General features: G+C 46.7%; 1 protein-coding gene across 1 annotated transcript; it reads left to right on the top strand.

Annotated features, from left to right (window-relative positions):
- The first annotated feature begins 16,986 nt into the window (after positions 1 to 16,986).
- On the top strand, positions 16,987 to 31,865 carry LOC126525240 (glutathione S-transferase 1-like). Its single transcript, XM_050173275.3, has 5 exons — positions 16,987 to 17,525; positions 18,309 to 18,367; positions 24,052 to 24,193; positions 27,405 to 27,575; positions 31,607 to 31,865. The coding sequence occupies exons 1-5, from the start codon at positions 17,385 to 17,387 to the stop codon at positions 31,742 to 31,744; spliced, it is 651 nt and encodes a 216-aa protein (XP_050029232.2). The 5' UTR covers positions 16,987 to 17,384; the 3' UTR covers positions 31,745 to 31,865.
- Positions 31,866 to 63,523: the final 31,658 nt, after the last annotated feature.

Raw genomic sequence — 63,523 nt, 5'->3', positions numbered from 1 at the left:
TATTTCGGACCACCAACGTTCATTTTCACCTTTTATCTTTGGTTGTAGTAATATCACGCAAGGAAGAAGGCACGGTGCCATCTAGTGGAGACACTTCATAGGTGACAAAGGTCACCTGGCGAAGGACGCGGTAAGGTCCATAGTATCGCGAGAGGAGTTTCTCGGAAAGACAAACACGCCGAGTTGGATACCAGACTAGCACAAGAGCACCTCGTTCGTAATGCACGTCGTGATGGCGCTGGTCGTAACGGCGCTTCTGGAATATCTGAAGCTGAAAAACAAATGCGGGCAATCTGGCGTGTTTGGGTCGCTTGGGCTATGACATCCTGAGTGTACTCTGCCGGCGAGCCTATTGTGGTCGAAAGAAGCCTCTCGAAAGGCAAAGTCGGCTGACGGCCGAAGAGGAGATAGAAGGGTGAGTAGAAAAAAAGCGCGGGTAAACGGCGGGAGTAACTATGACTCTCTTGACTCTCTATGACGATTCGGACAGGGATCCCACCTTCCGTATCACTGAACAACCCAGTTCATCTAACGAAAGTAGCCCTGTAAACGACTCGTATGATTCTGACCAACCTATCGCATCGCCCGGGGGCGCTTTTAATACCCGTGGCGTCAGGAAAATGCGAGGGAGGTCGGCAATTAGGGTCAAGCGGGGTGAAATCGGGAAGAGGACTGGCCGGCTAGCATCCATCCCACGAGCAGGGGAGGCTTCACTGGGGGTTGGGCCCAACCCATCCAGTGGCCTCCTGCCGTCAGTCTCGTGTGGCATGGGCGCCAAGCTGAAGGACCGGCTGCCGCCTGGTCAAAGGTCGACGGGGGCCAGACCGAGGGTCAGGTTCTCTGACTCCTCGGACATGGAGGGTGACACTGGGACCGCAAACTCCTCAGGCGGGGGAGATGGTGTTTGGGGGGCCATCTCAGTCGTCCCGACTGACGGGGGGGGCCAGGGAGTCTCAAGTGTGACCGCCGGGGCCGGTTCTGTCGACGACAGTACTGGCAGCCCTCGCGCTGTGGCGACACCCGCCCCGGCTGACGTGGTAGCGAGAGAATCGCATGTTGCTCAGGGCAATGAGGGATTCACATGTCCTGAGTGCGCACGGTCCTTCTCTTCAAAGACAGGCCTGGGCTTGCATAGAAGACGAAAGCACTTTGAAGAATTCAATGCGGAAATAGATACAACTAGGATCAAAGCCAGGTGGTCAAAAGAGGAAGACTCCCTCATGGCCCACCTAGAGGCTCAGCTAACTAAACAGAATATCCGCAATATAAACGAAGTTTTACACCAACATTTCAAAGACCGAACTTTTGATTCGATCAAGTCCCATAGAAGGAAACAGACATATAGAGCATTAGTTTTACAACTCCTAGAACAACTAGAATCAAATGTAGAGGACTTTAACTCAGTCGAGAACGGTCCAACAAACAGGGAACGTCATAGTGGAAATACTGAACTAGAAACGGCTAACTCATTAGAGTCCCACGCGGACTGGTATTCCGAAACCCTGGAGGAGCTAAGAGCTCTCACGCAGAGGCAACCTCCACGCTCTTTCCAGGCACCCCGGCTATGGGAAATCACTAAACATTTTCTTGATGGTTCAAACATACACACAGACATAAATAACTACATACGCGAACCGCTCTTCGACAATAGACCAAGTAGACAACAAACACATAGAAAAACCCTGGATCCAGGTCTCTGTAGCCACAGGAAACAGAGACGCCGCATTTACGCCCAAACACAACATAGGTTTAAAAAGCAACAAAGCCGATGTGCCCGGGAAACCTTAGATGGAATTCCAGAACAAAAAGTAGAAAACATAGATCTGTTTCTTGACAGCTGGCAAAACACGATGGAGAGACCAACTCCCACCGATGTCGAGTCAGATGTCCCTCAACATAGTACTACTGAAATCAATCCACTTGGTAAAATAACCGCGCAAGACATAAAGGCTGCCATGCCTCCTTTAAATACCGCTTCGGGTCCCGATGGCCTATCCGCTAAAAGACTACGACAAGTACCATCTACGGTACTGCGTGTCCTCCTGAATTTGCTAATGTGCCTCAAGCGGCTTCCCGTATGCCTACGAGGGGCACGAACAATTTTCCTTCCAAAGAAAGCCGAGGCCTGCCTGCCGGGCGACTTTCGGCCAATAACCATCTCACCAATTCTACTTAGGTTACTACACAAAATATACGCAAACCGTATAGTCCACATGGTAAAATTTGACTACCGTCAACGTGCGTTCATCCCGGTCGACGGCTGTGCCGAAAACATTCTCCTACTTTCAACTGCAATAGACGAGGCCCTGCGAAGACAGCGGCCCCTATACATGGCCTCGATAGACGTCGCCAAGGCCTTTGATTCTGTTTCATTCAATGCCATCATTCATGGCCTAGAACAAAAAGGTTTCTGTTCTGAATTCATCAGCTACATTAAAGACTTTTACACAACAGCGACGACTGTCCTCTCGTATGAAAACCATAGCCGATTGGTTCATCCTTCAAGTGGTGTTCGCCAAGGCGACCCACTTTCACCACTTCTCTTCAATATGGTCATCGACGAGTGGCTGCAGACGCCCACCTGTGGAACTGGATTCCAAAGTGACGAGCTATCGTTGGACTGTATGGCATTCGCCGATGACCTCATCATCATGACCTCTACACCCAAAGGCCTCCAATTACGCCTGGATATGTTACAGAACTTCCTCGCAAGTAAAGGACTGACCATCAACGTAAAGAAAAGCTTCTCCCTGAGCCTACAGCCGTCCGCCCGGGATAAGAAAACGAAAATACTAACTAATCAAACATTCCACATTGGATCTGAAAACATAGCCACATCGACCACGACCTCAACATGGAAATATCTTGGAGTATCTTTCGAAGCCACCGGTCGGAGCTCCCTACCAGTGCATAAGGAAGTCCTGGACATGCTACAACGCATCTCAAAAGCTGCCCTAAAGCCTCAACAACGACTCGTTATTTTAAGACAATATCTACTTCCACGACTTTATCACCGGCTGGTGTTAGGTCCAGTGACCGCTAAGCTCCTGTTAAAAATAGACTCCTCTGTTCGGGCGGCCACACGACGATGGCTAGCCCTGCCACATGATGCCCCGCTTGGTTTATTCTATACAGCAATATCTCACGGTGGACTTGGAATCCCATGTCTAAGAACGCTAATCCCAAGCTTAAGACTCCGACGCTACTCGGCTCTAGCAGACTCCTCTTCGGTAGCATGTAGGGCTGCCTCCACCATGAGGCTTTTAAGATCATCCATAGTACAAGCCACACAACTCTGCGTATACAAGAACACCAACATAACAACATCAAAACACAACAAGAAATTCTGGTACTCAAGTCTTTATAATAATGCAGATGGGTATGCCTTGAGGGGTGTGGCCGACGCTCCCGGTTCCTGCGACTGGATCCGTGAAGGAACCACCTTCTTAAAAGGTAAAGAATTCATCGACTTGCTAAAGGTCAGGTCTAACTCACTGGCAAACCTTACTCGTACAAAGAGGGGTCAGGAGGTTGACAAACAATGCCGGGCCGGGTGCAATTCGACCGAGAGCCTGGGCCACATTCTTCAGGGCTGCCACAGAACACACCACACACGCATAGCTAGGCATGACAATATAGTAAAGTACACAGGCAAGAGGTTGGGGGAAGTCGGCTGGACTGTAAAAGTCGAGCCCCGATACAGAACAGACCAAGGCGTTAAAATCCCAGATCTGGTTCTCAAAAGGGAGAGCCAGACGGTTGTACTCGACGCTCAGGTAGTAGGTACCAGAATCCCCCTCTCAGACGCCCACAATACTAAATGCAGAAAGTATAGCGATCCATCTCTGCTCAAACAGATATCCACGGTGACGGGGCAGCCCCCCATAGTTTCATCAATAACATTAAACTTCAGGGGGGTATGGGCAAAAGAAAGTTTTAGAACTTTAATAGAATTAGGCCTGAACAGAAATGATATTAAGATATTAACCATCCGGTGTTTGCAGGGGGGACTACGTTGCTTTCGCACGCACCACCATATGACGACCATCGTATGATGGGTGAAGCTAGCGTTCGAGCATCGCAACCTTTCCTCCTCAGAAGCTGTTAACAGCATCGGGTAATACTGCCCCTAATCAGTATTCAGGTCTTGTGGTGGTGCCTGTCGGCTGGATTGTGCCCCGTTGCCAGTCACTGGATCCCTTAATCAGGGCTGGCCTAACGTCCAAGCCGACAAGCCACCACAAGATTGAAAAAAAAAAAAAAATAGCCAAATGCCTCGTCATCTATTTAGTGACGCGCATGAATGGATTAACGAGGGCTTAGTTTCCTATTTTAATTATTTTACTTTTAGTAATTTTATTGCCCAACACCACCCTTATCTCCCTATCTACTATCTAGCGAAACCACAGCCAAGGGAACGGGCTTGGCAAAATCAGCGGGGAAAGAAGACCCTGTTGAGCTTGACTCTAGTCTGACTCTGTGAAGAGACATGAGAGGTGTAGCATAAGTGGGAGGTCACGGGATACCGTGGCACGAGGAATTCGAAGCGAACGTGACAAACGGTGGAGCAGTGTCCAAGTTGCGATGATCGGACGAAACACACATTGCTAGCATGTCAGTTAATGTGGGGTTCAGGCATTCGGTAATACCGTTAGTTTAAGAATGCTAAGCAGTAGTAAGCTTGTGTTTAGTAGCACATGATCGAAGTAAGTCGTCTACGAAGTAAGTCGACATTGGCAAGAAAGTATCTGCTGCGATCGGTGAGAAGTTGATCTGGCGCACCAGTGTAAGATAACGCCGTGAAGCAAGAAGTCAGCGACGACTGTAGCGCAACTGGTCGATAAGGCTCTAATAATAGCATAGGGGGTTATATATTCCGTAGCGATGGCAATCTACCTATTTTCGTTATTTGATATTGGGTATGGTCCGAGAAGATCAACGCTAACGCGAAGAAAAGGGTCGGTCGGTGTATCCAAAGGCTGCAGCAGACCTGCAGGATGCACAGCTTGTCTTTTCCGGCGTTGACACGACTCACACGCGGCAACATAGCGTTGGACGGAACGGTTGAGACGGGGCCAGAAAAACCGTCGCCGAATTAAGTCATAGGTCTCAGTGACGCCAAGGTGTCGAGCAGTGGGAACGTCGTGCAGTTGCTGGAGTACAATCTATCGAAGATGCGATGGAATTATGGTTAGGAGCACGGGCCCGTTGGTGTGCATGTTGCGGCGATACATGATGGCATATTGTAGCCCGAGCGCGTGAAGGGATGGTCAGACGGATCGGAGAGCACGCATTCGATAATGTGTCATAATGATTCATCACGTCGTTCTTCACTACCAATGTCTTTCAAGGCGGAAAACAAAAGAAGGCAGATAGGTGCGACATCAACTAAACTGTCCGGTGCATCCACGGGATGACGAGACAGGCAGTCGGCGTCTTGATGTAGATGACCCGACTTGTAGACGACAGTGTATGTGTATTCCTGCAGCCGTACAGCCCACAGACCGAGGTGTTGAGGGGATCCTTGAGGGAAGAAAGCCAACAAAGGCGTGGTGATTGGTTGTAACTGTAAATGGTCTACTATATAGGTAGGGTCTGAATTTGCCCATTGCCCAAATGAGGGCGAGACACTCACGCTCGGTAATCGAGTAATTGCGCTCGGCTGGAGAGAGGAGGCGGCTGGCGTAGGTGATAACGCGGTTGTGCCCACATTGGCGTTGAGCTAAACGTTCGCCGATGCCGTAGCCACAGGCGTCAGTGCGGATTTCAGTCAGAGCGGAGGCGTCAAAATGGGCGAGAACAGGAGGTGTGGTGAGCAGCGGGATGACCTGCGAGGAAGCAGACGCTTGTTCAGAGGCCGAGCAGAAAAGAACGTCTTTCTTCAGGAGGTCAGTCAGGAGGCGGGAAACATGGGCGAAATTTTCCACAAACCTTCGGAAATAAGAGCAAAGACCAAGAAAGCTTCGAGCAGCTTTGGCACAATTTGGTACGGGGAAATTCTGCACAGCATTAACTTTAGTAAGGTCAGGGCGAATGCCTGACAAATCGACGAGATTTACGAGCATGGTTATTTGGCGGTGACAGAACTGGCACTTGCATGAATTGAGCTGCAAGCCAGCGGTGCAAAAAACAAAAAGAACAGATGAAAGTGTTTCAAGATGAGTCGAAAAAGTTGAAGAGAATACGACGACGTCATCCAAGTAGCACAAACAGATGGACCATTTCAAACCACGCAAGAGCATGTCCATCATCCATTCAAAGGTCACCGGGGCATCGCACAAGCCAAAAGGCATTACCCGGAACTGATATATGCCGTCTTACATGACGAATGCGGTCTTTTCATGGTCCATTTCATCCACGGCAATTTGCCAATATCCACAGCGAAGGTCTATCGATGAAGAATAGGTGGCACCTTGGAGACAATCCAGAGCATCGTCAATGAGGGGAAGTAGGGATACGTCTTTCTTGGTGATCGTGTTTAGATGAGGATAGTTAACGCAGAATCACCAGCTGTTATGCTTCTTTTTGAAGGGAACAAAAGGAGAAGCCCATGGGCTGGAAGAGTGTTAAATAATTCCTTTGGCCAGCATTTTGTCAACCTCGCTCTGCATAACTTGTCGCTCAGAGGGAGACACCCGGTATCGGCGTTGGCGAACAGGTGCTGCTTCTCCAGTATTTATTCGGTGGTTCACGACCGTCGTTTGACCCAAAGGGCGATTGTTCAGGTCGAAAATGTCGGAGTATGACTCGAAAAGGCCACAGAGCTCTGCGGCTTGTAGGGTTGAGAGGTCCAGTGCAATCATCTTTGTAAAGTCGTCGGAAGGGGCAGACGCAGAAGGCGCAGAATGAGCACCGGTCGAAGACGGTGCAATAGATAGAGCGTAAATGTGGCACTCGTGCGACGGTGACAACGTGGTAAGGGATATGCCCCAAGGAAGTACTTGAGGGCCCTGCCTGTACGCTACAGAAGCGATGGTGTGGGGGAAGGCGACATTGAGAGAAAGTGGGACTGAAGTCGCGGGAGTAAGGACATAGTCTTCGTCAGGTGTAGGTGGGCAGGCTAAAACAGTGATGCAGGTTGCAGCTACAGACAGGAGGCGAATAAAATGCGCAGGCCAAAACTGAGTTGGAGCTTGGGCAGGGAGATCAATGGGAAGGGGTAGGTCAAGTTGTACAACACGAGCTGAACAGTCAATCAGAGAAGAATGGGCGGTCGAAAATTCAGGTCGCAGGATCACATTGTGAGGGCAACGTTTGAGCACAATAAACAAAATGGACGTGTGGTGACCAGTGATACTCCTACGTGCAGTACACATTCCAAGCACAGCCGGAGTTCCACCGTCCGCGACGTGGAGCCGTCGTGTCGGAGCAGTAGTGAGTAATTGCTTCAAGGACGTTCGAAGCTCCATACTCATGATGGAAATTTGCACTCCAGTGCCGATGACTGCTTTAACGGGCAAACCATCCACGTCCACGTCCAGAAGGTTCCCATCAGTAGGCAGTGTCAGCAGAGGGATTTCAGGTGGGGTGCTAGAGCAGCGTCACCTCCAGGAGCTGCCCCAGTTTCCCATCGGAGAACGGCGACGGTAAGCTGGGGACGGGGAGCGACACAGCTGGTGCGAATGGGAACGGTAACTGCGTGGTGATGGCGAGCGACTGGTCGCAGTCGCTCGAGTGTTGTCAGGTGTGTCTTCAACCTCGCTGGACAGTGCAGGCGGGCGAGGATTCAGTGGGGAGCGGCGTTAGGCGGGAACGCTTGGTCGAGATTGGGCTGGCCGGGAACTTCTGCAATGGCGAGAGATGTGGCCCACACGTCCACAATAAAAGCACATGGGTCTATCATCATGTGCACGCCATTCGGCGAGGTTGCGATAGCTTGTATATGGACCGTCTTGGCTCCGGTGAACAGGCGCGAAAGCAGCAGAGGAAAAAACCAAGTCAGTATGGTTGGCGGAGCAGATGGACGGAAGACCCACATTGCCAAGTTCTTGGCGAATGACCGGCTGAATGAGAGACACGAGGGGCCGTGAATCGTTAAAGCACTGCGTCACTGGCGGGAGGGGGGGGGGAGTGCTGGAGACGCTTCTTCGATTTCTCGCCGGACGATACGTACGACGTTCTCAGAGGAGGTATGCTCACGCGGTACACAAATGTCTTCGCATGCCGGTGAAGCTACGGTATTGGGCAGACGCGCAAATTGTTAAAATAGGCGGCGGCTCTTCGCGTCTTCAAAGCGGCGACATTCAGTAGTGATCTCATTGGCCGTTGCTAGATTCTTGTAAACAAAGAGGTTAAACGCGTGGACCGCAATGCCTTTCAAAACGTGGCTGACTTTGTCTGCCTCTGCCACATCATTATCCACCTTGCGGCAAAAAGAGAGGACATGCTGGATGTACGCCACGTAAGATTCAGCGGGCTTCAGTGCACGGATCCCAAGGTCCTTCTTAGCTGCCCGTTGGCGGCCGACACGTTTGCCGAACAAATCTCTAAGCTTCGGTTTGCACTGGTGCCAACTTGTACTCTCTTCTTCATGTGCCTCGAACCAGACCCTGCTGTTTTGTTTAGGTGGAATATTATATTAGCCAGCATAAGCGTGTTATCCCTCCGGTTATGTGCACTGACCCGTTCGTAATTCTGCAACCAGTCATCAGCGTCAACGTTGCCAAGCGCGAAAAACATGCCAGGGTAGGCAGGCTGGGCCAGCGTTACCGTCGGTGGGGCGACGGGGCCGCGGTTAAAGACTCTCCTTCGGATGACCTAGTGGCCATGTTACGTCCGCGGCGGAGCTCCGTATTGCGCAAGTGATTACACAGCAACTCGACCCATGATGTTACGGGAACGGAGAAGCGTACGGCTATTCACAGATGGCCTTTAATGGTGGAGCCAACAAGCACACAACAGCAACAAAAACCTCAACGCTTCTTCGTCGTCTTCAAGGTGACCTCAACCATCAGAGTCCTCTTCTTCCCACATTACAGTCTGTGTCTTTATAAGTCATAAATAGTGTTCAGTGTTTAATCCCTCCTTGTCGTAATGTTCTGGTGGAGTGTGTCGTTCCCCATCCTCGCCATCGAGCTCCGCAGCGGCCGCACCGTCGAGCTTTCTGCCATGATGATGCGCATGAGGACCCCGAAAAAGAAGACTAACTGCTCCTGGGTCCCGAGCTGGCCTGTTCAACTGGCCAGCTCGAGACCAAAGGGCACTTCTTCGTTTCTCGATAATAGAATAGCGTGGTTAATCACTTCTGCGGAAGCCTGCAAGATGGAACAAGGTTCACGACTAGGTTAGATTGCGGTTGCTGAAGTATCCAGTTATTGCTGACATTACTGATGTATCTCTAGCGACAGTCCGTCACTTCGCAATCCCCACCGTGGGGTCATTGCCCCCTGTTGTTTCTTGGAGCTGAAGAGGCGCTGCCCGGCTGGGGCGCCACCACTGCCATTCGGCAAACACGCGTTTACTTTTGAATGAGGCCGGTTGACTCTCCGTGCTCAATCTGTTAAAACGTGTATTCCTTGCGTCTACCAAAGCGAGCCCCGAACATATCCAATCAGGAATCAATGCAGTACGTTATTTATTCCTCCTAATTTACGAACCGCTTTTTCAAACTGTGGCATTCTATCAGTCATTACAATGGTGTTCTTATCCTGTGGCAAGAGTGGTTGCAATAGCCCATTTTTGCCTACAAGTTTGGGTGCTACAAAGAGTAATGTTACTCTACGATGCTTCTACACCCTACTATTTCTCCCGAATTGTTTTGAAACGTTCGGCCAACAGCGTCATTCAGAACGTTCTTTCTTTCTATGATGTTTCAGAATTTCCTGCGTAGAATCAAAATAATTTCTATTCGCTTCAATTGCAACTGCGCAATCTAACTGCATCTTATGCTTCACCTTACAGCATAGGTGTACTGCGCTTGTAGTGTACAGTTTACTCAGTGCTTCAGTTTTAGTTGCGTTCATTCTAACCTTCAGGCTGTTGTCGCCCCGACTGTAAACTTGTGTCAGATTCTTTTGTTACTGTCTGAAAATACCCCTGAAAATTGTACATGACGGTTATTACGGTTATACTACGCTTGTAATAGGCAACAAATTACATCTTTCTGCACTTTGTGCTCATTCATCTAATTGTTAAAAAAAATTTAATTATGGGCTTTTACGTGCCAAAACAACTTTCTGATTATGAGGCACGCCGTAGTGGAGGACTCCGGAAATTTTGACCGCCTGGGGTTCTTTAACCTGCATCTAAAGTACACGGGTGTTTTCGCATTTCGCCCTCATCGAAATGCGGCCGCCGTGGCCGGGATTCGATCCCGCGACCTCGTGCTCCTCAGCCCAACACCATAGCCACTGAGCAACCACGGCGGGTATTCACCTAATTGTACGACGTTTCTAAATGTACTTAGGACGTACGACTGAATGTATCTAGTTGATATCAAGCAAGAAGAATTTTTTTGTTGCACCGCATACAGTGGGATGTGCTGAGTGACGCTGTTCGATACCACGTCACACTTTTTTATTTGTCTGCAGCATCTGCCCTGACGCGGCAAAGGTCATTTTCGCCAAATACATGTGACAAAGACGAACTGGCGCCATGCTGTGCATCCTCACTGCTGCACGACAGCCACATCCGCCGGGACATCGGGTCATGCGTTTCGGTATGGTTGTTGTGCTGTTCTTTCGTATACTAGACAGCAGATGTTGAAACACGAATATCAACGCACTATAGAAAGCTCAATAAACGTACCTAAGTGCTTGACCTCAAAGCCCGGCGGATGTGGCTCTTGGATGTTGTTTGTGTTCATTCATCGATGTTATATGTAAGGAGTATCGAACTTAAAGTGCATCTATAGAGCCGATTTCTCACTAATTGTACATCGTGAATACAGATCCAGAGTGCAGCTTTTGTTATGTCATATGCAGCTTTTGTTAGACGCCAGATGCCATAACCATATTTATTTCCATTTTCCGATGATTGTGGATAGAACTGACCCATGGAAGAGTTTCCAAACGCATATTGAGCGCATAGGAATTGTGCTTCTGTTTGGTAATTTGATGTAGTCAGTAGCAAAACCCCAATGATGCAGCACAAGAATTATGAATTCTGTTGAGGAAATAGTAACACAAGTCCGATAAAAATGTTACGTGCCAGGAATGATTTTCTTGTGGCTGGTGGACATGGTGGTTCAGTATCCCTTTACTTAGGGACCTTAGATTGGGATATAAGGATAGGGACACACCTATCAAATTTTTACTTGATTGAGGGCCGTACAGTATCAAAGCCTTCTTTGTAATAATAATAGGATACATACAATGTTATGAAGAACATTCAAACTTTTTGGCTGTCAGTAAAAGTTGAAACAGGAGCACGATGCAACCGCCACTGGCTATCACGGTGCTACATATCCAATTTATGTGAGCTTGGGCGCAGACGAGTCATGAAATAATCTGTGCAGTCGAATATCATTGCAGCGGCTGATCAGCAATGCAGAATGGCATCTGTAGCAACTACATCTACAAATACGCTAATTGTTTTTTTTTATGTAAACACCTCGGGTAATCCTTTATACAAATAGTTAAGTATTTCTGGAGATGACAAGAGAAGCATTGATTTTGTGCTGCCCAGTCGAGCAATGCAACACAGGCGTATTCCTGTTATTTTTATGTATAGAGACCAGCCGCAGCTATGTTGTACAAACAAGCCGATGCCGGACAACAGTCTTCGGGTACAAGCACAGGCTTACAATATAGCCAATCCTGCTGTTTTCTGTGGTTATTCACCAAGTTTGCAGTGTTCAATGCTTTTTAAGTGACATAAAGATCAAGGAACGCATGAAGTTTTCCAGTCACTCACAATTCACAGGAGAGGCCCGACGTGTGTTAGGGCGCCATCGCTTAATCTGAGTTGAACTACTTAATTGACTCGGCCGTGTGTATACGTGACACAGCCGTCTGTTCCGCCGGTAATTTTATAATGTTACGTTGATTTTGGTGCCACAGGGTACTAATTGTAATTGTTAGGCTATTTTACGACAAAGTTTGGGTGCAGCCGTGTAAGGGCTGTTAGTACTGGTTTTTTTCTATCTGTAGTGACGAAATACACGTAGGTGCTACAAAGCCTAAAGTTCGATTATATGCATGAATAGCTTTGTACGCATCCTTTAGCTATTTCATTAGCATCTTACTTTTATGTCACTGGGCAGAAAGCTGAAACACTTTTCGTGTAGCATGCCAGCACAGCTGCTTCCATGAACCAAAGTACATCATCATCATCATCAGCAGCAGCAGCAGCAGCAGCAACCTGGTTACGCCCACTGCAGGGCAAAGGCCTCTCCCATGCTTCTCCAACTACCCCGGTCATGCACTAATTGTGGCTATGCTGTCCCTGCAAACTCAAAATCAATCAAAAGTACAATATGAATTTTCAAGTAAAAGTTGTTAGTCTGCGCCCACGCTGTGTAGCCTTGTCCTGTTCATGGTGCTGTTATCAAACACTCACCTACATAAATGCCAGAAGGATCGTGTGAACACGCTCAATTTAAAATACATTTAAAGCACATACCATCTTTTTTTTCGCTTGGAAAGCAACACAAAGAATCTAGTTCAAACAAAATAGTTTTGTTTCTTACACCATTCCGAACGTATTTTCTTGTTTAAGTCTGGCCTCAAATAAAAATTTATTGAAATCTCAGTATGTGTTACCTGGTAGAAAACATAATTGCTTAATCACTCAGGCCGAAAGAACTCTCCCGTCGCCCAGTATTTTCGCCTATTGTTCAAAATGTGTAAAACGTTCTGCCCATATCAGTCGCTGTGATGGTTCTCCTGACGGGAGAACAATTTCAGGCTGCCTTCTTCGTTCGTGTTCGGATTCAAAATCTGAGCGCATATTTCCTCTGTAAGTCAGCACACCCTGTAATCAATATGTTTAGTGTAGTAGTTCCATTAACTTTTCCCATTCAGCAAACCTGATTACCCAAGAGAACCACTCAAGCTTCTACTGAGTACTCTTGACGGTATGTTGTAATGCGAAGGCACAATCACAGAGAAGACATACAGAAACACGTCATAGGCGTTGCGACTTGTAACTGTCTGTCTTCTTTGTGACTGCACCTTCACGCTACAATATGTCGTTAAGCACAGGCCGACAAGCCCAACAACAACTCCTCCTACTCGTGAGTAGTTTGAGTGTTGTCTGAGGCTCGTTACAAACAGATGCAGGATAAGAGATAACTCTCAGCAAGGTAGGCAAGTATAAAGAACATTCGTTGAGTAGTACAATTTTGCTCTGTTTGTAATAAGCCCACAAAAAAGGCTAGGGTAGTTGGTACACCAAGAGAAGAGAATACAAGGGGAAAATCAAACCAAATAGAGATGCGATGCCAGCGCTTCCTAGGAAATAAAACAATGAGGCACTTTCACAAAATCTAATTTAATTGTTTAATGTAGGGTTTGTGTATTGCATTCTTTCTTTAAAAGAATTGAAATTCGGCCAGTGTAATAAATACTATAGGTCTTGTTCGCAAACATTGTAGGAAGGGACCATTTTTGTTTGGATCTCTTCGGAAAGTCGTTTACCGTAGGTGTCAGTCTGGTGAGTGGCTGCAGTCATGTCTGTAACGAAACGCTCTAAAGCAAGTGTGGAAAAAGCCAATGGCTCTTTCACTTCCTGTTCTTCAACTCACCTTTGCTAACAGATAAGTTGAACAATCATACTCAACATTGCATATTTGCACTGTAACCTGTAGATAGCAGAATCACTAATATAGCTCGATAACGAGATTGGCAGCGTAAATCTTCACTGCCACTTTCCGTTTATATAAGCGAGGTTCGCGTAGCAATCAAACATGGAATCTAAGATGCGCTCAATCTCCACTAAGTGAGAAGCGACAACATTTCGGTTGCACTATTGCTGCGCACTGATTATTGGAGGAGAAAGAAAAATGATCCATCTTACTTCCCCGCAAGACTTAATTGTCCGTTATCGCTTCTTTCGTAAGCGCTGCGAGCGCTTTTTGAGAACGCATGTAATCGTAGTATAAGATGTCGTCGTCGCATAGTAGCTGCTTTCTTCTTTCTTCTTCTAGTTTTCTGGGTCTTTGCGGACACCACGAAGCAAGAGAGTTCGCGGTTGCCAATATACCCAAAACAGCCATCAATCTCGTGTCCTTCTACCTTTTCTCACCCGATCCATCCAGGACCAAGAAAAAAAGAAAGCTTTACAGCCGGCTGCCGTTTATAACCGTGCTACCATTCAATGTTTACCTCAGCAGGTAGGGAGGGAATGACATAGTTAAGTACCACTCAATCTTAGATCTAAAATAGAAACTTTATTCGCTACCACTTTGTCTTGCAGCAATATTTTGTGCCACGTGCTGCGAGTTAGCCAGTGAATGTTACCCATTGAACGTTACGGAATGCGGCAGCCTCGACAGTCGCCGGCTCGGTCTTCGGCCGGGGCTGCCGCATTCTCTTGGAGGCGGCATCGAAAAACGCCCGTGCACTGTGCGCTGTGGTTGTGGTAAAGAAACCTAGGTGATGAAGACTGATGCACAGTCCTCCACTGCGGTGCCCTCCATAACCCTCTGAGCTCTTTAGGGGCGACAAGTCCCGCAGTATACATAAATTTCAGCCTCTTGCATTTTCTGTCCATTTATTGCGCTTTACGAAAGTGTACCTGCCGTTCTAGTTGGGTCAAACCGGAGAGTTCGCTGCGGTGTTTGGAATTGCCACCATGTTCGTTTCAATGCTGGATGGATACCAGCGTTATGGTAACCGAAGCTACAAACTAGTAGATCTCTTCCCTGGCTATAGACCAAATTATTTTAGACTCGCACCGCGTTTTACAGCCAGCGCACTCAATCTCGGCCGCAGACACCATCTGCGGGCGCGGCGTGACGTCACCTCGGCGATGCACTGGCACTAAACGAAAAGTGGGAGCCAAATAATGGACGACGACATGGAACATCGGAGTTACTCTATAGCCTCATGATGATTATCTGCATTGCAATATCTGCCGGGTCGATTCGCGTTGCAAACCAAGTTAAAACATTTGTGACGATGCACGTGCAGTGCTTTTGTAAGAGTCGGCCAACCAAGTCAACACCGTTGTTGACACAGTCTCCGAAAATTGCTGCCTGCTGTACATTCCGCCGAGGTTTCATTGTACTCTCGATTTGATAGGTACAGTTCCGAATACACCATCTCCTGCATCAGCCAACTTTCATCAGCATCCTTAACGTAATAGACCCTCAGTTTCTCGAGAGCACAACAAACATTTAATTAGGTTCGATTTTAATGCGACCAGTTAAAGAAACTCTCCAAGCCCAGCGTGACTTAGGACGTGAAAAGGGAGGCCCATCGCTTCTTATAATCACGCTATGACCGTCGCGTTGTACGTGATACCGCTGACGCGTATGCACGCACAATGGACGCGCTCTCAAAAGATAGTTCATCCAGCATTTCACGGGGAAACAGCGATGAGCGTGTCACTCTGCGTTTCCAATTAACCGAACCATTGGAATGAACAATGGGGCAGCTATTGATGACACGAACACTCTATAGCGTTCGAACACCGCACCGGGCTGACTGGCAGGTCTTTAAGTTGTTAACAGTACCACGTAAGTGCCACTTGAGCTTTCAATGGCACGATGGGTTTTGTTAATTGATTAAAAATGCGCTGCGTTTTACTCATTTTTTTATCTGATCCTATGGATGGTGATTGTATAACTAATTGTGTAAAAGTTATTTAAGGCACTTTCGACGTGTGCAGACACCGTACCGTAACTATAATTTGCTTAGCTATCCACAAGGAGCGGAAAGAAAGAGAGACAGAAGATTTTCCCACCAGTTCACCACTAACAATAATAAAGTCCGTGTCTACGATCGAGCAAGCGGTGTCTTGCGTAAACTATTCCTACGACACCCTTAAATTGCCATAAATACTGAAACTCTCAGTTAAGTTATAATGCACTTGATACTGATTCTAACAGTGCTGCACGCCCATAAAAATCGAGCGGAAGTGATATCGAATACTCTGTCGTGGGAGACGCCATCTTTAGAAATAACTATGCCGTTTCTTGCTATCTTCCAGTCGATTTCGCTAACGAAGGCACTGCGATGAATAAATTCGTTCGAGTGGAGGACCTTGCTAGTTCAAATGACGCCAACCTAATTTTCTTTACTGGAACGTGGATGCAACGTGGAGTGTACTTCAAAAATTTTGGTCGGCTCCCCTTCGTGTCCTAGGCCTTCTTTTTTTCATCTAACTGCCGAGACATCATTAGTATTGTGTATCCTGTAATAATATGCTGCTCGTGATTAGCCCCACCAATGTGATTCGCAGTATCGGAGACTGTCTTCGCGACAGACCTGGTAGAAAAAAGCGATCATATTGCGCTGCAATATAAATTATGCTATGTTTCACAAGCGATGCTGAAAAATGAAAACACATTCCATAATAAAGGAAATCTAATGAGGATATTACAAAATAGCAATTTATCAACAGCTTCGGTTGCGTTGCTTAACAATCGAAGTGTTCAATAGTGTATGAACTGACCGACTTGTATTGCTATATTTCTTTTTGTGTGCTTACATCCGTGCTTACCCAACTGTAAGAATTATAATCTAGGGTATTACTTTCTTGAATGACGATGTAATTATCCTGCTAGTAACAGCGCAAAATGTAGACAAGGGACGAGACAAGAAGACACCACAAGCGCTTGTGGTGTCTTCTTGTCTCGTCCCTTGTCTACATTTTGCGCTGTTACTAGCAGGATGAAAAACCAACAAGCCCAAGCTGCTATTCTAGCGATGTAATTATGAGGCACGATTAATTTTAGCTGCCTCATCTTTACCGGCTTTGTGATGCCGAGGCAGCTATTAATCTTTCCTGCGACCTAGCGGGATATTTCTAGACAATTAATTTCTGGAACATGAGCTGCCAAATCGGTATATGTGCGGGGAAGTGCACACAACACGGCGAACACTTCGTCTTTTTTACGACTGGGGTTGAGTGCTTGCTCTTTACTCTGCTTGCATGAAAATCCATTGCGCGTTTCAGCCGTTTCAGTGGATACCTATAAATAAACCTTTTTGCGGTATGATATTCGTGTCTCCTGGCTTTGCAGTGCTGCGGAATACTGTTTTTTTTTTCTTTTGTTTCATTAAAGGCACAGTCCCCTCGGTAAAGTCATGCCCCGCTGTCATTGGTTGTTTGCGGCGTCGCGCACTCTTGAACGCTTTCAGATATTCGTGCCCACAGCTGCAGCGCCAACGGCACCTCTGCTATTGTGCTCTACAAATACCCTTCGTCACGGTTACCTCGCGTCATTCTTTGTCGGTTTGTTGTAGAAGGAGCTGTAGCTCAGAGTCTTTATTTTCGTCATGACTATCACTTTGTACAATTTAGACCGCAGCCCACCTTGCATGTTTGTGCGGTCACTGGCCAAGCACATAGGCGTAGCGCTGAAGCTCAAGGATGTGGACTTCGACAAAAAGGAGCATTTGACCGACGAATATTTCAAGGTCAGTGCCGATGATACGCATTTTTGGATAGGAACCAGTACTGTAATCAGTATTATGCCGAATTCAAGTACTACTCCCATATTTTAAACTGACAAGCAAAGGCAAACAAAAAGGTGCTTGCCCAAATATTTTCACCATTACCGATTTTTCTATTGTACATTCTAACTAATATGAAATGTGTTGCTTTTATCGAGGTGAAATGTAAACGCATAGTCTATGAGAGCCGTGATCTCTAGTAATTCTTTAGCTGTGAGCGACCAATTGCTAAAACGATGATATCGCATTGACTATTATTATTATTATTATTATTATTATTATTATTATTATTATCATTATTATTATTACATTGGTATAAATGGTATCACTGCTGTTGATGTGGTAAACAAAATTTAGGATTCCCGTTAGTAGGCGAAGCTCACTAAGGCTTCAGTGTACCAGATTTTACTATGGCGTGCAGTATGTGAAATATGTATGAACTAGTGCTACCAGTGTCGCTTGTAAGTAATAGTATTTATATATTGTTCTAAAATATGTACCTTTTATTGCTACGGTTTTCCTGCATTTTCACTCACTTCAAGTTTTCGTAGAAAAAATGTCTGAGTTAATTAATTCATGATTTCTTGTGCGGGTCATTTAAGAATACCAACATCAGTGCTTTCTTCTTCACGGGAACTTCATCTGTGTTGAAGTGAAGCGAGAATCATTTGCAACGTTGTAGTAACGCCGGCGCATGGCTTTGCACAAAGCCCTACCTGTCATACACAACATTATAATTTGTTCCAGATTAATCCATTCCGCAAAGCTCCCGTGATTGTCGATGGAGGTTTTTCTATCTACGAGAGGTAAGACTTCTATGCTTTGTGCACATTGCACTGTTGGGTAGTGATAACGCAGGTGTCGTGTGACAAAGATAATTTAGGCGATAGTCGTGCAAATATTGCCTCGTGTTCAAGAAATTTGATATTATTTCGAGAGAACTAAAGGCGATCCTCACTCGCTTTGTAGATATTCTTCTGTCGAAATGTACAGGCCGATTCTGAAAGCAGTGCAGTCTAATGAAGGGGCCCAAAGCGCTTGTCGTCGTGAGAGAAGAATTCTAGAAACTGGCACGCGATACAAGCGCCAAATGTTTAAAAGATAAACTTTGGCACGAGAGAAGCAAGCGTGCGATTGTGGCCAATTGGTTTTATGGACATGAAGATGATGATAATCGACGGGAATAAATAAAGCTTTGCTCACATTTCAATGATCAATTGAGTTGTGCACGGGGGAGAAAATAATTCTCCTTCTCAGTACACCGATCCGTGTTCTAGTCGTGGATAATGAAATCATGTAGGACAGTCTCTCAGCCCTTCCGTACAGCGTCTACTCTACATTTTGGGCATGTCCAGCGCCTGCAAAAGCAAGGAGACTCTTATCAGCTCCTTTCTATGGTCTACGTTTCAAAAGGTAATGTAGATTTTTGTAATCTGCGCCTGCACTGCACAGGAAATCTCTCTAATGAAGCTGTTCAATGGCATCTTCTACAGTGATGTAATCTTGCATACCACTGTAGAAGATGCCGATGTAATCCCTTATTAAACAGCACATGTGTCCTGGGGACGCACTGGTCAGGAAAATGTAAATTAAGTCATTACCTTCCTAAAGAAGTTAATTAGTGCATTAGTACCTTGTCTATCGATTGCGCCACATTCGCTTCCACTAGAAAATAACGTGACGGTTGTAGGCAGCACTGATCGAAACCATGTCTATGTTTCTTGTTACGTGCCGCTGCAACTTATATTATAGTAAAATTAGTGGTCGACCGGCGCTCGTACATGACTTCTCGCTCTTTATCTCTCCTGGAAGTGTTTCCCACTTTCGCGACATACTGCAAATGTCACGAATGTCTAGCTTCCAACTAGCTAAGGTTTCCGCATTAAGAACTCTACATGCATTCGCGAGTCACTTCCAACCAACCGCCTCTTGCACTGTCACGTGAAATGCAACGCGCTCGGCTATGCACCATTGCTGTTTTGTTGCGATAGAAAGTATATCAACACACCAGCTGCATTTCAGCCGTCGGCGTCGGCGTCACCGTAAGGTTCCGTATGAAGTCCAAGGGCTTAAAATCGTCGCCAAGCGCCGTATACGGTATGTGCGAGTAAAAGCGTGCGCAGATGAAGCGGCGCTCGTGGCTCAATCTCGCGGATGCAACGGTGGAAAGCTGAAAGAAAGCGCGCCGCCTTTCGTCGCGCACGAGGCTCTGGGGGGAGGGTAGGGAGGGAGGGACGTCTTCCCCTCTGGGCGACCGCACGCGAGAAGCCAGGCCGCCATATCTTGAAAGCCATCTGCGACGGGTACAGAGACTGCACTGCGCTGTCTTTTCTAGGCGTATTTTCCGTTGATTCCAGGGGCTGCACGAAAGTCAATTCGCTCACTACTTCTGCTGTGTTACCTCGCAACAGTGTTCTGACAGCGAGTTTCCGTTGTCATTGAGTCAGACGTGTTCATGTTGGCTAGTGCCTGCGTGACACCACGCTTGTTAATTTAGTCAGTATGCCTACGTTTACAAATTTATACGGCAGATAAAGCTACTATCCTGACTTCCTCTAATAGCCCGCTAATTTGCTATAACAATGGATGCATAGCGTTTCAGGCGAAATTACGACATATTTTACCGCGATGTCAATTTTATGGACCCTTCTGAGGTTTTTCTGCCATCAGCATCGGCGTCGCGATCGCCGTTGTCGTAGGGTTCCGTAGAAAGTCTACTGTTGACAAAAGCGTCGCCGGGCCCCGTATGCTGTATGTGCCAATGAAAGCTTGCGAGGGTGAGCCGCCGAACTCGCCTCATCCTTGCGTGTGCGAGAGAGGAAGGCGGCACGGAGGCGCGCATCTTGTGTCGCGCGCGAGGCACAGGGTTGAGGAGAGGAAGGGGGAGGATGCATCTTTCTCGGCGACTGCTGCTTACGGCACCGCCGTGCGCGCGATGTATCTTGAAAACGATCTGCGACGTGACCGAAGTGCGCGCCCACGTGGGCCTCATCTTTAAAGCGATCAGCGATGCTTGCAGAGCGTGCGCAGTACCGGTATCTTCGTATGTGCGGTGCCTTCGATGTTTCCTTCACGTTGTTGCGACAGATGCACGATGGTCAATTTGCTCGCTGCTCCTGCCGCGATTCCTCACTCCGGCGTTTTGACAGCGAGTTTCCGCGCTCATCGAAAGAGATATGTTCATGTTTACCCGGGCACGCGTGACACCATGCTCGTAAATTTATTTAGTTAGCGAATATTCATAAGTTTGTGAAGTCAATAAAACTGCTATCCTTACTATCCACTAATTTGCCATCGCAATCGGTGCTTCTCCGGCCGCGTGAAATTGAGACTTTCTTTAAAACCTCGTTGATGCAGCGGGCTACCTCGCTCACGCGTCAAGTTACACAGACTAGCATTCCAGGCTCGATATTGTCTTCGGTGCCTTCTTGTCTTAGAACTTACATGTTTTATTTGAACAACATGCATAGCGTCGACTGGATAATGATTTCTTGTAGCGCCCAGGACGCAGTTGGCAATCGATTAAACGCACGGCGCTATGGAGAGCTGTTGGTTGTAAACAATGTAGATCCTTGCCTATACGAGAGCATTAAGTGGCACAAAGGGCAGTGACAGCTACTCTTACGAGGCAAATAACCGCAGCGATGATGACAACTCAATGGCTTATACATCTCAATCCTGGTAAAATATCATGCCTAAAGCGTTTCTTTCCATTGCGACTTCTTCCAAAAAAAATGTAAATACGGTAAATTTGATAACATCCCGACTGATAAAAATGATGAGTGCTTTATCCTATAACGGTACCGCTGGGTTGTTTCCTAAGAACCTGACTTATTTTCTGAACAGCCTTCTCGCTTCCTAAGAAAGCATTAAGTTAACTAGTAGCTGGCAGCTTAGTTGTTTTGAAAGGCAGACTACATGGGAAAAAAAATCCTACGAGTTTGCAGGTGCTAGTGAAAGCCCACCGCGGAGAAATTTATGTCAACGTCGGCTTCACACAGAAGAAAGTAAATAAGTAATTGAAGAATTTTGCGCTCTCCGGTGCACCAATTGAGAAACATTGGTGAAGTCAACCTTACTTGGATCACGCAGAAGTGATGGCCGTCCGTATTGCCCGCTAGTTTGGTGTATCTTGTTGACAGCTACTTCGTGAGCTGCTTACATAAACCTATTGCGCCTTTGTGCCTCGTGAGGTTGTAGCACGAATGAAGTGAACTCGTCATTTCCACACACACGCACACACACACACACACACACACACACCATATATATATATATATATATATATATATATATATACGCAGACTTACTATTGTAATTATGTGATGTTATTGCACGTACATGGGTATGCAGCTTCACTTGGTTTCGCCGAAGGTACTACTGAATGGCACCACGTGTCAACGAGCAGTTGCGTACGTTTACGCGAGGGAAATACCAACACGAAGACAGGACAGTGCCGGCGAGAATAGCATGGCGATGGCAGTGATTACGACGACATCGAACTTGCTCAGCGCGCCACTCCATCTGCGCATGCCTTCTCAGCCCCAACAAGTTCTCAACTCAGAGCCAGTGCGTAAACTGGTGCGCCCACAGCGGCTCTCGCATGAATAAGAAAACGTTCGCCATTGGACGTAGTGCGCCAATCGTCATGAAAAGAAAGGTGCCAGTATAGAGGGCGTGTGGTAACCTTAAAGATTCCGCCATTCCTCGCCTGCATCTGTGGCCCCTGGGCACGTTTAAGACAGTGAAATGGGGCAAGGGTTTGGGGAAAGTGCGATACAAAGGTTGACGAAGTAGGTGAGGAAGCCAGCCCTTTCCTATTAAACACGTGTTCGAGAGCTTAGGATATGGACCGTCGTTTGTTGTAAGGAGGGACGGCTGGGTAGTGTGCTGGGGTCCACCACTGGGGACCATCACTTGAGTATTGAACATCGGAGACATTTCACTTTGCCTTTGCTGTGGCCTACAATAACGTCGGACCAAAACGTATGCGCAGGTTCAGAGTTACGGCATGTAGGGTGCACGACCGAATTTGAAGTCTGGCTGGTTTTTATTGCTGCGAATAAAACAGTACAGCACTATAATCCAGCATCCGGTAAACGCCTGGTCTAAAGTAATTTTTTTTAATGACATATTTCACGCTCAGCACCGCTTGCGCGTCTTCGTTTGCTTCACGACTGTTCCGTTAAGCCATGTATATATAGGGAAAGATTCAGTGCAGTGTTCATTACAGAGAACTGTCTCATCCTGAGTTGGCCGCAGTAGCTCCTAGCCCAAAAAGCACAGGCAGTTCGATCATCGCTGCAGGTGGTATTGACAGCGAAGCAAAAGATGACGTAATGTCTGTGAAAAAAGTGATTCACATGAAGTGAATGTTTAATTGTACGCTCGTATTATATTGCGGCTGAATCATGCTGGCTCCTTCGCGTTTCGGCGTCACCGTGGCTTTTAGCCACATTGCAGGCTCATTTCACTTCGTGTGGTCGATGCGCGCACAGTGCTTACAGAAGTCCTGCACAGTATCGGCAAAGATTGAGCTATATAGCCAGTTCGCATGGCCCTAAATGTGGCGCCGTGACTTGAGCCAAGGACGAAGAATTAAGAGCAAACAAAGCCACATACTCGATGTCTGCACTCCGGTTTTTACCCTTGTAGCAATTCAGCCGCACCGTTACTTCTTGGATGTTCAAGGAGGCATGTTTTGAAGAATACGCTTCTTGATAAAGGGCAGCGCGAATAACAAAGAGATAACATAATAACATGAATAACATGATAGAATAACATGAGAAAAGCCGAAGTTTCAAACAGGACAAGTTCGGTGTCCGTGTTCACTTCGCGCTACAAGCCAAGACCATGTCACCGTACCAACTCGCCCAACTGTCTGTCCTTTTGCCGAATTTTCAATTCCAATCAACGATTCTTGTCCCCGTGTGTTGTGGGAAGATATGAGGGCATTGCCAATTTAAATCCCATTAACGTATGCCGACGCAGACTCAAAGAAAATAAAAAAATAGGCGATCCACTCAAAAGATAAGCTAAATAGCGGCAACTTTTCTATTTCGGAACCTAATGGCAGTCGTTTTACCAAGGCGTCGCATTTTTATGGAGTATTTCTTCAAACACGGAGTGGTCGCGTGCCGATATATTTATTGCTCGTAGCACATTCTCCAAATACAGAAAGCAAGGTAGCAAACAGTGTTCTGAGACAATCTGTCGTAGGCAGCTGCTATACGGAGCAGCGACGGCTTTTCTCAGGGATATTATTCCTATTCACATGGCAATATCTGTCTACGGTAAGCAACACCAACAGCCAATAACTCGCAGAAGGTATCTAAATTTTCACGTGGCAACAAGTTGAGCTCAGACACCCCTAGTTGTGCGTTAGTCTGCCGAATATATTAAGGCATACTGTCATATCTTTGCGCAGTTTACATCTCTCACCTTATATAGAATTTCTCTTTCGCATGTCTAATGTGTTTTATGTCCACAGTAATGCGATTGCCTACTACTTGCTTCGAAAGCACGCCCCTGAGTCGGAGCTCTACCCTGCCGGCCTGAAGATTCGTACCCGTATCGACCAAGTTCTCGCAGGCCTTTCCAATAAGATCGATGGTCCTTTGGTGGTATTCTTCGTAAGTACGATGTTCTTCCCACGTTTTGTGCATAAGCATGAGGGCCACGATTTATAATTGCTACCGTCGTTCGTAACAAAAATTTCGTAACAAAACATTTCAGCCACTGCTGACGCATCATGTTAACGTAGGCGACCTGCCTATATCAGACTGTACTTACGAATTACCGTAAGACATTTGTGAATGTAGCCACTGATTCCCAATTATCTTTCAAATGAATCTTCTTTGAATCGACTACAAGAAGCTATTTATGTGGAAGGCGCACTAAGTAAGTGTTGTCGAGTGGCCTCACAACTACCTCCAAGAAATAAATTTGCAAGACGCCACGAGCAATGATCATTTCTCGATCCACACCACACGGGGTGTCGGAACACTAGGTACGTGAAGTCTTGTTCTAGGTGTCACTTTAGGGTTAAGGATTTTGTGTGCTCGCAGACCATAAATTGTCCCTCTGTCTCATAAAAAAAAATGCGGACTGGCATTTTACGTTGCCTGCTACAGCTAGCTCTTATCCCAAACTAAAGTCTTGTCCTTAACGCAACATTCCTTCCTCACATCCACAAGTTGTGCTAGATTGTGACGAGTTGTAAAGAGTGTCATCATATCTGGGGCTTTTATTCATAACAAAGCTCGTGATCTGTAGCCGGATGGAAGATCAGATATCAGCCATCTGTTATTTATAGCATCAAATTAGCTATGGCGGTGGTCCGATGGTAAATACCGCTTACGAAAGAGAAGCTTTGCGCAGGTGAAGCGTACAGGTACAGCGAGTGTATTGCCATACCATTATAGCGTCCTTTCATTTTTATTTATTATTTTATTTGATTACCCTAATGGCCCGTTAGGGCATTAGATAGGGGGGGACGAAAAAGTTCAATCATGATTGAAATCTGTACAATGTAAATATATGAAGGCATTAGGAACCATAAAAAACATCTAGCAGAAGCAAATAAAAAAAGAAAGAAAGAAAGAAAAGGGTAACGAAATTCATACAATGTTTAGTAGCGTGAAACACGCATAAGAACCTAAAATGTGATGCAAACAATCATTACCCATCAGAACACGAGGTTAAGGATAAACATTTAGGTAAACAGCCTACACAGACACATACATATCTGATGAAACGGAATGAATTTTACACAATGCCAAGCCCTTGAAAACACTGTTTAAGTAAATATTCAAGAAAATGTGGGTTCTGACAGGTTGATACACTTTAAAAAGGTTAGCAGTGCTGCATGAAATGATGATGATTCCGTAAGCGAGACAATGTTTGCCACATTGTGTGATCAGCTTCTATATCTCATTATTATTAGCGCTCGCAAACACAGTGGTGTGGTAGAAAGCGTTGTTCGATCAAGCGCGGCTATCACGTGACTCCGCCTGTCACATGCCGCCGCACGTCGCTCCACTCCACTTTCTTACCCTCTATGTCACCCAATACCTGACATTCTAGAGTGCCGCTCTGATCTCTTAAGCACTATAGGTTTAAAGGGGCTATGGCCCCTACCTTTTGAACTAGAATCAGGCATTAGATTTAACACGATACCTGCCTCACAGCAACCGTGCGAAAATTTTCTGCACTCGGTGCTATATAGAATCTATATAAGAGCGATAGCCAATCACAAAGGCTTTGTTTTTTTGCGTGTGTACGGCAGGTGAAACAACTAAAGCGACTATAAATGCGATGAATGCGCCACGGTGCCTAGTTGTTCTGTCGTTTTCCCATGTGCGTCCCGGTGGCCATCCGAGTCAGTTTCTGCGGGCCTTCTCTAGCTTGTTCTAGATAACACAATATAACTCGAGAATAAAATTGATTTGAATTCAATGGAGACGACCTTCGTAATTCTTTAGCTGCGTTTCCGAGCGTGTGGAAGAAATGGTCATATGGGGTTTTGTACTGGTTGGATGCTGTTGGCAAAGCCGTGACCCCACGCTTCCTGGTCTCACACACTTCATGCCAAAACGGCGGTCGCGGCTGGCGGAGGAGGCGTGGCGGGCGGATTTAAGGAAGCAATTTCAAATTAAAATATCTAGTTAACATAAGAGCTGAGAGCCCAGTTTTGGGGTCTGTAACCACATTTGCCCGCTACTATGAACTACAACTATGAACTCAGAAGGACTATGAAATTGGAACCACTGAATAATCGGGCTACAAGTTCAATGAACATGCAATTAAACGTTCCGAAAACTGGAGGGCATCAAAAGAATGTAACTACATCTTACAAGCGCGTACGGGTGCCACATTCCAGATTTTTTGTCTATTGAGACATTTTGAAAGAGATGAAATGCTAAAGAAATTATTTTAGAATAAATCATGCCGAAGCGATATGATCTATATATTCTCACAGAAAATATTGTATTTCTAGTGAAAGGACAAACATATTTATTCGGGGATCAGTAGCCGTTTCATACAAGTTTAGAAGCCAGAACGTGCTTTGTTCATTGCTTGAAGTGTTACTGCTATATTATTATAACAACAGGCAGGGCACCCTCACGTGCCAACAATCAAGCTGCCGCTGGACTGTGGGTTTTGGCACATACAGACGCGTTCCTAGAAGGCACACTTCGGTTCTATTGTCTCAAAATATTCACACTGAAGTAGAATTTGGTTACGGTATTGCGGATTTCTCTTGGGCCCCTATATATACGTATTCTGGTTGCATGATAGGGGTACACTTAATATACTCTAATAAACATCTGAAATAAACTATTACGGAAACGTTCCATTTATTTATAATGTACAATATGAGCAAGTACCACGAAAGCTTTTCTTGGATTCGAAAAGACGCAGATCCACAATTTCGCGTTTTCTCTTCGTGAAATTTTATTCCGCTGAAACTAAAGGCAATCTAATGCACGTAAACCCGGATCGCCTGACACGGAATGTGAGGGACGAAAAAGAGTTCGTATAACTGCACCATTCCTCGCTGAGCACATGTTTCCATAAATTAGCTTTGTGATATGGCACACTGAAGTGGATTTAGGCGTAGCAAACTTATCTTGCCATATGCGCTATGGCCATTGGTCGCACTCAGTGGGTTCCTCCAGAACGTGGGAAAATCTTGCGAGGCTGCCAAACTAAGTGTACATGAAGTATTCCTCTGCAGTCCTCGAAAGCTATAACTTTGGGTTCACAAACATTCTGTAGTCCAGTAGAAAAACAACGTGTGCACTAGCTCCAAAAAGGTGTGTGCGTTTTCTTGGTGTACAGTTTCATCGAATCGTGCGCAAGACCAAGCCGTCGACCGAGGAGTTGGAGGAATTTGAGCAGAAGGTCATCAAGGGAATCGAATACCTGGTCGGTGATGACAAGTTCGCGGCCGGTGATACGCTCACCCTAGCAGATCTCGCTGTCATTCCGTACCTCACATTGGCCCTTGAGGTAAGGCTCTCTGTCAATTTCTCCATCGACGCATTTTGCACTCACCTGTAAACCTCACCTGCCCACTGGCTTATTTGTGCTTGCTGAATTTTAGGTTAACGAGATTAAACGCATTTTCTGGTAGCAGAAGAAGGCAGCGATTGGTGCACGGCGGGCTCAAATGGCCTGAAGACATCTGTGGCGCCCCACTTATAACGTACCGCAAAAAACCCCGAAATGTTTTGGTTTGCAAATGACCGAAGGTGTATAAATTATATTTTCCTGCAATGCAGGTAGATCGGGAGAACAGGTACTTAATAGAGACACGCCAATTTCTAACCTAATGTAAGTGAATATCAGCCGAAAATGAAAATAGATATACTGAAGTTTATAACTAAGGAACCGAGTTATGAGAATGTATATCACAGTCTTGTATCACAGCTGCCTATAACAAGACAATAAGGAGAGTATTTTAGCAAAGCCAGAACAGTGCCTATATTATGAATATTTTGCTGTTCGAAAACTCACATGAGAAACTTTCGATGGCGCATTACGCCATTCAGGGCGGTCAAACAACTGTAGTGTTTGTAATGTTAAATGCCTCAATTCGACTTGAAGAGCTGCCAACCCAGCGCCATTCATGTGCTACAGTGAAATTATAATATGACATCGTTATCTGACATCTTGAAATATCAGTTAAAGGAGTAATCAGCCACGATATAAAATACTTAACAGAAAATATTTTCGTATACTGACTTTCTACTGTTAGGAAATACGTAGCAGGGAAGTTCACCATAAAGACGAAGCAACATAGCCTTTCTTAAAAGCAGTTTCCTTGCGTTTTTGTGAGGCAGGCAGTGTACTGTTCGTTTCTCCGACGATCGCAGTGATAAAATATTTTGCACAATAACGCGCCTATCACGCGAATGCTCGCTGCAGGCAGATTTCTCCACGGAAGATTGAGGGTATACCTTTTCTGCGGCGATAATTTGGGCCCTTATTACTTTCCATGCGCGATGCCCTTTTGCAAACAATACTTCTGAAAATACGATATTTGCCGTTGCATGCTGCGGTCTGCGGGTCTCTCAAGTGGAATGTGTGTCGCACGCAACGCTAATAACGCTTTGCTCTATCAAGCAACACTGTTGAGCTATCTGGCACTTAGCTGAACCAGCCACGACACACTATAAATATGTATCGGGGCTGCCATAGAGTAAAGCTATTTCAAACTGTTTCTATTCAATTTCTGCAATCAGCACTCAATAAGTGGCCAAAAATTTTTCGGGCTACCCCCACTTTGCCTGTCTGTCACGCAACATCGCGAGAACTACGAAAGCTCCACATTCATTGTCACGTGCGCATTGCGGTCATGCGTGATTAGAGTGAACAAAAGGAAAAATAAATGTTTACAGCTATACCACTTTTTTTTTCGCTAATAGTACTTCAGTATTGGTCAAAATTTTCGGACTGCGCCCACTCCGTTGGTCTGTCATGCAAGGTCAAGAAACCACGAGAACTCACGACGTCTGATTCACGTGTACCCATGAAAGGTACATCAATTTGCCGAAGGAAACTGAACTTTCAGCGAAATAGCCCGAGACTGCCCTGTTCTTGAAAGGAATGGAAGATTGCTTCCCATAGATCACTCTGCTACTGGCTACTCGGAGCTGATGGGAACAATGCAAACATATTCTCATAGTAAAAATTATGTGGATCCCACGCACTCGGGAATCTGAATCTGAAACTTTTTCTGCTGTTTGATTTGATTGACGACAATTAGCGGTGTTGCTGGCGGCGAATGTTTCAGTTGTTCAATGTTGAATCGACGATGAGAGTGGTGAGTTGATGTTGAACGTTATTTGGGTGTGTCACCGCTGTTTGTCTGCGTAGTACACAGAACTCAAAGGGGGAGCTGTTCGCTACAGGCGTTGTTGTGTGTCATACTTCATAACCTCTGAGAAGGTTGAAGGTATTCTTACCTCTCATGGTACATCGAATCGAGGCAGAAGTATTAAACAGAATTGAATTATGAGGCTGTGCGGGTCAAAAGGACAAGCGGATTATGACGCAGGCTGCACTTACGAAGTCCGGGTTAATTTTGAAGTCCTGGTGTTTGTTAACGGGTGTATAATTATAAATGCACAATCATTCTTATTTTGCAAGCTGTCGAAATACGCCTTCCGCGGTCGCAATCAAACCAGCGACCACGAACAATGCCACAGACGCAATACTCCCGCAGCGGGTCAAGAAGTGTCTATTTGACATGCGACCACTTCCGTAGTGTCGGCTAGACCCTGCAGACGCTAACTTGCATAATTTTCGTGTTTCAGAAATTGCAGAAACGTACCGCACCATCCCTTGAACTTAAATTCATCCCGTTTGCCTGCAACCACTGTCGTATCCATAGAAGCACCGTTTCCTTGGCTTCTCACGTCCTCTTTTCCCTATCCCCCCTCCCCCTTGTATGGGAATTGTGAGCAAAGAGTCGTAAGGCTGGTAATCACTCGATTTGCGAGTGCGTCGGTTCTTCCCAGTCTCTGCCTTTCATCCCCCCTCCTCTCCTCCATTCTATCTAGCTTCCCGCTGGACATCCGCGTTAGTCGAAAAAGTGCGCGATGGAATTTCTTTATAGCGTTTCTGGGCGGTCACGGATATTTAAAGCTTTCAAGAGGCTAATGTGGCGACGTCCCGGGAGCTCCAGAAGGCATAGTTCACATTCGACGCCGTTCAACGATTCAAACGAGTTTCTAGCATCGTTTTTCCTCTCTGGTGCGCTCCCGCTATGTATACTCAATCTTAACCAGCCCCCGACGCGGTGTGCAAGATAGCAGCAGAAGCAGTGGAAAAGCGGAAGGAAGAGGCAAAGAAAGCTTCGGTTTCAAACATTTGCACGGCTGTGTTACTTTGTTGACCCCTTTCAGCACGTATACGACATCGCTCTACCCACTCTTTGGTAAGGATGCGTATTAGTGGCATTTTAGAGCTCAGCTCTTAGGCGCCGATTCCTGCGTTTAGCGTCGACGTTCCTCAGCGTAACCGAGCGAACAACCACAGCAAATGGTGAAAGAGCGAATGCGGTGCGCAGTGGGGGATAAAGACGGCGAGAGGGAAGAGAGCACGAGCAGGAAAGCGGAAGTGAGTGCGGAGAAAGGGTGAGGGGGCAAGCGGACTGTCACGTTAGACATTTTCCACGGCGGCAACCAAGCATCCACCGATACTATATATGGAAACAAAGCGCTCGCGGGGGCTTCGAGCCATCTGAGCATGCGCTCTTTCGGTTACACCAGCGCCGCTGGAGAACGCGAGCGGCGCGGGTCACACGCTCCCGTGCTCACGCTTTCTTTCTGAATAATGCGCGATGCAGACGGTGCAAATTGGCGCGTTTGCCGCTGCTGCTAAACGAGCTGCCCGAGCAGAGGCTCCATGCCGCCGCCGCGAGGACCGTGTCGTTCAAATTCTTTGCCACAATAGATCGCGATTCAAGACACACAAACAGCTGCGCTTCAAACTGGCAATACGGAGTACCGTAATTGCCGGTGAATTTGTTATCTTCTGCTGCAGGTCAATTTTTGTGAGCCACCGCAAGCTAAGCCCGGGGAAGTGCTTAAATTGTAGACTGTGGCACGACCCTCCTCTTCCAGTTATCTACTTTCACTGTGCTAGTTTTGCCCACCAACGTCCTCTCCACTTCTGATTGCTCCTTAAATCTTTCCAGCCATTTGGATAAGAAAAACATTCTAGTGTAGGTAACACTATACGAATTCAAGTAAAACAAAAGGAACCCCCCATAAACGAGGACAGCGTTTCTTTGGGTTGTTCAAAGAATCTGCGGGTCAACGCCCGAAGCTTGCGCCGGTGGTTACGTAAGGTTGACGTCGCAAGTTTGGAATAAAAACAGATTGGAATTGTTTTATGCTATATGGACCTTATGTAAGCTTGTTCGGTTACTCACTGCCAGTGCCTGTGAGCTCTCCAGATAAATAGCTAGCCTTTGTTTGTAGAACAATTATAACATGCAATTTATACATTTCTTTGGCTCTTTTTCATTACAGAATGATTCCGTTGACCAAGCAAAGTTTCCCAAGCTGGCCAGCTACTACAAACGAGTCAGGAACGAGCTACCGTACTACGAGGAAATCTGCAGTGCGGGCATAAAGTACTTCAAAGATTTGTGGGCAACCTTGAAATAGATTGGAGAAGCCTTCATAAAGAAGTGCGGCTACCCGCTCGAAGAGTACTTTTGCTGTTTAAAAACACCAATATTTCAGAAATAGAATAGCATATAATAAATGAGTTATGTACAATCACGTATCTATCATGTGTTACCTTCGTTGAGTTGTTTTCGCTTTTACCTCCGCTCGGAGTAATTATCATGACGAGGCCGGCATCTCCTATGCTGATGGCGAATGACCGAATGGCGCGGCGAAGTACAACACATTAGGATGGCAAGATTGTCGACAGAGATTCCCGAAGCTTCCTGCACGATGCTGAATACCTTCTGATGAGACAAACATAATGGGATAGAAGTTGGTCGAAATACTTTTTGAGCTCGCCTATTTATACTGGGTACGGTAATAAAATGACGCGCCAAACGATCAGAGTTACGTGACGAAATCAGAGCCCAAAGTGGGTAAGTGAAGAAAAAGTTGGCGGTTTTGACCTTAACAAGGCAGCCTGTGTCACGGAAAAAAAAAATAGGCTAGGCACAGCAACGCTCTGTGACTTACCCGGACTGCGCTCATTACGAACAGTTCCTACAATACCAGCGCCCACCTGAGTATCTTGTTCTTACGCCTAGCCTTTCGCACAATGGATATGACTGAACAGCAAAAACAAAAACTCACCAGAGACTGCAGGCGTTCTAGGAATTTTCGCCGTGTGAAAATAAAAGGGCATAAATTGAAAGTATGAGAAGTGGATACATATGAGAATTCAAAGATTGATTAGTTCTTAACCGCTTCAGGGGCAAATATTTATGTTATTGAAAACCTACTTTCATTCCGTATCTTGCATCTTTAGAAACCCAAAAACATGCCTCTGTAGAATATATTAAAGATGTTGCGCTACTTAGTCAGTTTTGTCAAGTTTAAAGAATGTGAGTTCCGTGTAAAAACACACTAGAGAAAGATCAGACATGCAAAGACCAACTATTTTATGTCTAGCAGGCTAGACAAGCACCTATACAACCACTTTAATATTAAGGCGGCTGTAAAAAAAAATAATGAAAACAACTTCCATAAGTCCAAGGATATTTTACCCTTGCTGTATATCTTGTGGAGCTATCCCTCACCACAGTCTGCATGAACTACTATGTATGTTTGATGAAGACCGAGGTGGAAAAAAATTACACGGTCCAGTTTCATTTTACTCGGAAACACTCCTGACTGACATGACTTCGCTTCAATGAATCAAGCAATAAATGTATTAGTTTTATGAATCGACACATAAGATAAAAAGGGGAAGATCGTAAAACAATACAAACATACTTCTTTCTATAGCACGGGTACCATGTCATAGCGTAACCTAGTCTAGCCCTTTGCTGCCAGACACAAAACCACCTGTTGGATCGCCAGTCACATCTAGAACATTTCGTCGGATACGGATCATGATGTTCTATACTCGGATTTTGTGCTTACAAACTAACTTGAGAGATGGTCAAAATTATTCCGCTGCCTGTAGCTTTCCCACAGTCATGAGGTTTAGCGCGCAGCGTAATACGGTTTGCGGGTTCACTCGACCTTCAACGACCTCAAAACGAGAGAACCCACCTCGAGCAAGTTTACCTGTGACACCTCAACCTAACTATTTCCGTTTCCGAACACAACCTTGCGAGTCAGCACAGCAACAAGAAGAAAAACGTGCATAGAATTAAGCGGGGAAATAGTAACGAAGATACACTTTTCGAAGTTTAGACTCGCTTACATATCCCAATAAATGGGCGATATTAGACGATATGGCTGACGCAATCCTTTGATTGGCATCCGCTCATCAAGGCCTTACTGAATGAGCACCGGCGAACAAAATATCGAATCTCTGGAAGATTGCAAATTACCCAAAAATTTAAAGTTTTACCACCTTGTAAATAAAAATTTCCGAAAACGATAGTATAATGTCATAATATATATATTATCACAATTCTAATTGATACCTACATTTCTTGAGGAAATTTTTTGGGCATGTTGGGGAATAAGATATCCTTTCATCTGCGCAGTGGACGAAAACGATAGAGGTCACCAGCTGATTCGTGTGCCTCCTTTCTGTCCTTTCTGGTCATGCACGGGTAAATATTTTGTATTTCCGTGCCCTTTACATCTCTGGATGTAGGCATGGAAAGGGGCACATGGAGGGTACAAAAACATTTTTCACATTCGTTCATTTTTTTTGCGTAGTCAACCTAGAGTACATGGCTACAGGTAACACTGCACATGGGTTATTATATAGGGTTTAAATTGTTGTGGTCTAAATATAAGCAACCCTTATATATGGCTTTCATTGATTACGAGAAAGCGTTCGATTCTGTCGAAACCTCAGCAGTCATGGAGGCATTACGGAATCAGGGTGTAGACGAGCCATATGTAAAATACTGAAAGATATCCATAGCGGCTCCAGAACCACCGTAGTTCTCCATAAAGAAAGCAACAAAATCCCAATAAAGAAAGGCGTGAGGCAGGGAGATACGATCTCTCCAATGCTATTCACAGCGTGTTTACAGGAGGTATTCAGAGACCTGGATTGGGAAGAATTGGGGATAAAAGTTAATGAAGAATACCTTAGTAACTTGCGATTCGCTGATGATATTGCCTTTCTTAGTAACTCAGGGGACCAATTTCAATGCATGCTCACTGACCTGGAGAGGCAAAGCAGAAGAGTGGGTCCAAAAATTAATCTGCAGAAAACTAAAGTAGTGTTTAACAGTCTCGGAAGAGAACAGCAATTTACAATAGGTAGCGAGGCACTGGAAGTGGTAAGGGATTACATCTACTTAGGGCAGGTAGTGACTGCGGATCCGGATCATAAGGTCGAAATAATCAGAAGAATAAGAATGGGCTGGGGTGCGTTTGGCAGGCATTCTCAGATCATGAACAGCAGGTTGCCATTATCCCTGAAGAGAAATGTGTATAATAGCTGTGTCCTACTAGTACTCACCTATGGGGCAGAAACCTGGAGGCTTACGAAAAGGGTTCTACTTAAATGGAGGACGACGCAACGAGGTATGGAAAGAATAATGATGGGTGTAACGTTAAGGGATAAGAAAAGAGCAGATTGGGTGAGGGAACAAACACGAGTTTATGACATCTTAGTTGAAATCAAGAAAAGGAAATGGACATGGGCAGGACATTTAATGAGGGGGAAGATAACCGATGGCCATTAAGGGTTACGGACTGGATTCCAAGGGAAGGGAAGCATAGCAGGGGGTGGCAGAAAGTTAGGTGGGCAGATGAGATTAAGAAGTTTGCAGGGACGACATGGCCACAATTAGTACATGACCAGGGTTGGTGGAGAAGTATGGGAGAGGCCTTTGCCCTGCAGTGGGCGTAACCAGGATGATGATGATGATGTGGTAGAGAGGCTACACAACCACGTCTCAGAAAGTTTGGCCTGCGTTTCGATAGGTGGACCGATGTGACCACAGATCCAAACGTAGGCAAGCCCTTTTGAGGCATGTTATCCCTGTTTATGTTGCTCCTATACAAGAGTGCGCTAATACATCGTTCAGCGCCACTCTTCACCCAGGGCCTGGAATGGAAGTTGGAAGCAGTGTACTTCGGACTGCCCAATTCCCTAAAATTTAAAATAGAATCATGCGCAACACATCATAGTGTCAATAAAATATGTATATGCGAAAACCCTAACACATTGCGCTCGAACGCCGGCATTTCGAAGTGAAAACACACGCAAGTAACGACGGCATAGAACAGTAACAACAGGCGTCATAATTACGACATGAATACGCCTTGTTAGTACTGCAAAAGCTGGTACGCCATGATCAGTATTTTGTAGCAGTGGAGTGTCCGTTTCCAATGTCCTATGAGGGGTTATCATCTTGGTTATGAATGCCACCATTTATCGACATAAATGATACAAAGCAACCACAGGTTTGGTCTTTCACACCACACGTGCGTGATGCAAGGCTTCAACGGAAAAAAGATATAACGAATAAAAAAAGAATTTTCATTACAATAAGCGATGCGAAACTGGCCGCACCGAAACAATATTCGGGGAAATCACTACAAGTTGCAGAGAGCTTCGGGACAGGACAGCAACTTTACTGCTTATGCGCTCTACGCGAAGCAGCCCTTATGTAACGAAACATATCAGGGTCCTGAAACTATGGTTCGTAGACAAATGCGGCTGGTATGTGTCCCTGTGCCGCAAACACCGCGCGGGGATTTGCAAACTACGAGGCTGTTTGCGTTTCTGCTCTTATCAGATACGCTTTATCTGATAATTCGTGCCGCGTAAGCACGACACTATCACACTATGCGTCTCCGTCAGCGAGCGCGGCCTTCCAACAGCGCTGCAAGTGTGGGCCTTGACGGTGTTTCGCGGACGCTCAACATTCTATAGCGTGCTGTCGTGCAGCCATGGCCTACTACACACAAGCTATACACCACAAAAGACCCGAAATTGGCACCAGGACTTATTCTCGTTTAGCCCCTCCCCCCCCCCCCCCCGCATCTCTCTTGCGTGGATATAAAGGAAAGTGACCCCTCCAAGTGTCAACTCCAGGCCTGCAGCAACTAGCCAAAACACCTCTGAAGTACGTCAAGATGCACTCGCAGGACAGGGGGGTAAAGAGCCGCCACAATCACGGCGTGGTCTTTACGAACTCTTACCAATACAGCACCGTTCAAAGAGCGCTGCCGTATTTTGCAATGGCTTATATCCTGTACAACATTTGCGGTAGCCCGCCGTGAGGCATGGTCCGCATGCTGGCAAAGCACATCGACGTGGACCTGGAGCTGAAGAATATGAATACTTTCAAAGACGAGCACCGGACTCTTGAGTACCGAAAGGTGGGTCTGGAAAATGTTCAAGTTGGCGCTCTGGTCTTACATGTATGTCTTTACAAGTACGGATTTTGTTGCCGATTGTGACAACTAATTAGGCTGGATAGTGCTTTTGTCTACTGCAGCAGATGCAAAAAGCATATTCAGTTGTTACAAGACACCTGAAGAGAATACTTACAGGCTATTACCATGGTCGAGCGGGTACACAAGATGGTCAGGTTGCCTCGGCCTTTTCAATTCTGACCTCTGTCACTTCAAGAACAGCCCATTGTAACTTCAGCTAGTGTACCAGTAATGCCGAAATGGCTGGATATTTTTGAACTACAAAAGGCAGACATGTTCTCATGTTTGAAAACTTTCGCAGTGAAACAGCGGTGCTTTTATCGCGTAGAATGGCTTATGCCATGAATTGGAAGTTCATAAAACTTTGCGATGGTGCCGTCGCGACGATTCGCTAACTGATCCTACCTATTGACGTCACTTAGTAGCAGCGTGATCTAGCAAGAGTTTCCTCAAAGTAAGCGGAAATCCTTCAAACTGAAGTGATTTGTCAGAGATATGTTTCACGCAAGTAAACAGAAAATTACGTGCTGAAAGGTGGCCCCGATATGACAACACTTCAGTGCAGTACGTCTTTATGTTATTGAATGTTCGTGTTGCTCAAGAAATAGGCAGCTGTGGCCTCCTTTTTAATCGCTGACACAGAACCTCGTAGGGCACCTGTAAAATACCGTAGGAACCACAGTTGTTTCGAGTGGAGAGTCTACATCCGGTGTGGGCGTTTCATGAAAGCCCGCTGTGTACGTGCACGCAAATTATTCTATTGCTATTTTCATGACTCAAACCATTCCTTGTTGCAACCTATGACTTACTTTTTTTCACGCTTACTAAACTTAATCTCCACTTTAATATATTTATCTGGCACAAATACTTTGTTTGTATTCGAAATCAAGACGTAACTGCAAACAAATATTCCTCTGGTTCCTCCTGTTTCGTTGCGTCCGGAGTATACCACAAAGGTTCGTAGTGGGGTCATTCTTGTTTCTATTTCATATTTCTCACGCTCCGGGCTGTGTTACCTTGCCTATTGATCCGATAAATCTTTCCTCGGTTATGGCGTGAATTACAACAAATTATCAAACCAAGTATTTTTCCTAAATATAAAAATTCTGATTCCTATTACCTCATCCTTATGGCTTATGGAAGTAAACATTATGAAGTAGAGGAGTATTAGAATAACCAGGAACTTTAACATCACAAGCTTCACGTGTTGTCTCATTGGAGCTCCCCTTTACTGTGTTAGTTGTTATCAACACCTTAGTGGCAACACCTTGGCCACCTGGGGGGGGGGGGGGGGGAGAGTAGGCAATATAAGTAGACCGGGTGGGGGAACTCCAGCGACTGCGACAGCGCCGAGAAATTTGCCCGATTCGACGGCAGTGAAAAGAAATGGGCTTGTCGTCAGCAGTGCGCCATTCAGATGGGTTGCGGAAACGTGGTGGATAATAAGATGTGGGGCGGGGCAGAATCGAAGCCGGGTGGGTATCAGGGCTATGGGCCAAGCAGATGGTGTGAAGACCCATGTTTGCGAACTCGTGGCGGACAATGCCTGGATCAGGGAAAGCATGACGGCAGGTGCGTTGGGGGAGCTGGAATCGAAGGCAGCCGGATAAGCGGCCTCAATCTCATTCCGGACGATCCTGGTAACATCGGCAGTGTTGTTGGGGCGAGGAGCGTCGGCACAGGAAGATGTCGCTGCGGTGTTGGGCAGTCGGGCAAACTGCTGGTCGATACGTCGGCTTTTAGCGAGTTCCAGGCGGCGGCACTCTTTTATAACAGCATCCGCCATCGCCACGTTGTTGAGAACGAGCAAGTTGAAGGCGTCATCGGCAACGCCTTTGAGGATGTGGGGAACCTTGTCTGACTCAGTCATGTGTGCGTCAACTTTGCGGCACAGAGCCAAGACGTCCTGAATGTACGTGACGTAGGGCTCTGTTGACGTCTGCACACGGCCGGAAAGCGCCTTCTGCGCGGCAAGTTGGTGGCCGTAGTGGTTGCCGAACAAGTCTCAGAGCGTTTGCTTAAGCGAATCCCGACTGGTGAGCTCATCTTCCTGCGTCCGAAACGAGACTCGAGGTGCGCCACCGAGTTAAAAGACTATGTTGACAAGCACGATAGCAGTGTCCCACCGGTTATTGCGGCTGACGTGTTCGTACAAGCGGATCCAGCACTCGACGTCTTCCCCATCTTTGCTCGAATACGCCAGGATCACGTGGAGCGGGGAGAGCGATGCAGGTCGTCTAAATGGCGGCAGGTGTCGGAGCCGGCTGAGTCGAGTTGTCGCTGGGAGCCATGAAGGAAGGCTCAACGTACTGTCCACTGCGAAGCTCCGTGACGAGGTACAGGGAGCGTCTACCTCCAGCAGATAAGTTACGTAGGAAGACGCAGACGAAAAGCTATGTATAGTTATATTTACAAGGAAATGCGCCGCATTGGTCCAAGAGGCAACAGACCGCGCTAGCCTCTAATCGTCGTCGTCGTCTTCACACTGCTCGCCTCTTCGTCATCGCAAATATTGTTCCGTAGCAATATTACTATAGCAAGGAATGCTAACCGTAAATTTATTACATGCGCCGTAATTTCTTCAAAGCAAATCTCGCCTTAAGTTTAACTTTGTGCAAAACTCTAGTTCTCTCTAAGGTGGAATATGCATCCGCCTTAAGTGACCACAGCCAATCTGCCCACTTTACTAGAGTCAAATCTCTGCGTAATCACGGTGCCCCGTTTATATAGTTAAGTTCTTCCTGTCACACTTTTCTCTCCTTAATTAAAAAGACGCTCAACCTCCGCTGTCTATTTTCTCGTCCTAACTATGTTCGTGACTTCCGCTTTCGCAAGTTATATCTCCAGAATGAAGCGTTGCGAAGAATTTTCGTTTTCACTGCTTGTAGTACAGTTCACAGAATATGGAAAATCAGTTCTGCGGAACTCTGCAAGGTGAAAGAAGGCCCATGAAAGGAAAATTCACATCCTCCAGTATCTAGCATGAAGTTCCAAAGCAAACCCATACGCGTCTTTCAGAAATGAAGCTTCGTAACTGAAGAAGAATTCCAGAAGAGGACAAATTTTTCATCAACTACAAAGCTTTGTTTCTGAGAAAGCCGTGTGGGATAACATTGTAGCTTCATGCTACATAAGGGTTGCGGTCCATTTTTCCCTCACATTTCATAGAGTATGGAATACAAATTTAACCTTGATGGCCCATCTTTTTGATCTAACTCGTACAATGACTCTTTAATGCCTAAAACAAGCACTCAATGTAACCACTTCCCCCCGCATTCGTTGCTGCAGTTTCTGTCACCAATTCCTAAAGTGCCATCCACGATGGTTTTTTTCGCGCGACGCATTTCTTGCCTCATTCTTGGCACTTTGAGATGGGTAGGTAGGTTCTCATCTCACTTCGCTTTCATAAAAAAGAAAATGCGTGACAAATCGCGAAATGGCCTCGTCATTAGCACCCGTAGAACTTCCGTGCAAATTAACAGCTATAGAAATCATGCATTTCCAGCCATGCAATCGTCTTCCACGTGATGGGGGTCCTGCTACTGTTTTCACAGTCACATGCGCTCGACTCAAAGCAAACTATACAATTTACACAAACACATGTTAATATTCTTGTACAAATATCCCATGCGCTCAATCTATCTATCAGAGTTGGACGGCTGACGAGTGTGCTCACCAATATGGTTGTGAAGCTATGAGTGCGTCCCGGACCAGGACAAATTTTTCTTCAACTTTGAGGCTTTTCTTTCGAGGAACCCGTATGGGTTTCCTTTGTAGCAATTGCTACGAACGGGTGGATGTCCGTGTTTCCCTTTATTCATTACTTCTCTCCACCTTGCGGTTTTCCGCAGAACTACTACGTCAAACTACGTCAATATGGTTGTGTTCAAGTGGTACTTGCTTTTCGCGGCACGAATTCCCCATTTTACGCTGCGTTGAGAGTCAAAGAAATAACTTTTTTCTGTGACCGTCTATCTTCAAGCAGTGGGCTCAATAACGTGCTCATTCCTTACCTATAAACATGATATGTAAAACAAATAGAGTAAATCTATCAGCACATAAAGCATTGCGTACACACTGAAATTGAGCCCAGCAGTTTATGTAGTGCAAGCTAGTGAGGAGGACGATAAGTAGGATTGAAGCATCGAGTTATTGACTTATTGATTCATGAAGTTCGAACAAGATGAAAACCAATAGAAGAAATGCATATGCAAGAAACAAGGAGTGCGCAGGAGGACTGCTTTACTATGTGTTTATTTCACTGGCGTTTGCCCTATTTGATAACGTACGAGCTCTCCGAAAAAGCGTGGTTTCATAGAGTTTGAAATTGCAAATTGCATACTGGGGCTATGAAAAACACCCTAACAGAGGTCATTGAAGTATTGTTTTGTTGTTTTGTGCCCATGGTATTTCTCGGCGTGTTGTGAATTGAATACACACAACGCCTAGATTCGAATGCGGCTGCCGCGGTGGCAAGACGAACCCGAGTCTTTAGGCTTGTTAGTAGAACGGCATATCCCCTGAACTACTGGGTGTTACGTTTCGCCTACAACGCGCGGTAATGCCGGCGCGGATGCAACGGACGCCGGGGCTTCGTTCAAAGCGGCGGACATTTTGGCCCGTGCGACGCCGCCGCAACGCTTCCCCGCCAAGCGTGTCCAGGCGTGTTTCAGTGCCACGTGTCTTCGTGTGTGCCTGTGTGTGTGTGTGTGCCCTCGCTTGTCAAAGCGCGGCAGCCGGGGAGCGGAGTTCCCCAAATGAGGAGCCAGGAGGTCTCTCGGCTCAACCGTGCGCGCCGTCGTGTGGGCGGGTTGGCGATGCGTCACTGCACTCGGTTCGCCATGTCTCTCGGCTCGACCGTGCGCGCCGTCGTGGGCTCATGCTCCGCCGTCGCGTGGGCTCTTCCCGTGACCTTCCCTTTTGGACCGCGACGCCGAGAGTATAAGAGCAGCTGCCCCCGGACGCCAGGAGAGAGGCTCCGATTTGTACTGTTGAGTTACGTGCTCTCCCGTCTCTCCACTTCGGTCGACCTGACCGGCCGCTCTTTTGCTATGTTAGAATAAACAAGTTGTTCTGTTACCAGTCTTCTCTTGCTTTGCCGGGACCTTCAGATGCTTCCAGTGCCCCAGGCCGCCAGGCCAACGCTACCCTTGGGGCTTGCGACCCATTGGCAATAACGGGCGTCAGCACCGAGACCCCAACAACTCGTGCCAGCGGTGCGATTACAACATCTGGTTGCCAGCGGTGAGATCGCGACAACGGAGGCCAGCAGCGAAGAGATGCGGTTGACTGTATGCTGTGCAGCACAACGACCATCCGGGAGCAGTGCAACGAGCCCTGTGTGATGACTGGTTGCCTGCAGCGGAACGACTGCGCTGAAGTCTTGGCTGCGAGGTTTGGTGAGTGCGGGACTTTCTTCTTCTGAGTTTTGCCAGGCTTTTGTTAGTGTTAGAAACAGAGCTGGTAATTGGGGTTGTCGTTGCTGCCGGGTTAGTTTGCGGCAAGACAATAGTAGGCAGTAGAGAAAGCAGCATTCAGAGCAGCCATGGATTTGAAGTCGTTGCGCAAACCGAAATTGCTGGAGCTTGCGAGAGAGTTGGGTCTGGATGTCTCAGACAAACTCAGAAAACCAGAACTGCTAAGGGCTATTCTTGAGTTAGAAGCTGAGGATGACGAGCTGTCGGAATGCCTTGAGACCATTGAGGAGAGGGAGACGGCAAAAAGACAGGAGCGTGAACTTAAAGAACAGAAAGAGAAAGATGAGCGTGAACGAAAAGAACAGAAAGAGAAAGATGAGCGCGAACTTAAAGAACAAAAAGAGAAAGAAAAAGAAGAGCGCGACCGTCAACACGCTTTGGAAATGAAGCGTCTCGAGTTAGAGATGGAACGCGCTCGTAATGGAAGTCAGGCACACGGTGCAGGAGAACGAGTATTGTTCAAAATGACTGACCTGATGCGGCCGTTTAAGCTTGGAGAGGACATTGGTTTGTTCCTGGTTAACTTTGAGCGAACGTGCGAGAAGCAGGGGTTCTCTCGGGAAACGTGGCCACAGCGCTTGCTCACTTTGCTACCCGGCGAGGCGGCCGACGTAGTCGCTCGCTTGGAGAGAGAGGAGGCAGAGGATTTCGACAAAGTGAAATCGAGTCTGCTAAAAAAGTACCGGCTGTCAGCGGAGGCGTTCCGTCGGAAGTTTCGGGAAAATGAGAAAGGCAGAAGTGAGTCATATACAGAGTTTGCGTACAGGCTTATGTCAAACATGCAGGAGTGGCTCAAAGAAGAGAAAGCGTTTGGTGACCACGAGAAAGTTCTGCAGTGTTTCGGGCTAGAACAGTTTTATAGTCGGTTACCTGAGAACGTGCGGTACTGGGTCTTGGATAGGCCAGACGTTAGTACGGTGGCTAGAGCCGCTGAGTTAGCCGAGGAGTTTGTGACGCGTCGGGCTCGCGGAGCTAAGGACGGTCAAAAGGGTGAATTTGGCTCCAAGTTTGAGAGGCCGAAGTTCACGCCCATGAGAAAGCGGTTCGAGACGAGGCAAGCGCGCGTGTGTTATACGTGCCAGAAGCCGGGTCACTTTTCGGCGCAGTGTCCGACCGAACGTGAGGAGACGGCGGCAGCCGAAGCCGAACGCAGAAAGTGGTTCGAGATGAGGCAAGTACGCGTGTGTTATACGTGCCAGAAGCCGGGACACTTTCCGGCGCAGTGCCCAGAAACAAAACCAAAAGTCGTGTTTTTTTCATTAGGCAGCACTGACGAGAACATGAAGCTTCTCGAGCCTTACATGCGAGACCTCCTCGTGAACGGGAAAGAGTGCCGAGTGCTTCGCGATACCGCAGCTACGATGGATGTCGTTCACCCCTCTTACGTAGAACCCGATATGTTCACGGGCGAGTGCGCATGGATCAAGCAAGCAGTGGAAGCTCATAGCGTGTGTCTGCCGGTAGCAAAAGTGCTTATTGAAGGACCTTTCGGAGCACTTGAGACGGAGGCCGCAGTGTCATCTATGCTGCCCCCCCAGTACCCGTACCTATTTTCGAACAGGTCCGATCACCTCCTGCGCGAGAAGGGGCTTTTGTTTGGTGAGGCTAGCGTTCAGGCCTTAACCAGATCGAAGGTTCGGGAGCTCGCTGCAAAGGCGGTCGTTGCGGGGCCGACGTTGTTGAACGATGAGAAAGGGTCAGAGGCGCAGCAAGCTGGTATTCAGAGCACGCCCGAACGGGATAAAATTGAGCCTGTAGCGTTAAAGGCACCAGATACTGGAGAGGAAATTCCCGATGCGGGAAAGTTAGAAGAGCTTCCGGTCGAGCTTCCGGGACTAGGCTCAGTGACAAACAGGAAAGACACCGATCAAGTCATTAGTGACTTAATAAGTAAAGCATCGCTGTCGCCTGAGCAGAAAACCGAACTACACCAGCTCTTACAAGAGTTTCAAGGTCTGTTCTCTGAGAGGCCTGGTAGGACTTCTGTCCTTACTCATGACATAGAACTTACCTCCCCAGAGCCAGTACGATCCAAGGCGTACCGGGTGTCACCCCGCCAGAGCGATATTATGGAGGCTGAGGTAAAGAAAATGCTACAGCTCGGTGTTATTGAAGCGGGTGAGAGTGATTATACCTCCCCTTTGATTTTAGTTAAGGTACCGGGCAAGGAACCTCGTCCTTGCGTCGACTACCGCAGGCTTAATTCCATCACTAAGGATCAAATTTATCCGATCCCTAACATCGAGGAGCGCCTTGAGAGAGTGAGTAGCGCTCAGTTTATTTCCACCCTAGATCTTGTCAGGGGTTATTGGCAGGTTCCACTTACAGAAGAGGCTAGTAGGTATGCGGCGTTCATTTCACCAATGGGGACATTCCGTCCTAAAGTTTTGAGTTTTGGTTTGAAGAACGCGCCATACTGCTTTTCAAGCCTCATGGATAAAGTGTTGCGGGGACAGCAAGAATTCGCTTTACCGTATCTAGACGACGTAGCGATATTCTCCGCCTCCTGGCCTGAGCATATGGCGCACTTGCGGGCAGTGCTAACCCGCCTGCGCGATGCGGGCTTGACAGTCAAGGCTCCCAAGTGCCAGTTAGCACAGGCCGAGGTTGTCTACCTCGGACACGTGATTGGTCGGGGTCGACGCCGCCCCTCTGAAATAAAGGTGGCCGCTGTGCGAGACTTCCCGCAACCGCGCACGAAGACCGATATTCGGTCGTTCTTAGGTGTCGCCGGCTACTATCAGAGGTACATCCCCAGGTACTCTGATATCGCGGCTCCCTTGACGGATGCTCTAAGAAAGACAGAGCCGCAAACAGTCGTCTGGGATGAGACGAAGGAAAGAGCTTTTAGCGCCCTAAAGAGCGCCCTAACAAGCCAGCCTGTGCTACGATCGCCCGACTACACAAAAGGGTTCGTTGTTCAGTGTGATGCTAGTGAGCGAGGCATGGGCGTTGTACTGTGCCAACGGGAAAATGGAGAAGTAGAACACCCCGTCCTGTATGCTAGTCGTAAGCTGACCAGTCGTGAGCAGGCGTATAGCGCCACCGAGAAAGAGTGTGCGTGTATCGTGTGGGCCGTTCAGAAATTGTCATGTTACCTAGCCGGCTCGAGGTTTATCATTGAAACGGATCACTGCCCTCTCCAATGGCTGCAGACCATCTCTCCCAAAAATGGCCGCCTCCTGCGCTGGAGCCTCGCTTTGCAACAATATTCCTTTGAGGTGCGTTACAAAAAGGGGAGTCTCAACGGTAACGCCGATGGCTTAAGTCGAAGCCCCTAACGTGGGAATCAGCCTCAAAATTGCTTGTTACTGATGTTTTTCTTCCTGAGGCAGGATTTTTTTTTAACTTATTGCTTTTGTGTAGTGTTTCAAAGTGATGATGTGCTTTCTAGTGCAATTTTCCGATTTGTGGACGCGTTCTGAGTGCTGCTAAACTACTGTAAGGAACTAGGCAGCAGTATAAAAGGGGAAAGAGCCTGGCAGGGCTTAGTGAGGGTTGTGCCGTGCTTGCTGACTGAGCGGTTGACTTTCGGCGTAGTTCTAACGCTTGCCGGAAACGAGAACAAAAATGTCAACTCTCCCGAAGTCACTTTGCAGTGTCCTGTGTGCACCTGAACGTGAGAACGAGGCCTTCTCTGTGCGCTGCGCTCAAGAAACGCCAAAGAACGCCCGACTACGGTTATGAGCATCATCGAGCGACATCCCTCCGGACAGCGGATGCAGTCCCCTGACCATCGGGATCTCCTTCCCCCGGCGGGGCGGTCTGTTACGTTTCGCCTACAACGCGCGGTAATGCCGGCGCGGATGCAACGGACGCCGGGGCTTCGTTCAAAGCGGCGGACATTTTGGCCCGTGCGACGCCGCCGCAACGCTTCCCCGCCAAGCGTGTCCAGGCGTGTTTCAGTGCCACGTGTCTTCGTGTGTGCGTGTGTGTGTGTGTGCCCTCGCTTGTCAAAGCGCGGCAGCCGGGGAGCGGAGTTCCCCAAATGAGGAGCCAGGAGGTCTCTCGGCTCAACCGTGCGCGCCGTCGTGTGGGCGGGTTGGCGATGCGTCACTGCACTCGGTTCGCCATGTCTCTCGGCTCGACCGTGCGCGCCGTCGTGGGCTCATGCTCCGCCGTCGCGTGGGCTCTTCCCGTGACCTTCCCTTTTGGACCGCGACGCCGAGAGTATAAGAGCAGCTGCCCCCGGACGCCAGGAGAGAGGCTCCGATTTGTACTGTTGAGTTACGTGCTCTCCCGTCTCTCCACTTCGGTCGACCTGACCGGCCGCTCTTTTGCTATGTTAGAATAAACAAGTTGTTCTGTTACCAGTCTTCTCTTGCTTTGCCGGGACCTTCAGATGCTTCCAGTGCCCCAGGCCGCCAGGCCAACGCTACCCTTGGGGCTTGCGACCCATTGGCAATAACGGGCGTCAGCACCGAGACCCCAACAACTCGTGCCAGCGGTGCGATTACTACATGGGTCTTGTCAGCCCCTCTAGTGAAGGCGCTGAAACGCTGCATTAGATATGCTTTTACAGTCCTGATATAATCTAGACTGGCATCTGGTGGGCTTTAACCGCAAGAATCAGAAAACGACGAAGAAGGCGGTCACCATGATGATGAAAAAAAAAAGAAATAGAAAAGAATGCATTCAATTTATTGGTACATGGTTGTCCCTATATCCGAATCTCGAGCGGTTCTGCCTAACATAGAGGCCAAGACGGCCTTAAATAACGCCTTTCGTTCTTGTGGTAGTCGATGTATTCTTGGAAAACTTGGGTAACCTGTGGAAGTGTCAGTGCGTTTGTCAGGTTGAGAAGTGGACGAGCTCTTCCCCTTCGTGCCTCCTCATTTGTGTCTGCTCAGGGCGTAAAGGGGTGACGCTTTTTCGGGCAAGAGGGCAATTATCTCGACATAGGAACGACGTCTTGAATCTTTCCCACTGGTTAGGGCTGAACATAACAGGCTTTTCGTGGACAAGGCAAATTATCTCATCATGGGAACGCACGCCTGAACATGTCGCACTTGACAGCTCGACAATAACTGCCCCCTCAGCTTTTCTAAGCTGTCATTCTAAACAATCATAAATGCAATCAAGCGACTGTGACTTAGTGTGCCAGCATATAACGGACACGTGATGACCGCCTAGAGCCTGAGCCAATGGCTTGTTCCTACACCTACCACGAGCTTCGCACAGGTGTACTGTTTTAAGGCGCCTGCGCTTTCTGTGTTGAATTAATTATTTCTTTATTTCAAAACTGCTACTGTCCTTCGAGAGCGTGGAAGGTGGCAACATGGGTCTGGAAGCCAAATAATTGAAACGCGAAAGGAAGAAAGGCAAGATAATTGCTTAGAAAAGTGGAAGGCACAAAAACATTTCACGAAGGAACATGGCAGTAATAACAAGTGGTTGTGTGAGGGAAAGTAATATCTCTCGAGTGTTTTGCTTTCCCCACGTAATCAGTTTATTTCGTCCCTTCCCACATACTCCGCGCTTATTATACCCAGTTGTCCTTGTACGACAGCGGTGAAGAACCTTCTAGATATCCAGGACAGGAAAATCAGATAGTGCGCTTCTCGTGACCTTGCGTCATTTCGCGCTCATTCCAACCGCGTCATTCGGTACTATTTATCTATAGTTAATTTCGATGCAAAGGGTCTTGCTACTTTCACAACAACCGAGTTGTTTTGCCTGCAGTCCCGGGTTTCAACTAATGAGCATACTGTTTTTTTATAGTACTAAAACCTACACTAAACAGAAACTGTATTGGTAATCAATATCTGGCAATACCAAAAACACCACTTTTACCACAAGGTTACTCTTGGCTAACCAGAAACCGCGCAAGTACTAAAGACTCCGCATTAGAGTTTACGCACCATTCTCTTGACCTCAGGAATTTTGACGGCGGTGATAGACCCTAGTTAATTCTTTTTGGGTAAAGAATTGACTACATTGTGATGTAGAGGAGTCAAATATTGCATATGGGAAGCTGCAGAAACTTTCGCTGTGTTCAAACAAGTCAAGAAACGAAAATTACCTTGCAATCCAGGACGTCACGTTGACTTACTGGCTTTGCGGTTTTCGTGCGAGATTCAAAAACATAAACTTTGGCCTTCATATTCTTTTCTGTTGGTAACACATTGTTACGCCACCGAAGAATCAAGAACTGGAGAATATTTACTAAGTATATACAGAAATGATAACTGCAGCGCTGGCCAGTTCAGCCGGCGAGCCAGAGAACGTTTGTCGTCTTCACCGAGGCGTCCACGTGCATCGCTCAGAAGAAACGCGCAATATGCATGTATCGTTACCCCCGGCGGCATCTGCACCCTCCCGGAGCGTCTAAATTTTGGTGATATCAGGAGAGTAATATGCTTTGACGCGTGCGACATGCAGAAAATCAGTGGAATTCGGTGCAAATGAGGCACTGGTACTGACTGGGGCGATTTCGTACGTAACTGGAGTCAAGGCACGCAGCACTCGATATGGGCCTGTGTACCAAGACAGGAGTTTTTCTGACAGGCCAACGTGACGAGTCGGGGACCACAGGAGTACCAGCGATCTAGGCGAAAAGTGGACGTGTCTGTGTTGGCGATGGTACAAGCGCCGTTGCTTGTCTCGAGAGGTCAGGAGGCGAGCGCGGGCAATATCGCGTACTTGGGCTGCCCTGGTGAAGGTGTCAAGTGCATACTCGCTGGTCTCTGCTGCGGCGGATGGAAGGGATGCGTCCAGCGGCAATGCGGGTTCTCGGCCGAACAGCAGAAAGAACGAGGAGTAAGCGGCAGTGGTCGTGAAGCGAAGGATTTTATGCAAAATTTGCATAAGGTAGGGCAAGGTCCCATTCAGAATGGTCAGGCGAGACATACTTTGCAAGCAGGTCTGTTAGTGTGCGATTCAGACGCTCAATGAGACCATTAGTCTGTGGATGGTAAGACGTAGTCAGCTTGTGCTTGATGGAGCAGGATTGCAGGATGTCGGCTATGACTTCAGAAGGAAATGTCCGACCATGGTCTGTGAGCAGTTGGTGTGGAGCACCATGCTGCAAAATCACGTCGCGGAAAAGGAAATCCGCGACAACTGTGGCGCAGCTTGTTGGAAGCGCTCTGGTGATAGCGTAGCGCGTGGCGTAATCTGTTGCCACAGCGACCCACTTGTTGCCACACGAGGATAGAGGGAAAGGGTCAAGTAAGCCCAAGCCAACGAGAAAGAACAGTTCCGAAGGAATGTCGAGCGGTTGAAGGCACCCGGCAGGAGCGGCGGTGGTGTTTTTCGCCGGTGGAATTTTTCAGACGCCACAGTGTATTTCCGGACGGAACGGGCAAGGCCTGGCCAAAAGAAACGTCGGCGAATCTGGTCGTAGGTACGGGAGACGCCAAGGTGACCTACCGTTGGTAAATTGTGAAGTTCGTGGAGAACAGCGGACCCGAGGTGCTTAGTAATGACGAGGAGTAGGGCAGGACCGTCGGGGCGTACATTGTGGGGGCATTATACACCATCCTGAAAAACAAACAGGTGAAGGGACGAATCAGAAGACGTAGATTCAAAGCCATCAGTGATGGCGCGCAATGTGTCATCACGGCGTTGCTCGTCGGCAACGTGTAGCAGCTGAGAAACGGAGAAAACGCAAGCGTCGGTATCACGGTCAGGGTCGGCGGGAGGTTCGTGCACTGGATATGCTTAATAAACAATCTCCATCTTGATGTAATCGGCCCGACTTGTACACTACTGCATAGAAATATTCTTGCAGCCGCGAAGTCCAGTGACCAAGCCGGCTGGTGGGATCTTTGAGTGAGGAAAGCGAGCAGTGCGCGTGGTGGTCCCTGATTACAGAGAAGTGCATGCCACAAAAGTACGGGCGGAATTTGGAAACCGCCCATACGAGAGCCAGGGATTCACGATCTGTAATCGAATAGTTGCGCTCCTGTGCTGTGAGGAGGCTGCTATCATAGGCGTTAACGCGATCTTGGCCCTGCTGGCGCTGGTATAAGACGGCTCCGATACCGTGACCACTGGCATCGGTACGCCCTTCGGCAGAAGAGGGCGGGTCAAAGTGGGATAGTATAAAATCCCTTGATAATTTTAATGTAGCGACACTCTTTGAACTCTGCCGCCGCCGCGCGACCTCCTCGCCTCCTCCTCGCCCCTTGAGCGTTCCCCCCGCGGCAAACAGTTTTGCCCCCATTTTTCTGCACGACGATTGGTCTCCCTGCCGTTGCCCTTGGAAACGCGCGGATCTTGAGTTTTGCTTGTGGTTTTCTTTTTCGTTCCCGCCATTTTCCTCCTGAGCGCGGCTGGCTCGGCGCTTTAGCTCGGCGTAGCGAACGTTGTACGCTGTGTTTCCTGCTCTATGTGCTAGCGCTATGCCGGGCTGTTGCGCATATAACTGCAGCAAGAAGCCTGAAGATGGTTATGCCATTTTTATGATACCACAAGGAAAGCGTGACGGCTTGCGCAGGAAGCAGTGGCTGCATGACATTGGCCGAAAGAACTTTGTTCCGACAAAGAACAGCGTTGTTTGCGAGCTGAGGCGTCTTTCTTATAGCTAGTAGCAAAGCATCCCGTAATGCTGCATTTTTTTTTTCATTCGTCCGGCCTGCTCACCAGCGTTTTTGTTGCGGTTTTCCTCAGTATGCTTAATATTCTGGGGCGGCTCCATCACCTCGCAAGTCGCTCGCTGTTGTTATTCAGCCGGAAGTGCAGCATTATAGATCCTTCTTGGCGCCCTGAAAAAATTAGGGGCAATTATATCCGTGGTATTGTAGGTGATGAGCGTTAGCTAGTCAACATCAAGCTTTTTTTTTAAGTTTTAAGGCGAAAGCCTTTAGATCTCTGTGTTTCAAGGTTGCGCTGTAAACTGGAAGTATCACGTGACCCAAGGAAGGCCAGAGGTGACCCAAAGCATGTCCACCCCTGTATAAGAGAATGATTACCCAAGTTAATTACTGAATCATTAGTGATTGAAATAAGGTGGATTAGGGAGGATTAAGGTTGATAAGAGTGTATTAAACAAAGTTAGGGTGGATTAGAGTGCATTAAGAAGGATTAAGATGCATGAACAAATATTAAGGTGGGTGGAGGATGATTAAGGCGGATTATGGTGGATTAGGGTGAAGGGTTGATGAAAGGGTATTAAGACCGATTAAGATGAATGAACAAGGATCAGGGAGGATTAAGGCCGATTAGGGTAGATTAAGGTGGATTAGGGGCCATGTAGCTGGATTAGGTTTGATAGAGGTGGATTAGGGTGTGTTAAGGTAGATTGGGACTATTAAGCAGGATTAAGCTGGATTAACGTGCATGAATAAGGATTAAGGTGGATGAAGGAGGATTAAGGCTGACTATGATGGATTAGGGTTGATAAAGGAGGATTAAGACCGTATAGGATAGGCTAAGGTGCATTAGGGGCGATGTAGGTTGATTAGGTTGTATTAAGGTGGATTGGGAGTATTAAGCTGGATTAGGGTGGACTAAGGTGAATTAGGGTTCATTGAATAATAAGACCGATTAGTCTACCATAATCCTCCTAATGCACATTAATCTACCGAATCCACATTCATCGACCTTAATACTCTTTCCTTCATAATCCACGAAAGTACTCCTTAATGCACCCTAATCCACATTCATCGACCTTAATCTACTCTAACCCTCCTTAATGCACAGTAATCCTCCTTAATCAACCCTAATGCATCCTCATTCATTTTAATCCAATCTAATCCACGATAATCGTCCTTAATTCATATTAATCCACACTAATCCACCTCAATCCACCCTAATCCTCCTTCATTCACTTTAATTCACCCTATGCCACCATAATCCTCCTTTAATGCACCTTAATCCTCCTTAATCCACCCTTATCCTTCTTCATGCACTTTAATCCACCCTAATCCACTATAATCGTCCTTAATGCACCTCAATGCGCCTTCACCCACCCTAATTCACCTTCATCAACCTTAATCCAACCTGGTCCTTTATGCACCTTAATCCACCCTAATGCACCTTCATCGACTTTAATCTACCTTAATCCTCCCTAATACACCCGAATTCATCTTTATCCAGTCACTAATCAATCATTACTTTGCTAATCAATATCATCTCTTAACGCGGCTGCACATGCTTTAGTTCGCTTCCCGCCTTCCTTTGGTCATCTGATACTTTCTGTAGCTCTCAACGGGACCTTGAAACAGAGGTTTAAGGCTTTCGCTTAATAAGCCACATACAAAGCGATGTGTCACAAGCAATACTAGATCAGACGCACGAAGTAAAGCATCTGATCATGTTGCAGAAAAATTGTCTGGAGTATAGAACTCGCCTCAAAGCTCCCTTTACATCGGTATACCCCGTTCATACGGCTTTAAGAAAAAACCAACCTCCTCATAAACGTTGCCTCCAGCCTTATCGATGCTGTTATTAACATTTCTCAAAATTTTCAACCCCACTGGGGCGCGCAACTGGCCCAAAATAACACGCCTCCATAGAATCCTGCGGCCCGTCCGCGGGAGCCCAGGAGGAAAAGCGCGCCGTGCGCAGCCGGCGGGCAAGGAGAATCGAGGAGGAAAGCGTCGCGAGGAGGAGAGTGTCGTTACTTTAAAATTATCAAGGGGCTTTAGGATAGTACAGGCGGCGTGGTAAGAATGTCGTTGAGGTGAGGAAAAGTGAAAGTTTGAGTAGGCCCTCACGTAAACGGCACGTCCTTCTGCAGAAGATCGGTAAGAGGACGGGCAATTGCTGCGAAGTCTTTAACGAAGCCTCGAAAGTAGGAGCAGAGTCCTACAAAACTTCCGACGTCTTTGACTGCCTGAGGCACAGGAAAAGACGTGACAGCACGAATTTGTCTAGGTCTAGTTGAATACCGGAAGCATCGACGACGTGGCCCAGTACTGTAATCTGCCAACGACCGAAGTGACACTTCAATGAATTGAGTTGGAGCCCAGCCTCGCGGAAGACTTGAAGAACGGCTGATAAGCGCTCAAAGTGTGTCTAAAAGGTAGGCAAAAGTCCGAGCACGTCGTCTAGGTAGCATAGCCATGTTGACCATTTCAACCCTTCAAGCAAAATGTCTATCATTCGTCGGAACGTTACTGGGGCACGAAAAGGCATAACTTTGAATTGATATAGACGATCAGGGGTGACAAACGCGTGCTTCTATTAGTCCTTTTCATCCACAGAAAACAGCCAATAAGCAGACCGAAGGTCTTTTGATGAAAAGTAGTGGACAGTGTGGAGACAATCAAGGTCATAGTCAATGGGAGGCAATGGGTAGACGTCTTTCCTGATAATGTGGTTTAGATGACAATAATCTACGCAGAAACGCCATGTGCCCTCCTCGTTTATAACAAGCACCACGGGCGACGCCAAAGGGCTCGACGACTGTCGAGCAATACCTTTGGCAAGCATCTTGTTCACTTCATCTTGAATAACCTTACGTTCTGAAGAAGAAACTCGATATGACCGCGATGAATAGGACTTGTATCACCAGCATTTATGTGATGCTTAACAATTGAAGTGTGGCCCAATATTTGATTGTTGAGGTCGAAGATGTCGTGGTAGGAAACCAAAAGCCGACACAGAGCTGCTGCTTGTTCAGGTCGCAGCAATCATGCTATCAATAGGTCCGCAGCAATCATGGAAAGAAATGTTGCGTCAGGGCAAGTAGCATACTGTGGACATGGTGAAGAATCTGAGCAGACGGCTACTGAAAACGTCGTAATGTGGTCATCTCCTATAGCACGCAGCGTTACAAGCGATACGCCTTGGGGTAGAACATCCTTTGTGAGGTCGAAATTGCCGACGGCGAAGCACGTCCGGTTATCGGCGACGGTGATGACGGAGTGAGGCACAGTGATATTGCGCATCAGAAGGACATCAGGAACAGGTGTGGCGACGTAATCACCATCGGGCACGGGAAAAAAATGATATCAAATTGACGAAAGTCAAGGCTTTAGGCGGCAGGCGGACGTAGGTGGTCCTACTAAAGTTGTGCGGCAGATCGGCACGAATATGCGCAAGTAGAGGAAGTTCTACACAAAGGTACCCGCAGAACAGTCGATCAAAGCAGAATGCGCCGTAAGAAAGTCGAGTCCGAGGATTAGGTCATGTGGAAAATTCGTCAGCACTGTAAAAAGAACAGGAACATGGCGGTCGGCGATACTCATCCGGAAAGTACACATTCCAGTGACGTCAACAGTACTGCCATTGGCCACGCGCATGGCTCGTGTAGTAGCAGGCGTGAGGAACTTCCTAAGTCCACGACGGAGGTTACATCTCATTATGGAAACCTGGGCTCCAGTATCCATTAACGCCGTCAAAGGGACACCGTCGACGTGAACATCAAGTAAGCTCTGGTTCGTTGGGACAATCAATGGAGCATTTAGACATGACGAAGATAACGCAGCACTACCTCAAGAAGCTTCATGATCTAGTTTTCCCTCCGGGAGGGTGGATAATTGGTCGGCGATGAATAGAGGCGTGGCTGGGGCGACGGGAACCGACGGCGCTGAGGTGACGGCGACCGAGCAGTACGACTGTCATCGACGGATACCTCAGAGGTATGAGGAACACGGCGAGGCGAGTAACGGCGCTGGTGGGAATAAGGGCGAGAAGTCCGTGAAAAGGAGCTCGAATACGGCGACGTCCAGGAGGTGCGGCACTGGCGAGCGACGTTGCAATGCGGAGGCAGCAGAAGCAAATCGGCTTGTCGTCCGGAGTTCTCCGCTCGGTAGGGTTGCGGTATATGGGAGGGGAATACAGATCGCTGTGAGGCGTAGCAGTCGATACCGGTCGTGCGCCAGGTCGGGAGACAGAGCAGGCAGCAGGAAAACCTAGGTTTGCGAATTCTTGCCGCACAACTGCCTCAATGAAAGAGATCGCTGGGTCTGGTTGGCCAATGGTGGCGTTTAGTGGGCGTGGATTGAACGGCACAGGACTTGTAGCCTCGAAATCCGGGCGAACGATACGCGTGACCTGCTCATTTAAGGGCGGTGAAGTGGTAAGGTCGACCCAGCTCCACCAAAATGTTAGGCTAACGAAGGATTAAGAACTGTAGACCATTAAGAAAGTATCTTTACAAAGGATAACTGCAGTGCTGGCTAGTTCAGCCGAGAGCACGACAGCTAGAGAGTGTTCGTCGTCTTAGTCGGGGCGCCCGCATGCACCGTTCACAAAAAAAAAACACGCAATATGCATGTATTAATATTATCACGAAATTAACGATACTAATTTTCAAGGAATACATTATCACTGCAAGCATATTAATAGTTTGGCCTCAGGGTCCTTTTGAGATTCATTTGCCCTAGGGATTTTCGGCAACGGTCAATGCTATGGTATTTTCAGCGAACAACATGACAGCCGAAGCAGTCGCTTCGAGAATATATACAACTCCTATGACTCGCGATAGGGCCTTCACTCGACCCCAAAGCAATCAGAATCGGAATCACGCGCGAAATATGCTTGAGCACCTCCTAGATTATGCAAATATATAATTGTGTTCGCAATTCACAAAACAGTGGTACTAACCTCTCATTCAGAATGTTCGTATGTTTGATTCACCAAATTTAACGTTACGTAGAGTTTTTGATTAAAAGCACAAATGCAGCATTATGAACAAGCAATTTGTTTGCATACTCAGGCTGCTTAAGCGTAGCCGTGTAGGATCGTAATTACACAGCACGAAGTCTGGCTCCCTAAACAACGTATAGAGTAAAGCACTATGCGCAACTTCTCTTAGCATATGTCTGCCATGGCTGCTGAGATGAAACCTGCTCTTACTCTTACTCCCATTTTATAATTATTCGCTTACATTTGACAAGTCGAATTATTCAGAAGTTGTTTCAAAAATATTCGATTTCGCGAATGGTGACTATTCTATTTCTAAACAATTTGACTAGGACAATATTACATCTCTTTTCTTTTTTTCTTGCGAAACGTTCAAGCATTCACATAGCCCTATAATTTACGTCAGCGGACCTACGCCTATACATCGGACAGACACCCAGTAGACGCGCACTCAACTCGCCGACGGGGACGGACGGCAGACGTTGCTAGCGCGCAGTTGTCGCTTGACGCGCCAAGCGTGAATATTAAACATACGATATTTCTAGTTCACCACGGTGACATGCGAGCAAGTTGGAACCAAGCTTTAGGGCCATTCTTCCTGCGTGCATGAAAGCTGCAATGCCACCTGGCAATAGCATGACACGCATCCTGTTTTCGCAATGGGGAGCAGCTGGCAGTTTTGCGCACGTATCTGTGGAAGAATAAGGCTTTGTAACGCTAATATAACTACTACTATTTCACAGGAATTGAGGAAATATGTGGACACCATCGATGATGATCGTAAATATTAATCAATAGCCAAACAAATGTAAATGCTATATCCTTTATTAAAGAGGTTTATCTTGTTCAGTAATACGCTAAACAAAGGCGTACAAGGCGTTTTGCCGCATGGGCAGGAAGGGTAAAAGTGAATGGCTTGACAGGGGTTGACCTCTTGGTGGCGCAGAGCTCAACCAGAGAAGCAAAGACCTAATATTGCATCATCCACGCTTACTATCTTTTGCTGCAGGTCTAAATTTTCACAGTAGCGCCATTGCGTCGCTATTCGCTAGTGCAAACATATATATACACCATCAGCGAAGTCGAATACACTTGGTTTATGCAATATTAATTTTGTTTGTGTGGTTGAGCTTTGAGTCCCTAGGTGGCACCACCTCTTACGTATTGTATTAGATTTCCGCAGCTAAATGTAATGTCGCGCAGTTTATGTGATACCATTAGTTTTTTTTATATCTGAATGCTCTCACATCTTTATGTATTGCATTGCCAAATCTGCAGGGCCATGTCAGATAAGCCGTTAGCGGCCTAAACAGGCCTGATGATAACAGTATATCGCCGTTATGGAAATAAATGCATTAATAATTTTATATTATTATTATTATTATTATTATTTAAGTAGAATAACCGAATATTATGTTGTTATCTTCCATTTTTTGTCCTTCGGTTTATTTCATTATTCGATATGTCTCATCACTTTATGTATTTTCTTCCCCATTTGTATCATGTACATAGGCACGGTGTTACAAGGCATTTAAGGCTTAGACAAGGCATGTTTGTGTTGTTTTGCATTTTTGGGGGCAAAAAACATTGCCTAGTGATAGGGTTCTGCGCACACAGTTTAAAACTTCTCGAAATAAAGTAAATGCCCTTATTCGTGCAGACAGACGATCGTACAGCAGAAACCGCTTTTATGAGTCTCGCAGAAAGCCTAGGAAAACGTGGTCTCTGATAAATTAGGTGAGAGGATTACCTTCAAATTCGGCTAAAGATATTCAGAATCATTTTGATTCAGATTTATCAACAGTCGTTAACAATATTAACCAATTTATTTCTCTAATTTTTCTGGGGTTTCTAAGCAATCATGTTACACTGGTAGCATTACTACTCCTGTAATTGAATCCACTTTCCCACGTACTATCAAGAAATAAGAGCTTAACTCGTTATTAGGCAGCTTCGGCAGGTATCAATCACCAGGTATTGATAAAATTCGCATGTTTGATCTTTACAGGAACTTCGGCGTTCTGAAGAATGTCTTGCTAGAAATCCTAAACGGGATAACTACAAGCGGGAGCATTCCTGCGGGGTTAAAAACGCCGTAGTTCGACAACTTCTAGAAGGTGGTGATGCTAAGTGTGCGAGTAATTATCACCTCATTTCTATCCTGCCTAGTTTAGCGAAAGTTCTAGAAAAACATACATTCTTAGTAATGAACAGTTTTATTAACAAAGCGGAGGGGGGGGGGGGGGGGGGGGTTCTCCAAGTGTCAATACGGTTTTATTGAGAAAGGAGCACTGATGCTTTATTGAAGAATGGAGTGACCATTTATTTTCTTCCCTTGAGAAAAATCTTGTATGTTGGCCACTTCTTCTAGATGTGGCAAAAGCCTTTGACACAGTTTGCCATTCGATTATGCTAGAGAAACTCTACAGTTTCGGTTTCCGATTACCTTTTTTTCCGATTGTTACACAATTTTCTTACAGATCACTCCCATATAGTTTCCACTTCAAAACAGTTGCAGTTCCCTTGTTTTTCTGAGGACCGGTGTGCCACAAGGTTCCATACTGTTTTCCTTACTTTTTAATGCATTCTGACATGTGCAATGTGCTATCCATCTACAGGTAATTTCAATATGCAGAAGATACAGCAGTTTTAGCCACACATGTGAATTTTCCAGACGCATTCTCAATGCTTCAACATGACGGTGGAAAGTTAGTACATTGGTTTGGTGCAAATGTAATTGCCATCAATCATTCTAAATCAAAGTTGGTTTGCTTTCATAGCCCACTCAAGCGTGTTTCACTTTCTTCTTCACTTTAACTGCACAGCTCTCGATGTATTAATTGTTCCTGCCCTTCAATAAATTTTTCCGACTCTGTAACATATTTGGGCATATGGTTTAATTCTAGTCTTTTTTCTTCTACTCACTTATGTCCCATATAAGCCAAACTTCCTAAAATCGTCTGTTTACTGTACCGCATCAAAGTGTTTTGACCCTTGTCTGTCAGGAAACTTTTGGTCCACTCGTTAGGTTACAGTGTGCTCAGATGTGGGATTACAGCATTCATACATCGTTCTGGTACCTGGCATCAACGTGTAAGTAGGTTGCTAAAGTGTATGTTAAAAATTGTTTCTCATGACATATATAGACCACAAGAGATGAACCTTTTTCAGATGCTAAAAATGCCGAACCTACGCTCACTGTTTGTTCAAAAAGTGGTACTGAAACATTTCTGGACGGATACCTTTAAAGTCCCCACTGTGCCCTGCCGTCCTTTATGTCATGCACCTGCTTTTCCAGTTCCTCACACATGTACCAGATTTGGCAGATATACTCGAGTATTTTGTGTTCCAGATATATTCAATGCTGTTCCTTCTGAAATTTCTTCCTCTGAGTCGATACGCGACATCCGCAAAAACCTGAAGGCATTCTACACGGAATAATTATTGGCGTCATATCTTTAGTTTTCCTGTCATTGTGAAACCTGTCGTCACTCTCTGGCTGTTTTTGTTTGTTTGTAGTTGTTCTTTATTCTCTGTCTTTTTTTGTACTTTATCACTCTCTACCTTACTTTTCAATGTCGTTCTTATTTTTATTTCTTAAAAAAAACAAAGAAGAAAGTCAGTTTTTGTGGCTGAGTCTTCTTACTTACTTCCAGGTTTCGCGTAACAAGCCACTGCGATGGCTTAGGTGAACCTGATTTCTGTACTTGTACTCGCAGATTCGATAAATTTTTATTATCTATATTATTATTATTATTATTAGTAGTAGTAGTAGTAGTAGTAGTAGTAGTAGTAGTAGTAGGGTTGCGCGTTTCGTTGCTGTTTTTCGACGTAAATATACCTGTGTTTGTGTTATGCCATTCCTTACGTGCACCAGTAACAAGACAACTAGGTTGTTCCTGTGCACGTAAATAAAATTGATTGTTTGCTTTATCATTCATATTGATATATTATTACTAAAAATGGCAGTTTCTCTCGAAGGCCGAAGCATTGACTGGAATAGCAATGTTTAGCATGGACGGTGGGGCAAAATTTCTGGCACGCTTGGATCCTTTTGCAACCCGTGTAGTGTCTGTAATGACGTCACATAGGCCCCGCTGCGCTATCCATGAATACCACGCATCTGTTAAATGTTGGCAGATTTAAGATAAACCGCATATGCTATCAATGTTATGTTTCAGGGCATTTGTTTGTTGGCTGCCATTTTAAATATTCTCAGGAACAATTCAGTCAAGGGCGCTAGACCTACTGTGAGCAACTGTATTTATTGAACTAAGAACGTAAGGCTGCTCTTAGATACTTTGACTGTTCAGTAGCCCAGCATCTATGTTGTATATGCGAAAATAAATAAACAGATAGTATACATATACATAAATACACACGAAACATCCAGGCGATAGCAAGCGGTATGCTGATGGTGAAAATTTGCCTCATGTGTATTTATAAATGATATCGAAATGCTAAGTAAACCATAACACTGCGCGGAGATTCAACATTTATTGTCCGCTCATTGCTCCTTCTTTCCCATTTAACTTGCGCTCACGCTGTCGAAGAGCCCTTCGAACTGCAGAAACCACTGAATATCCAAGCGAGGCTTTGCTTCTCGTTTTGTGAAGCAAGAAGCTTCATCTGCTTCGCAAGTTGTGGACCTTACCTTGAAAGCGTTTGCGCACTCACTTTTCAATTCACTTGAATATATTGTAAAGACCCATTTGGAACAGTAACAAAGACGTGGTGGATAATATAGGAAAATATGAGAAACCCATCATATTTTTTCTGCCTATATTGCCCCATTTCCGGAATGTCTTTTTAATATACCTGTTTTAGCAAGCATATTAAATAAATAAGAATACTCATTGACGATTTGGTGCTAAAGGCGCGAGAAATGCGCAAGGTTTATCTCAAACGTCTTTGCCGTGCCGGACCTACCATTTAAACTGAGTTGAAAGCTCACCCACCCACACACACACACACACACACACACACACACACACACACACACACACACACACACACACACACACACACACACACACACGCACACGCACACGCACACACACACACACACACACGCACACACACGCATATTGTAAGAAAGAAGAACGGTATTAGAAGGTCAAATCGTCATTGCGTTTCCCAGAGCAAGAAAAGGTCGGAGGGCTAGAAAGCGCCGTCGCAATCACGTGTCTCGCGACAGTTCTCCCATCAAGCTGAGCCTTCAGTGCTGCCTCTTTGTACCCCCCCCCCCCCCCCCCTGCCTGTTGCTCGACAACTCGAATAAACTTCGTCACATTTAGTGAAGGAGTGGGGCAGGCGTTGAAACATGCAACGTAGAAGTAATACCCTGCCACCCATTCCCGTAATAGCGGAGGACCAGTTACCACCTCCAGTCGCCGCGACGCCTGCTGTGTTCCGTTAAAATGCATTGCCTCGGCGCTACCCTGCCATTTTCTGCAGGTAGGATACCTTGGCATCGCTAGCTGGCTCGCCTTCTTTGCAAGGGTGAGCAACCACAACATGCGGGACGATGCTAGAAAACTGGCCTACGCTATATTCCATCTGAGCGAAGTTGCAAACTTGCGGTACCGCAACTTCGAACCCCACCTATCGACTTGGGTGGCGTTCAAGACCAGCATCACAGAGATGTTTGGGTGTCGTGCAGTTCGCAAGCTTCTGCATCATGCAACGTTTGCAAGAGCGAGTGCAACAGACGAGTGAGACTTCACAATTTATATTGAGGATGTCATGGATCTCTGCAAGCGTTCTGATGCGACCATGGCGGAAAACGACAAGATCAGGCATACTTCATAGGGGGTTGACGACGACGCTTTTCAGATGCTGCTTGTAACGAATCCGCGCCCTGTGTCTGAATTAGTGGCCCTTTGCCATTGGTATAATGACTGGCGCAAGTAGCGGCTCACCACGGGCTACTCGCAATCTCTCGCGCGATTATTGCTGCAGGGTCAACAAGTGCAAGGCTCTTGGCGCACACCAGACAACCGGTCGATTTGTTACTCCTGTGGAATTGTTGCCCACGTGGCGTGTTTCTGAGGGAGCCCGATACCAGCTACTACTTGCTTGTGGCAAGCAACGTTAAACCACTCGCTAAGAGAATTTCAGTGCCGTGCACTATCGTATCCGCCTTTAGATTCTATGAGCCCATCGGACAAATCCGCTTTTACCAGTGCTCAACTACCTTCCCATCGCCGCCGCTCCATTTCGCCCATGAGGCGTGGGCCTGCCACTCGTCTTCAGCAAAACTAGCCACCGCTATTCGGGAGGCAAGAACTGCGTGTCTTGCGAAATCTTAAAGGCCTATGATTTCCTCTCGTAACGTCATTGATGTGACCGTGCAAGGAGCACACAGAGTATCATTTGTAGACAAACGAGTCGCAATTTCGTTAATCCATGCCCGCCTCTTCCGCAGACTCGGAAATGGGATGACTGTCGCTTTCAGGTCTTTCGCTGTGCACAGCTAGTACGCAGCACATTGAGCCATTGAGAGACTGCACAGCCCGAGTCGTCATTTGCGAGGACCTTTACGATCTTGAACTTCTAGTTCTTGCCTCTCGTTCTCACGACGTCATCTAGGGACGACGGTTGCTTTCAAGCCATCATGCCGTCCCTGACTGCGCCCGCGCGGAGGTGGCGTTCCTTCCTCTTTGTGACACGGCATTTGAACAGCCGGCCCCTGCTAAACTTTTCGTGGCCGAAGACATCTGCATACTTCCGTGGTCGTCTGTGATCGTCCCTTTGTCTTGCGACTACCTGTGTTAACGGTAGTGTGCTTTTTATCCTATCTGACGTCTTCGCCCATTGACGAAAGGCTGCTCTGTCATTCGCTTTGCTTGATTTCCACGCTGTTTCCACGTTTGTAACCCAATGTCGCTCCCGCTTCACTTGTTACGCCATGAGTGCGTCAGTCGTGCTGAGCCGGTGGACTCCTGAACGCGCACGAAAAACGACCTTCTGCTTAAATCGCTAGCGTACACCCTGAGCCTTCGTGTTCTTCACCGCACCACTTGACGCATTCATCGACCATAACCTTAATCCGACGCAGCACGACGAGCTTTCCATTTTGTCCATCAATTCAGATCATCTGATTTCCTCAGTACTTATATGGGTCGAGGGAGAGCTGTCTCCCAAACCACTGGTTGTCATAATCCTTTGCGGCAGTGCCCTTACCGAGTTTCGGCAACACAGAGACGTGTTCTTGGTGAGAAGGTCACCGAAATGCCAACTGGCGTCGTTATTCAACCATTAAGTAGTCAATGGGCGTCACCAATCGTTCTTGTTAAACAGAAAAATGGCTACACATGTGATCACGTGAAAGGATGTGTATCATTTAACGCGCATAGACCCCGCACTTGAGTACGTATAAGGAGCCGAATCTATTCTTTAGACACTCTCTCTGGACACTGGCAGGTGCAAATTGCCGAAGATTATCGCTGTAAGACCGCATTTGTCAAGCCGGGTGGGTTTTATGCATTTAATGTCATGCCGTTCGGCCTTTGTAATGCAACCGCGGCATTTGAATTGATGATGGGCACTTTATTGCGTGGACTTAAGTGGAACACCGAACTCTATTATCTATACGACGTCGTGCTGTGTGCACCCAACTTCTAGACCCATCTTCAACACTTTACAGTGGTTTTGGCCTGCATTAAATGAGCTAGCCTTCAGTTCAACTTTAAGAACTGTTTTTTGCCATGCAAAACAATGATCTATACTGGGCCATATTGTTTGCAAGCATGGCGTACTTCCCGATCTCACTAAGCTTCCTGTCCTGGCCAAATTGGCTCAGGCAATGACATTTGAAGCACTATGTAGCTTCATAGGCCTGTGCTCTTATTTTCGCCGTTTTGTGCGCATTTTCAAAACC

This window comes from Dermacentor andersoni, chromosome 3 (assembly GCF_023375885.2).
Source record: "Dermacentor andersoni chromosome 3, qqDerAnde1_hic_scaffold, whole genome shotgun sequence".
Taxonomy (NCBI): domain Eukaryota; kingdom Metazoa; phylum Arthropoda; class Arachnida; order Ixodida; family Ixodidae; genus Dermacentor; species Dermacentor andersoni.
This window is presented reverse-complemented; position numbering and strand designations above follow the sequence as displayed.

What these genes read in the sequence shown, in the direction of transcription:
- LOC126525240 (XM_050173275.3), top strand. Translation starts at nt 17,385, where the DNA reads ATGACTATCACTTTGTACAATTTAGACCGCAGCCCACCTTGCATGTTT. An exon ending in GTCCTTTGGTGGTATTCTTC is followed by an intron (nt 24,194 to 27,404) that starts GTAAGTACGATG and finishes CTTGGTGTACAG; the next exon opens with TTTCATCGAATCGTGCGCAA. An exon ending in ACCTCACATTGGCCCTTGAG is followed by an intron (nt 27,576 to 31,606) that starts GTAAGGCTCTCT and finishes TTTTCATTACAG; the next exon opens with AATGATTCCGTTGACCAAGC.